This window comes from Astatotilapia calliptera, chromosome 10, assembly GCF_964374335.1.
Source record: "Astatotilapia calliptera chromosome 10, fAstCal68.1, whole genome shotgun sequence".
NCBI lineage: Eukaryota > Metazoa > Chordata > Actinopteri > Cichliformes > Cichlidae > Astatotilapia > Astatotilapia calliptera.
The window spans coordinates 1265211-1335419 of NC_137431.1; the positions used below are offsets into that span (position 1 = coordinate 1265211).

The following is a 70209-nucleotide window of genomic DNA, read 5'->3' on the forward strand; positions in this document are numbered from 1 at the left end:
AGCGTACCCTGTGCTGTTCTCTTCACAGGTGAGAGCAGGTCTACACTGAGTGACAGGTGGGACGAGTCTGGTGACTCTTTGAATGTTAAGCTTCCTGCATCATCCTCCGACCAGTTTGACAGTGGGTCAATAATGGTCTGGCGAGCCATTTTCATGAGCGGTTCCACAAACGTGTTAACAGCATGAGTGTTCAAATCTGTTTCCTTGTCAGATATGATGGTGCAGTGGGTGAGTGGGTTCGTCCTGGTGCACCACAGCTTCACTGAGGACGACGAGGGCACTGATTCCATCGACTAGCCGTCCCATTCCTCAGACCTGCACCACAGACTGCCCAATAGCTCACTGATGCCTTGTTCCAGGTTTGGGAGTACAACCCTCAAGACGACATCCACTGTGGGATTGCCAGGAGTGTATTTCCATGTGGGGACTATAGACATGGCTGAGCCACATCAGCCTGCTTAAAGTTTAATTTTTGGTGTGATTTTGTTCTCTGCCAGTGACATGCTGCCTATTTTGTTCCAAATCTGATGCCTTCTGTAAGTGTTCCAGTATTTTTATTCAGCACTATGTTTTAGCAAAGTGTGTCTCAAACAGGACGTCTCTGAGTTGTGAAATTATCACACAATTTGAATTCTGTGATTTTCTCCCTGTCTGATGCGTCTCTGCCAGCTACAGCTCGATGCTCGCTGTTATGTTGGCAACGCGATAGGTCAGGAAAGCTTGAGGGAAGTTTCACCGGACATGTTCACCTGGAATCACCGGTGAACTGATTAGAGCTTGTTAGTCATGGATCACGATCAATGCGACCTTTGCCTGTGACTATAAAAACTCACCTGGCAATCAGGAGGAAATTTAAAGCAAGAGTCTAACTGCACAAACATTAAGTTAAAGAAACTTGATTTCTTCTTATTGAACCATTTGCAATTAAAAATAAGTTATATTTAGCATTTCAAAATAGAGCTAATGTTAGCTGAGCTGTGTTAAAGCAGGGCTGTCAGACTAAAACCTGAGCGCAGACTGCATCACTGCTCAACAGATCAGGGTTAGCCAGCAAATTCTAGTTTAAAAAAAGAAAAACTCATTTTATTCATAAAATATCTGCTTTAGTCAGCCCTGCAGATCTGTGCTAATCCTGCTGCAAGTTTGGTGACGTTTGAGATTAGATTAGAGATGAGATAAAACTTTATTAATCCCTCGGGTGGATTCCTCCGGGAAATTGGGTTTCCAGTGGCACAGCACCGACAGAAGTCACAGAATGTGAGCAGAACTATGACATATACACACATATATAAATCCAGAGTATACAAAGGGAGAAATGGAATGAATAAGAATACAAGGAAATTGCACATTTCAAGTATTGTGAGTCTGTTGCACCGTTGGATATTAACAAAAGTATTGCACAGTGAAAAGGCACCTCAGCTTAGTTGTTCCCCCCTCCTTTGTCCTCCTGTTTCCCCTCCCTCTCCCCTCCAGAGAGGAGTTAAACAGTTTGATGGCGTGTGGGACAAAGGAGTTTTAAGTCTGTTGGTTCTTTTCTTTGGGAGAAGCAACCTGTCACTGAACAGACTCCTCTGGTTGTTTATGGCCGTGTGCAGAGTTTGGGCTGTATCGGACTCACCATCAGGTCCGGTGTCTCTGCTGGCCTGTGTGTTGTCGACAGCATCCTAGCCGAGCTCTTTTTCTCCAAACATTTCTTGAATATTTTGGTGCTGTGCTTTGGGTCATTTTCAAGTTGTCGTAGGAACCCAGCAAACATGCTCCCTTGTCCACGTGAAGGCAGTGTTAGCAGCACCGTGGAGGGCAGGCTGGCTCCAGTGCATTGCCCACAGAAGACTCACGCGGCCTGTGTGGTCTAACCCACAGGGGTGGCATCGAGGGTTTTCTGTGGGCAAACCCACTATGGCTTCCCACAGAAATGGACCTAAAAGGCAAAACTGCTACGAGCCCCATGTGAGCCTACATGGGGTTCATGTGTTTTGGGGGGAGCTCATGGTGGGGGGGTCCACAGATGTTCCAACTCAGTGTCCCAGTGAACACACTGGATCACTGTTGCTGTCCTATTAATATTATTTGTGATTCCATAAATCAATCATTGTTGCTAATATATTTCTGATTGAGTAATCTGAATTTAATTAAATACTGCTTTGCTTTCCCCTCTAAGAACAAGTCTACTCATAATTGCAGTCATTTGAGTGCTAATGTATCAACACACCTTTGTTTTTGATAGTTCTAATAAAAAGAATACAGTAGCTTTCATAAATTAAATATTAGTACAGCTTTGAATCATTCTGTTGGGTTTGTCCTTAGTGTTTGCAGCATATTACAAAACTTACACGCGTGCGTCTCCCTGTCAGGTGGCAATGATCACTACGGCTGGGAGTTGATTCCATCAAACTGTCATTAGAGTGTTAACTGAACCACACCGTGCACCATTGCAAAAGCGTCTGCATTAGTTGTGTTTGTGCAGTCCGTTATTCTGGTTCTTACCTTGTTACCGTCTTTCCCTATAAATGTACTGGCAACGTAGTGTGAATGAAAAGCACTTAACGGAGTTAGCACCGGTTTTACATGGATACTGGCCTGCAGGAGGGCTAGTAACGGTCATGTGATCGAGTCTTTTCTGTTAATCACTTGAACGCAGCACCACCGCCTGCTACGAGCCGCTTCATCATATCGCGATAGACACCGCCAGGCCACGGCGCTACCGTTGAGCAACATGGCGGAAGGTATGTGACTGATTTTTGGGGCAGTTTGACACACGCCCTTTTATCCGCGTGCGCTTGTTTAACTATATCACCGACTCAACTAATGTGTTAGCGGTGAAGGAAACCGAGCGTAGTCTGTGGGTGGAAATGCGAAGCGTCGCGACACTTATTGTCACGCTGTTCTTTCCACTGAGAAGCTCTGTCGTTAGCTCTCGCTTATATTGCTAGCTGAACTGTATCGCTACGAGTTAGCTTAACCAGGCAAGAAAGGCACGTTTCGAAGGAGCGTGCTGGTTTGCTAGGTCCCAGAAGGTGTATATCATCTTCAGTAATGTGCAGGTGTTGCTGGTAAAGATTAAGTGTTAGCTTCATGAGTCTAATCAGACTGTCCAGCGTTGCTTTATCTGACCGTGGTCAGAGGTTTAACTGCTATGGTAAAGTTTTTCTTTTATTTATTAACACATCTTGTTACCAGTCGTAGTAAATGGAGAATAAATGCAGGACAGGAGACTTGACAGGACAGGTTAAATGTCACTCCGTGTCAGGTGGTGTCATCCGGACCACCTGACAGGCAGGTGTTTGGCCTAAACACAGGATGGTTTGCTCTGTGCTTGTCCTTAAGGGAGATCTCCTGAACCCAGGGAGCAAATACACCCGTCTGTGGTTAGTAGGAGAGAGGATATACGTGCTTATTTAAAACTGCTCTGTGTTCTGGTCGGTGATACAGTTTGAGAGCATTTTTTGTATGTACTAACATTTTAAGATTTTGGATCATTGCCACATCAGGTCTGCAAGTGATTCTGACCACAAGTCCTGACAAACAGACTTTCCTGATGCCTCAGACTTCTTTGTCTTAAAGCTTTAAAAAATGATTGAAAACTGTGAGCCTGGAGAGGAAGACTTTCCTGATGCCTGCTAGACTGTTCTTATTTTGGGTCAGTGTTTTCTCACTTCTCAGTTGGTCCTCAGCAGCTGGGTTACGGTTGGCAGCATACCACCCTTCCTGTGCTGAGCTGGTCATGTGGTTTTCAGCAACTCCCCCTTTCTGTTCCTCATGACCAGTAGCCAGCCTTCCCTGCGACGGTTTACAAGGGAGGACAAAGTAACGAGCTACCTCAGCATGTTTTTCTTCACTAAAACTTTACTGACTTAAAGGAAGGAAATGGGCCTCTGTGAAACTCTGTGGGTTAATATTGTAACAGGATGATGTGTAGAAAGTGCGTTTGACTTCAAGCATAGCCTCGAAGTTTGGCCAAACAAAATTACTGTCATTAGATTTTCCTTTAGCTGATTTATAAGACTTGACAGCATGGTCTCTGCCTTGTGAAGGGATTTTAAAATGTCTGCAAATTGGCTTGTTTCTTAACACACACACACACACACACACACACACACACACACACACACACACACACACACACACAGAGAAACCAGCGTTATGAAAGTAGTCAGTGCTCAAGCGATGTTTCTTAAGCTTTTAATACTACATGCAGTCAACACTGCTATAATAATTATCTTTAAACACTGGTGATGTTATCTGCAAAATGCCAACAAAGCTTGTAACCTTAACCCCAAATAATATCTTCTTTCGGTGTGTGCTTTGGACCACCCTGCTTGTTTGTAGGTGAAAGTTTGCTCGCATCATGGAGCTCAGTTCTAACCTGTGATTAAAGTAGGTTTTTCTAGCTCACGTTCCCTCGCCCTGCCTCTTCCTTTTGCTTCATGTGCAACAGAGGAGGTGGCCAAGCTGCAGAAGCACCTGGCCCTGCTCAGGCAGGAGTATGTGAAGATGCAGCAGAAGCTGGCTGATACAGAGAGGCGCTGCGCCATGCTTGCCGCTCAGTCTTCTAGTCAGGGCACTCCCACCCCTGCAGCCGCGGAGACCTTCATCAGCCGTCTGCTGGACATTGTGGCTGACCTCTATCAGCAGGAACAGTACAGGTGAGGGTCATTATAGGGACGCGGGTCTGTTTATAAATGGCTTTGAGTAAGACTAGAAAAGTGTAAGTGCCAGACAATTTGTGGTTCCTAGTTAGTTTGTGCCTTATTAAAGTATTAATGTTTAATATGGACGTGCTTCTCAGTGATGAATGTGTTGGTTTTGCAGTGATCTAAAGGTGAAAGTAGTGGGGGAGCAGATTCATGCCCATAAGTTTGTGCTGGCTGCTCGCAGCGATGTGTGGAGTCTCTCCAACCTGGCTTCAACCAATGAGCTGGACCTGTCTGGTGAGCAGCTTTTAAAGGGCAGTTTAAACCAAGTCCTTATTCCCATCTCAGCTCACTCAGTATGTTGATGGGTGATAGCAGAATATTTATTTTGGTGAGAACACTTTCAAAGTCCACTGTGGGCGTGGGAGGTGGGGCGGTTCGTCCCTGCGTTGTGACTTTGCAAGGGGATGTTTTTTGTTCTAATTTGTCTTAAAACTTTATTGGTTCTCAGATTGCAAACCTGAGGTTGCCATGGCAATGTTACGGTGGACATACACCGACGAGTTGGAGCTGAGCGAGGATGATGCCTTTCTTATCGACTTGATGAAACTGGCCAACCGCTTCCAGCTTCAGCTGCTCAGAGAGAGGCAAGTAGAAGAACTACATACTGAGTTTTTTGACTGCACTGTTGATGGTAGTGGTGTCACTTTTGCAAAGTGTATTACGATGCCACACATGTGACACACACACATACATGTGCTTCTTGGCTGGGCCAGGTGTGAAAAAGGCGTGATGTCCTCGGTGAATGTCAGGAACTGCATTCGCTTCTACCAGACAGCCGAGGAGCTAAATGCCAGCACCTTAATGAACTACTGTGGGGAGATCATAGCCAGTCACTGGGTGAGTAACGTGAGCCATGTTTGTGCATGTCCAGCGATGAGTGTGTTTCTGGATTGCACAAGCTCGTAAGATCAAAGTGGAACTGCCTGCTTTGCTTATTTTCCAACAATTCAAATGCAGCTTTCACTGTTTCCTGTGGATTTGTTTGAATAGCAGGCTGTTGACTGTCAGCTTCTACCACCCCCCTTACTGTTGTATAGACTCGAGCTTTGATCTCAGTCTTTGACAAAAGCCAGCCTTTCTTCGTCTGTGATTTTTGAGGTCTTAGACGTTCTCCATCATGAGCGCAGTCTTTTGTGTGACACTGTTTGTGCCTCTCATTAGGATGATCTGAGGAAAGAAGATTTCAGCACCATGAGTGCCCAGCTTCTGTACAAGATGATCAAATCTAAAACAGAGTATCCTCTCCATAAAGCCATCAAGGTAGAGCGAGAAGATGTGGTGTTTCTGTATCTCATCGAGATGGACGCGCAGGTCAGTTCTCCACACAAACTTCCCATGAAATGCTTATTTAGTGACTTCGTCACGGTGTAACCAGAATTGTACAAAAACACAACATTTTGTTTTGTTACTGGTTTTTATTATTATTGATTTCAGTTACCTGGCAAGCTGAATGAACTTGACAACAATGGCGACCTAGCATTAGACCTAGCGCTCTCCCGGAAATTGGAAAGCATTGCAACCACTCTTGTGAACAACAAAGCTGATGTGGACATGGTGGACCAGAGCGGCTGGAGTCTGCTGCATAAAGCCATTCAAAGAGGTGAAGGGCTCCTGTCTACGTTACTTTGTATCGCTCACTTGTTTCCTGCTAAAATGTATCAACTTTGTTACTGTGTAAAAAAATGTCTTTTGAGCTCCATGAACCTGAAAACTTTCCGTCTTCCTTCAGGTGATGAGTTTGCCTCCATCTTCCTGATTCGCCATTCAGCTCAGGTTAATGCAGCCACGGTGGGGGCTGTGGAAACGCCGCTTCACCTGGTCTGTTCTTTCAGCCCCAAGAAACACTCTGCCGAAGTGATGAGCGGGATGGCGCGAATAACTGAGGCTCTTCTCAAGGCTGGAGCCAACCCCAACATGCAGAACAGTAAGGGAAGGTAGGTCACATGATACTTGGTTTATGACCTTTATTGGACTGTAAAGGCAGTTACTTATGCTGTAAAGTATAATCATCATTCATTTTAGTCTTTTATTGTTTTTAGAACTCCTTTGCATGAAGCTGTGTCATCAGGGAACGAGCCGGTGTTCAACCAGCTGCTGCAGTGCAAACAGTGAGTTATGTTCTGCCTTCAAACTGAATGTCAGGCTTGTTTCTGACGTGTCACACTCGGCAGCGATTCCCACAGAATATAAAATCGATTTGTTCCAGTAGCCGCGACACGCACGTTAAAGAAAAGATAACCCTGTATATACTTTGAAATTTCTTTTCATTTGCACTCTGCTGTCTTAACCCTTTAAAACGGGCACGCTTCGTTTTGCGTAACTATTTTTAAATCCCGGTAGCTCTGCAACCACGTGAGCGAGCGCAATAATTTTTTTTGCATATGAAACCGGAGGAGTTGTACTTACATCTTATCCCATCAGCTCGTCCTCAGTCACGGTTTCCTTCCACATATAGCTTTGCAAAAACTGCATAAAAAGCACTTGTAGCAACAAAAACATAATATTCCAGAAACACGCTTTGCTGATCCGATCAGCTGTTCGTAACACTTCCTACGTTGGAATAGACGTCAGCGAGAACTGTTGCATGTCCGCCCGAAACCTGAAGTGATGTCATTTTTGCGGAAAATGTTGTTTTTACCTTCGGGGCCTTATAAGCCTATACTGGTGTTTTTAAAAGTTATGTTTGACCTCGTGCTTTTCTGAATAGTTGCTGGGATGCTTGGAACTCAAACTGCACTGCTGGAAACGGTTTATTTTGATGCACATGCTGTTTTGTTTTGTTTGTTTTTTTGCAAATTTGCATCATAATATTTATTTTCGTTTTTCCTGCAGTATATAAAAATTGGTGGATTTCAAAAATAAAACTATGAAGACACTCAAAATAAATTTCCTGTTATTGGAAACTGTTTTGTAATTACAGTTTTGAGCTCTGAAATGTCTCTAACTAGAAATATATGGGGGGGAAAAAACAAAAACGATTTTCAATTTATTTGTAGTTTATTGCACTTTTTTGCAATTTATGTAATTACTATGCACTTAATGCAGACATATTATTAAAATTTGGTCTATAACGGTTGTATTGGTGTATAGCAACTTGAAATGCTCCCAAAAATGGCTCCACAGCATGTAAAAATATAATATAAGCTCTGGCAGACTTGGTTCTATGGTCGGTCTTAAAGGGTTAAGCTGCACTAAGTCTTTGCCTCTGTAGTCCTTGCTGTGCAGCCTTGCTGAGCGTGGCATAGCGGCGCATTAACCAGTTCTACTCCTGCTGCAGGTTCTGGACAGAGTTGCCTTCAAGCTCACAGCACAGAGACTCGCTAGCTCGAGTCAGTTGTATTGGGGTTTGTTCTCTCCTGAGCAGCAGTTACACAGCACTGATGATGACTCTGGGAAATGGGAGATTAGAAGCTGGCAGGTTAGGATTAGAGCCCAAAGTAAAGCTAATATCCACCAATATTAGCTTTTTATTTATAGATGTGTCTGCATTTAAAACAGCCAGTAAAGTGAGACCAGAGAAACACCCTTCAACTGTGTTATGAGCTTTGTTTCACAGTTTGTTCAGCAGAGGGCGCTCTGACCCGTCTTTGTGTCGGTACTGGTCTCAAAGACCCTGTATCAGTTGGGCTCCAGTTAGAATCAACTGGAACTTTAAAAAAAACAAAGCAAGTCTCCTACTAAAGTTACTGAGTCACATATGAAACCCAGGGCAGCTGTGGCTACAATGTAGCTGCCATCACCAGTGTGTGAATGGGTGGATGACTGGATATGTAAAGCGCTTTGGGGTCCTTAGGGACTGAGTACAGCGCTATACAAATGCAGGCCATACTTCATCAATCCTAATTTCCATTTCTCTTTGAACACACTGCAATTTTAAGCTTGTGTAACCTTAAAGATGGTGCTGTGTGATAGTGCTGTGTGTGTAACCTGGCCTTCTGTCTCCATTTTGTTAGGCTTGACCTGGAGCTGAAAGATCACGAGGGCAGCACAGCGCTGTGGCTGGCGCTGCAGTATATCACTGTGTCTTCGGATCCCTCTGTCAACCCGTTTGAAGATAATGCGCCGGTCGTAAACGGCACCTCGTTTGACGAGAATAGCTTTGCGGCCCAGCTCATCCAGAGAGGAAGCAACCCCGATGCACCTGACACTACCACAGGTTATTAAGCTGCTCGGCAACCTTTCTGCACGTTACTGTCCAACTCCAGTGCTGCTTGTGCCTTAAACATTCTCCTTTACGTCGTTTATTGGTCACAGAGTATTGCCTCATGCAGAGAGCAGCGCTTGCAAACAATGAGGCGGCTGCTCTTTTCCTCACAACTCATGGGGCAAAGGTCAACCACATTAACAAATGGGTGCGTATGAACATTTGGTCATGAGCAGACGGTTTGCTGCAGACTTGTTCTTTTTTCTTCTGACCTTTTTCTCACGTCTATGAGGCCAATCGCTGTTCCAGAGACCCGTTGGCTCAGCGTTGTATCAAACAGCCACGCAGTGACTGAGAGGTCATTGCAGGTTGTTTTAGTGATTGTTGGAGAAAAGTAAAAAACAGATTTCATGAAATAACTAATGCACTGTAATATCATAAACCACAAACTCTCTGAATGTCTCAATTTGACCTTAAATCGATGAAACTAACATAAAATCAATAATACTGTTAATTGGTCATAAATACATGCTCGGTCCCTTTGCTGTCTCTCAGGGTGAAAGCTCACTTCATACAGCATGTCGCTGTGGCCTAGCAAGCCTGACAGCTGAGCTTCTCCAGCAAGGGGCCAATCCTAACCTGCAAACCCAGAAGCCTCTACCCGATGACCCCCTCGGTGTGGCCATGCAGACCCCCCTCCACATGGCCATCGCTCACAACCACCCAGATGTGGTCTCCGTCATCCTGGAGCAGAAAGGTCCATATATGATTTGGGACTTTGTTACATCCTGTAACTAACCTGCAAAGCAACCTGCCGTGTTTACATTTGTGTGTAATGATCATTCTGACATTGATACTTGCAGCCAACGCACTACATGCCACCAACAACTTCCAGATCATCCCAGACTTCAGCCTCAAAGACTCCATGGACCAGACCGTTCTGGGCTTGGCCCTCTGGACAGGTATACAGCAAAATACCCAACAAAGTCACTTCTGCGTCATCAAATTGATCTGTGAAATCAATAATAGTGATTGTATTTGTCGATCTGTCTGTGTCAGGCATGCACACCATAGCGGCTCAGCTGCTGGGATCAGGAGCATCTATCAATGACACTATGTCCAGTGGACAAACTCTGCTGCACATGGCCATCCAAAGGCAGGACAGCAAGAGCGCACTCTTCCTTCTTGAACACCAGGCAGACATTAATGTTAGGTAACGATACCGAGATATGTGTAATTTTAATGTATTTCAGCAGATTACAAAATACTTTTCATTCAGTTTTCGTTTGTTTTTACTCCAACTGTTTTCTCTTTGGGTCCCTCAACTACCAGGACCCAGGAGGGACAAACAGCACTGCAGCTGGCCATCAGTAACCAGCTGCCTTTGGTGGTGGACGCCATTTGCACAAGAGGAGCTGACATGTCGGTGGTTGATGACAAAGGTGACCCTCCACTGTGGCTGGCTCTTGAGAACGGACTTGAAGATATCGCGTCCACACTGGTAAGAATGCACAGACAAACGGTGTTTTAGTCCCTCGCTGTTACGCTGACACTAACAGTTTGTTGTCAGGCTGGGTCTGTGGTTTGGATGTGGCAGGAATATTCTGTATTTCTCAGCATCTATGGCATGTTGAGCAAGTGTATATAAGGCAAGGACAGGAATGCTCCCAATCGAAATAAAGGTCAGCAGTGATATAAACCAGTTTGAAATAAAACTCCAAAAATAAATTTTAAATAAGTATAAGAATGAAGAAAATGCAATTAACCCAAGACAGCAGTCAAAGTGATGTTTATTTTCTTTTGCAAGTTAGTAAATCTAAATATAGTTTTAGTTGAATATGAGAAAATATTTTTTGTGACGTTATGTTCAAAGTTGAAACCATTGAAGTTTTTGTTGTTCAAATTTAGATGATGAGGAAATAATTAATATGTAAACCTAGGGGGTGGGGCTAAATAAGTATATACTTCTGCCTACTCCTTGATATTGTGAAATGTTGGTAAATGTATATGATTGAAATAAAAATGAACTGAAGTAGTTTAGTGCATTTCCACAGTTTTCACCGATAGGAATCCATCACGTGAAAGAAATCATTCTTAATACAATAATGGATGTGAGTGTCCAGACAAAGTTGCTGTGACTCGTTTGTATCCAGCAGTAAAAGAAGCTGCAGGAGTATCCACACGAGCAACACTTAGGGCTGCCACAAACGATTATTTTGATAGTCGACTAGTCACCGATTATTTTTGCGATTAGTCGACTAATCAGATCATCATCCATTGGACGTAAAACTACAGCTTATTGCACCAGCAGCATCTGCTCTTATAGAACTATCATTAGCTTACAGCTTTAAGTGTTTAAGGTCTGTGCTAACTAAAAATAAAGACAAGATGATAGTTTATTAAATTTTAATGAAATTTGCAGATTGTTTCGGTGAAGTTTAATAAACTCCTTGCTATCTAAAATATAACAGGACACCGGAGTAAATTCTGGAGCATCTCACACTTCTGATAATCAGCTGTCTGCTTGACTTTATTCAGCTGTGTAAAAACTATAACTTTAATCTCAGCCAAACCGATTTACTCAGGAACAAATAAAATACAAAAAAAGCCAAACAATAACATTTTTAAGTTATCTAAGTGACTTATATGTTTAACCTGAGTAGAGAAACACGGCGGTGGGTTTGAAAACGATCTGCCGGGAGTCCGGTGTTCTCACGGCTCTAGTGAGCCTAGCCCCGGCTCGCTATCGAGCTAGTGGGTAACAGACGTCTCCGAAAACGTCGGAGCGCTTTTGAAAATATGCGGTGTCCTGATAAACTGAGCAGATATTTGAGGTTTACACAGCTACATTCTTCATGAAAATATGTTAAACGTTTATTTTGTGACCCAGAAAGAATAATAAGAGTAACATTAAAACTAACTAGCTGCCGCCATTGTTGGAAACTGAGCTGGGCTGCGCTATGAATTCTGGGACGCAGCTTCTTCTTCTTCGGGGTTTAACGGCAGCTGACATCCTTGTACATGCAGTGCTGCCATCTTCTGTTTCAGTCCGTTATTACACTCTTAAATCCTGCTACTGATTCCTGCGTATTTTGGATCTTACAAAGCTTCAAACGACGCGTCGACTATTAAATCAGTCGTCGACGATTTTAATAGTCGACGTAATCGTGACTAGTCGACTAATCGTGGCAGCTCTAGCAACAATAAAATAAACCTCTGTCAGGTAGGATGTGGGATGAGTCTAGACTCTGTCTGTTCTGTGTAGGTCCGCCACGGCTGTGATGCAACTTGTTGGAGCTCCGGGCCGTCAGGCTGCCAGCAGACCCTCCTGCACAGAGCTGTTGATGAGAACAACGAGGTCTCGGCCTGCTTCCTTATCCGCAGGTCAGCTACGTCTCTGTTGTTGTACATATTTACCAAAGCTATAAATCGTTTGCTTGTTTAAATGCAGCAAGTGTCTGAATGTCGCTTATATCTGATTGGCTTCAATTTAAAAAAGTCAACTGTCAACACGTTAGCAGCGGTCTTTACCAAAACATTACTGAGATGTTAGAAAGTTAAACAGGCGATCTATCTTTACTGTTCGTGTGCATCTCTATAACTCCTATCTCGTGTGCGTGTGCGTGCAGTGGTTGTGACGTGAACAGCCCCAGGCGGCCTGGCCCTAATGGGGAGGGAGATGAAGAAGCCCGAGATGGACAAACTCCCCTCCACCTGGCAAGCAACTGGGGACTGGAGGATGTGGTGCAGTGCCTTCTTGAGTTTGGAGCCAATGTTAATGCACAGGTTGGACCTGCATGACATCTTTACCCTGGTTTAAACTGCACCACTAATCTTTGTTGGAGGGTTTTATGACGCGATCCAGATTTTTAGAAAATGTAATTGAAACACGACACAACAGATTCAGAGCAGCCAAAAAAAAACGGAGCTGAAACTGCTGGCAGAGGATAACAATTCAAAGAGATGCTCAAATAGTTTGCTGGCATTGTTTGAGGGGGAACCTTAAACCTGTACCTGTGTAGTTACTGATGCATGAAATTATCTGTGGACAAAGAACTCAGATCATCAAGCCTTGGTGTGTGTAACTGTGCTGTCTGTTAATGCTGTATGTGTTTTTCTGTCAGGATTCAGAGGGCAGAACTCCCATCCATGCTGCTATTAGCAACCAGCACAATGTCATTATACAGCTCCTCATTTCCCATCCAGACATTCGTCTCAACATTCGCGACCGTCAGGGAATGACCCCCTTTGCCTGCGCCATGACGCACAAGAACAATAAAGCGGCAGAGGCTATTCTCAAGAGGGAGCCAGGTGCTGCCGAACAGGTAGGGGCTAGTTTGTTGCTGTAGCGTTAATGAGTGTTGCAGTAATGACCTCAAACGTGTGCTTGTGTCCAGGTGGACAACAAAGGGCGCAACTTTCTCCACGTGGCTGTGCAGAATTCAGACATTGAAAGTGTCCTGTTCCTAATCAGCGTCCAAGCTAACGTCAACTCCAGAGTTCAGGACGCGGCCAAACTCACCCCGCTCCACCTGGCTGTGCAGGCTGGATCTGAGATCATCGTCCGCAACCTGGTAAGAAACCCAAGATTTTCTCCTGTATGAGTCGTATTTCATGCCAGTTTGAGTTGTAATGAGAAAAACACTGCAATGGATACGGTTTCTCCTTCCAGCTGCTTGCTGGTGCTAAAGTGAATGAGCTGACTAAACACAGACAGACAGCACTACATTTGGCTGCTCAGCAGGACCTGGCCACGATTTGCTCCGTGCTGCTGGAGAACGGAGTCGACTTCGCTGCCGAGGACGAGAATGGCAATAATGGTACTTTACAGCATTTGACTTGTTTTCACTGAAATGACTCTGAGATGGGCAAAGATTACATCACGACTCGACCAGTTCTTTCTGACAAGATCAGAACTGTCATTATAAATGCAGATATATCTGTACGTGATAAGTGCTGTTCCTGAGGTGTTGCATCGTGCTGGTAGATTTGTATTAATCAGAATCAGAATACTTTATTGATCCCTGGGGGAAATTATTTTTTGTTACTACAGTGCTCCATTTTAAACCAACATTAAGACAAGACAGACAATACGCTAACTAAGAATAGTACAATATATACATATATATACATACATACATACATAAGTCACTTATAAATAAATATTTGGAAAAGAAACATGTGTAGCTGTAGCAGCAAACAGTGTGTTAAGTGGATGCGTTGTACAGGGAGATGGCCACAGGCAGGAATGATTTCCTGTGTCGTTCAGTGGTGCTTTTCGGTAATCTCAGTCTCTCACTGAACGAGCTCCTGTGACTGACCAACATGTCATGGAGTGGGTGGGAGGTGTTATCCAACATTGTCTTTATCTTGGACAGCATCCGCCTCTCCGACACCACCTTGAGGGAGTCCAGCTCCATCCCCACAACATTGCTGGCCTTACGGATCAGTTTATTAAGTCTGTTGGCATCTGCGACCCTCAGCCTGCTCCCCCAGCATGCAACAGCATAGAGGATCGCACTGGCCACCACAGACTCATAGAAAATCCTCAGCATTTTCTGGCAGATGGTGAAGGACCTCAGTCGCCTCAAAAAATAGAGACGACTCTGGCCCTTCCTGTAAAGTGCTGTGGTGTTTTTAGCCCAGTCCAGTTTATTGTCAATGTGTACTCCAAGGTATTTATAGTCCTCCACAATGTCAACACTGACCCCCTGGATTGAAACAGGGGTCAAGTGTTTCCTGGTCTTCCTGAAGTCCACGATCAGTTCCTTGGTCTTTGCCACGTTGAGCTGCAGATGATTCTGCTCACACCACGTGACAAAGGAGTCACAACAGACTGCTGCAAACTGGAGTTTCCTGCTCTGTTCACCTTTAAAACTAGACTGGCTGTGGGATCTGGTGTCAGTCGTTACTATTCCACCACTGCGACCTATTTGTGAATAACTGCGTTCTTTTCTGTCTCGTCAGCTCTGCATCTGGCTGTGATGCAGGGTCGCCTTAACAATGTCAGAGTCCTTCTCACAGAGTCCAACATCGATGCTGAGGCTTTCAATCTCAGGTGATTTATGCAGATACACGTGAACGAACTGTATTAAAACTAATGTGAGAAAAAATCTTCTGACTTTTCATCTCATTGTGTGTGTTTAGGGGTCAGTCACCAATGCATGTGCTGGGCCACTATGGCAAAGAAAATGCTGCTGCCATTTTTGAGTTGTTCCTGGAGTGCATGCCTGAATATCCTCTGGACAAACCTGACAATGAAGGGAACACAGGTACCATGTTGGCTTTTGTAGCTGAAGTTATAAAACTACAATGTGGAAATCACTGGTGCTTTTCTAAAAGGATGACGGCGACATGTATGTTGTTGCAGTTCTGCTGCTGGCCTACATGAAAGGAAACGCAAACCTGTGCCGTGCTATTGTGAGGGCCGGCGCTCGCCTGGGAGTCACTAATAATCAGGGCATCAATATTTTCAACTACCAGGTTGCAACCAAGCAGTTGCTCTTCCGCCTTCTAGGTATCTTTTTCATACCTAATTACCCATCAATATTCCAGTATTATAAACCAACAGCCTCACAGGGAATGGCGTGTTGGGGTGATCTTTGGGATAATTTTCGCCCCCTTCCGCAGATATGCTTTCCAAAGAGCCCCCGTGGTGTGATGGCTCCAACTGCTATGAATGCGGTGCCAAGTTTGGAGTTACAACACGGAAACATCACTGGTTAGTGCTGCAGCTTTTCTGTGTAGGCATGCAGTAGATACAGTATTGGTCTAACTCTCCTTTTTCCTTCTTGCCTCTAGCCGCCACTGTGGGCGTCTGCTGTGCCACAAGTGCTCTATAAAAGAGATACCCATCATCAAGTTTGACTTGAACAAGCCGGTCAGAGTGTGCGATATCTGCTTTGATGTACTGACTCTGGGCGGCGTGTCGTAATGCCCCGGCCTGGATGTCTTTCAACCTCTGGCTCCGACCGCGCCAGGTCCAACTTGGCACAATTATTCAGGCACACTGGGAGCAGGACATGCTAACAAGAGAATCCCAGACAGTTATGGACCATCATCTTTATACTATTCCAGTTTATGAAAAACTATTAATCTTTTAGAGGGATGTTGCAAGTAGGAAGTGAAACATTGTTGTTTTGTTTCTGTTTCAAAGTATGTTGAAGTGAATATCAGTGGCTGGACTGAGTTCAGTGATGTTTGCGCCGATGAGCTCTTTGATATCACAAGCAGGTAGCTGTTGTACACGGCATTTCAGTCCACCTTTAGAAGGGGTCTTCCCTTAAACATGCCGACCTGTCCAAATACAACAAAAATATCAATGCTACGAAATGAAACTCTACATTCGTGATGGAGTTGAGGCTGCTGCCAACCAAGAACAAACAGGAAAATGCCCTTTGTTCTAAAGATCGCTGCGTTCTCTGTAATCTTTGAACATTTATTCACTATTTTGTGTTAACTGAGTAAAATGGGACAAGCGGTCGAGGGGAAAGCACCTCAACTTGACTAGGTCCAAAGTGAATCCAACCTTTTCTGTTAAACTTTTATATTACTTTACTGCAGACGTGACGGTGCAACTGGAAAAATAAGGTGGTGTTTTGTCCCCAGTTGAGCTTTATGAGGACGCCTCGGCCAAGTGGAATGGAAATGTGACAGGAGAAAGCCCATTTATCACGAGAGCATTAGAAACCTCTCCAAAACATGAAGTACCCCCCCCTTCTCAGTTACAGAAATGCCTAGTATGCCTATGCATGTCATTTAATTTGCAGCCTTCAAGTCATGGTTATAATTTTAAAATGATTACATTCCATGTCGGGCCGACCGTGAGGTCCTCGACGGTCCCACGACGTTGCCTCGTGTCAAGTTGTCGTCTTGACCCCATCACATGTAACGCTTCTTGATTTCTAAACCTAACAGGTGCACTTTATCAAGTTCACGTGACATTTCTGATCATTGGGGAGAATGAGGAGTAAGAGGGATGGCCACGTAGTGGGGCCTCTTCAAGTATTGTTAAATTGTACAGATAAATGTGTGATATTTTTGACCACTACAACTGTTTTGTACTTAAATGCAGTTTGTGCTTGTCATTGTGACAAACCTAAATCTTGCCTCTGTTAATCTTTTATGCACATTGTTTAATCTTTTATGCACATTGTATCGTATCTGTATGCTCAGATATCTAGCTCGTCTCTTCCTGGTGTATTCTTTTAGGGAAAAGGAGGACAACTTTACATAAAGGTCATCAAAAAATGCTTTGAGGTTTCATGATTTCGTCTCTTTGTCAAACAATTCAGTTACTAGCCAAAGTTTTCTGAGTTCAGTGCTGCTAAGAAGCAGCTATGAGTGGGCCCATTCTCGGGGCTGACCGGTCTAGTGCGCTCCCACAGAGCATGACTTGGCATGTGCAGGGCAGCCGTCGTATTTCTGCAGGTTGGGGTCTTCCTCTGCCGCGATCGGGTCTTCAACACAGACACAACGAACACCACTGGAGCCGGGAGAGAAGAGCTGCCGTGGCACGCCTGCCCAGTGTCTCGCCACTCCACCGCTGCAGCGAATAAAGAAATAAACTCAACCCTGTGTCTCCTTATGTGCACTCCTCTCGCCCACTAGTGTCAGAAATGCTGTATTACACATCAGTAGGATAATACAACATTGACTTGTTTTCGATTAGGCACAAACTATGTCCATACCTCTTAGTGGAGCACCAGAATCTTCCTCCACTGGCAGCAGTCCATTCTGAGTTACAAGACGGAAAGCGAATCCTCTCAGCCTCAGACTGAGCCTTGAGCTTCTTACCCTCTGCTAGTGATGCTTCTACTCTCAACAGGGCCTCTGTGGGCTCTCCAGCCTCGTTATAGAACCGACCGATTAATACACCTGTATTTAAATGTTGGATACCAAAACATTAAATGAAAACTTTCTGGGATGTTTAAGGTAAATTGTCTTCATGAAGTGTATGGTCATATCCTAGCTGCACTTTGCTCCCTGAGTAAAGTAGTAACAATATTCGTGTCAATTAACAAAGGAAGTGTTGTTAAGACATTTTAAAGTAACCTTCTGCACTAGGTCATTATAGTGACAACAAACATTGTATACTTTGCGTCTGTTTTGCACATCATAAAATAGGATCTGCACAACACGTACCAAAAATATCTCTTCGTTTCCGAAACAACCAGGCGCACTTGTAGTAACAAGACCATTATTTACTCTGACGGCCACCTGGAGCTGTTCCACTACAATATGATGGAAATCACATACCCACATTTTGGTAGTCCCTCTGGTAGAAGGCCAGCCAGTCGTACAGTGCAACCACCTCTAGGGGGGACAGACTCGATACGTCATCTGTCAGCCCACTCTCTGTGAAGTCTCCGGTGATGAAGGCCAGGGAGGCGTCTTTGCCTGAAAGTACAAACACACGTAGAGACAAAGGCGGAATATAGAGGACTGCTAGGAGAACCACACGTGGAATCCAGTGTCGTTAAAGAAAGCCGGGCATCACCTGCCATAAAGTGATAAGCGCCACCGGGTCCATAGTGCTTTTCTCCCTTGTGTACATCAAAAACATGGCCCAGTATGGCCAGGTATAGCCCCTTGCTGCCCCGCTGCCCACCGTGCAGCGCTAACTCACTCCTGCTTAGGAGTCTGACCGGTGACCCCTTTGATGACTCAGTGCCAAACATAGCTGACCAATCAGGAGGGATGAACAGCACTGCCAGCGACACGGATAAAAGCGCGACCACCACATAGCTGAGCATGCTGCTTTATTAAAGCGCCTTTTCTTTAAGCTTTACATTCAGTCCAGCACACCTCACAGTGGCAGCACAGGTGCTTCCGCGAACGGACACGCCAAACCACAGCGCCTGCGCGAACTACGAACGCAAAGGACGTTGCGGGCGTACAGAACGTCAATGCGGTAGTGGAGTAGAGCTCTGCTGTAGGTGAACGCTGGAGCGGTCTGTGTACAGACCGGTCCAACCGCTTCAGAACTCACGCCCAGTGGGCCGCAGGGGTTTTCAGGGGAGCCTTAGGTCGGCGAAACAAACATGGGCAACGCGGAGAGCGGCTGCGGCGGAGGCAGCGGCGACGAGGAAGACATAGAAACGGAGAGTCCCGGCTTCGCGGAAGACGGTCCGGCCTCTGCGACCGCTGGCGGCGGTGTTGGAGGCGGCGGCGGCGGCTCTGGTTGTGGCAGGAGCGGAAGGGGATCGAATAACCTACCCGTGCCCACTGGTGGACCACCCAGCCCCGGGGTCCTCTTGGAGCAAGTGAAACTGAGAGAAGCGGCGGCTCGTATTAGCGACTCTGGAGTCGCCATTCACGAGTCCGTCCTGGCCGGGAATGAGGGTGTCCTGATGCGGTGGCTCGAGGACCGGTTAAACCGAGGAGAAGAGTCCGTTAATATTGAGCAATTTTGTGAGATGTTAGAGAGCAGAGATGCCCCGAGGGACGAGTGCGAAGAGGTATAAACCCGCTGTGGCCTTGCTCACGTTTCTAACGTCACATGTTATGATTGGAGCCGTCGCGTCTTCTCGTTTTTGGCCCAGGTTCGAGCGTCGTGTTTGATAACTTGTCGCCACGCCCATTCAGCGTTTGTAATCAATACGTAAATACGTAATTAAGTCTTTGGGCTGTCACGTGCTTTTATCATTGCCGGTCAACAAATCTAAATAGCGCTGTAGTGATCGAAGAGGGGGCTCTGTTATCAGGCTTCACCTGTGACAGGTGAGTTTGGCCAGTCACGGTTCTGTCGGCAGTACCAGGTCGAGTAACGGACGATCTGTCCTGGGCACGATGCACGAAGCAGCTCGGGAGTGTCGCCTGGAACAGACGGGCTCCAATTCTGTCAAACCACAACTCGGCTATGGCTGATTTGTAGACTGTGGCTGAACTTGGACAGAAGGGGGAGTTTTCTAGCAGCCCCCCCTTTGTTTTTGCCGTTTGTAGATTTCTAGAAGTTGCAGTGGATCGAGTAAACGAGCTGACATAATGTCACCCGTTCTTGTGGGGTTTGTCACGAGGTTTTCCGCTTTGGTCACTTGTAGCAGACCACGTTGTTTTGTCGTCTCTTGACTGGCTGTGTTTTAACCAGTGGTTGCAGATGACTGGTTGAACTAATGCATGTCAGTCTGAGCTCTTTGTAAATCCTGACTATCAAAGCTGTGCTTTAAATAGGGAGTGGGACGGTGTTTCTTTCAGGAATCAAGCCACAGACTCCAAAAGTGTAGCTACGTAACATAGTCTGCGATAAAGATGCTTCCAGCTGAGGGCTCCTTATGTTAACACCAGTTGTTCAGCCATTTGTGTTTTAAGACTAATGTTCTTGTAGATTTTTGCAACACTGTGAAAGTGAGGAAGTAAATGTTGGTATAAAAGAGTCTTTGTCCTTCTCCACTGTCTCAGGCCTTTGGTCAGTTTGATGCGGAGGGGGATGGAGTGGTGGACATAGAGAGCATGCTGATTGCTCTGAAGAACTCCAATGGAGCTAATCTGCAGGGAGAGCTGAGTAATGTGATAAGACAGCTTCAGGCCTGCTCGCTTACCCCAGGTACGATACGTGATTTGTTTACCCGGATAAACAAACTCGACCTTATTTGAATCAGTGCAGCCAGCGTGTGGCCGAAAAGTTAACCCGTTCATTTCTCTTGTGTTTTCCTTTCCACAGGTTTTGTGGACATATTCTCCAAGACCAAAGACCGATTAGGAGCACACGCCTCTAAAATTCTAAAGTTCTTACACAGGAATCGTATTCCCAGCAGTGCCATCCCTTTCCCAATTTTAGAGGGCTACAACAGTATCTGTACCATGAGGTCCAGTGTGGTGCAGGACTTCTTGGAATTCCTCTTGCAGAAGGAGAAAGGTGAGCATGAGTGTTCTCTTTAGTAATTTAAGGCTAAATGCACATCCAGCAGCGCCACGCCTGTGGTGAGGCTGTCCTCATGTGAGTTTTTCTTTCAGATTTGGATATTCAGTACAGAGCAGAGCTGGACCGTGACCCAGACGTAGACATGGTCAAGGTCGTCACTCAGTGCTACAGCACAATAGAAGCTTCGTCCAATGTTGCTGACATCTACAAGATGACAAATGGGGAAACGGCGTCTTTCTGGCAGTCTGACGGCAGCGCTCGCTCGCACTGGATACGGTAAAAGGCAGCTGAGTTTCTGATGTTTCTAAGCAAGTCTATTAACAGATCTAAGGTGGAAACTCATCTCCTTTCTCCCTTCCCAGACTAAAAATGAAACCGGATGTTGTTTTGAGACGTTTGGCCATTGCCGTGGCTTCTAATGACCACAGCTATATGCCTCAGCTAGTGTCAGTTGCTGTGGGGAAGAACCGGCGTTCTTTGCAGGAGATCAGAGACATCCGCATCCCGAGCAATGTCACGGGCTATGTAGCTCTCTTGGAGAATGCCAACATCACACACCCCTGTGAGTCACCATCTCACTGATGCTTCTAGGTCACACTATCACCTGTCTGAACATAAAGCATGGTGTAAGCTTCATATGAGCTTTGTGGGGTCATACAGTTGTGCCTCCTTATTGGGTCCACATGCAGGCTTCCACAAGCTGAAGATCGAGGGGATCCAGTCCAAGAGAGAGTCTGTTTTTCAGCTTACAGGCCTATGTATGCTCCACATGTGCTCCTTTTTAATAATCACACACACACCTAAAAATCGTAGCTGTGCTTTGCATGTATTGAGGTCCCCATAGTTAAGTCATGTGTTTCACATGTGCCTCCCTAATCAATATTTATTCTACAGCATCTTCAACGGTGCTCTCCTTTCTTTCCTGTGGGATGTATCTGATTTTTCCGTTAACCACATAAACTTGTCACTAAATCCCAGACATCCAAATCAACATTAAGCGGTGCCTGAGTGATGGATGCGACACACGGATTCACGGCTTGAAGACGCTGGGTTATCAGATTACCAAGAATAAAGAGATGTCTGTTTCGGATGCTTCAGCCGTCTGGTACCTGTCTCTCCTCACCTCTTTGGTCACTGCGTCCATGGAGACGAACCCTGCACTTGCCCAGACCGTCCTTCAGAGCACACAGTAAGATGCAGAGCTCACTGCATGTGTTTATTGACATCACATTTGTAAGATTCCTACTGATGCCACTGGTTTCTTTTGTTGATTCACTTTTAGAAAAGCCTTGCGTCACATGCCGCCATTGTCCCTTACACCGTCATCCACAGAGTTCCCCAGGTTCTTTTCTGCGAACATCTTGGAGGAGGTGGATGGATTTCTCCTCAGGATAGCAGAGTAAGGCATTGTGGCACGGACACCACACTGAGCTCACCATGCTGACGTCATCTCAGTAAAAGCGGGTGGAAACAAAAATACTGGTTAACTGAGGCGGCGACACACTTTGTTCCATTTGGTGCTCTGCAAATCTAATTCTGCCGACAGAGGCAGAAAAACATTGTTTTTTCTACTCTTAGATATGTATGATGTCACTAAGTTATCCCTAATCTGGTCATCCATGCACACTGCTCTGTGTGCTTACAAGTCCCACGTGTTCTGTTCTCATAGGCTGAAATGAGGAGGAAGTAAAACAGCTTGTTTAAGGTGGAAACATCTACTTGTGTAGAGTCCCTTTATTAACTCTGTAAAGCCACAACCATTAATTCACCGTCAGGAAATTCACATTTTTTAACCTTCTGACAAATTTAAAACAATTTAATATCAGTTTGCATTTACGATTTCCAATGTGTCGAATTGTTGCTAGAACTACTCGATCCACTTGGGTTATACAGGAAACACTTCCTAAGTTCAGCTGAGGTCAGGTGTGGCCTTTGAGCCCGCGGTGTGTGAATAAAGCTCTGCAGTCAGTTTAAACAACAACACAGCAGACACATGCTGCTGAGCGTGTGAGCATGGCATTAGAGCTTATATAAAAAAGGAAAGTGTGCGCTGGCACGACAAGTTTGTCTCATGGCAAAGTATTTGTTCTCCTGTGTGCAGCTGCTGTGTGAGTCCTGATGTAGAGCTGACCCTCCTGGCCTTCGCCCTCGCCAGAGGGAGTGTGGCAAAAGTCATTCAGGCCCTGTCCTGCATCAGTGATCATTTAGACACCAAGTACAAGGCCTCGCCTCTCATCGTCTCTATGGCTTCGGTCCGGCTACGACTGCTGTATCGCAACGGTAACGTAAACGGCTCTTCTTTTCCTCTTCTTCACACGAGGACGTTGAAATCTGAGAAAGTGCCATTTCTGAGGAGGAGTTGCATTAGTGGAAAATTGCTTCTTCTTTTACAAAGCTGCGCTGCAGTGTGCTGATTACTGCCTTCCCGTCCTCCAGTGTAGTAACAAAGTTGCAACGTAATGGAACGCGATCATATGATTAAGTGTGCTGTGATTGGATGTTCTGGCTTATTACAGGGAAGCCGCTCCAGCTGCACTTACAGGCCTGTGATGTGAAGAGCAAAGATGAGAAATCAGGACCAGAGAACATGCTAACAGAGTACTCCACTGGAGATGGTACAGCTGAGATCAATAACGACTGTTCTTCAGATTGAGTACAAAATCAACATGACGTAAAGTGCTGCTGGATACTTTGTCCTTTGCAGGTTTTCTCACAGAAGCCGGCCGTTTGAAAGCCAGCGTAATCCTCTCGACGGAGGACCAGAGCAACTTCCAGGTCACTCAGATAAAGATCAAAGTGAGACGGCCTATAATTTTACCATTACAGTGCAAAATACAATAACCTAGAGAGTGACGGAGGATTACGGTGCTGCAGGTCTTACACTGTGTTTGTGTGACAAGGTGCGGAAAGGAGCCATTGGACCGAAATGTGGTTTAGTGTTTGCGTATAAGGAGGACGACCCTTTCGATGCAGAGAAACACTTCAAAAGGTTTAAAAAGTATCACTCCTGGGACTACAAGGACTTCAAAGAGTTTGTACAAAGCAGGTAAGGATTTGCAGCTATTTTTAACTATTTATTTGTTCCTATATGTTAGTTTGAAATGCTCTTGTGATAAGAACAGACTGACACCGTCTCACTAAAATGAACCATCCAGTCCTAAAAGTGGGACAAACTTTAGACCCCTCAGCAGTCTGTATGTGTGTGGGGCCCTCAGTGGTTGATACTGTGTGTAGCTGACACAAGGCATGTCTGCCTTCTTTGCTTCCCCTCATACCTGCTATCATCTGCTCTTCACTTACCACTGGAACTGTTCCTGCTTCCCTCAAACTTGCCGCCATCACCCCAATATTGAAAAAAACTGGTCTAGATCCCAGTCATTTTGAGAATTTTCAGCCTATTTCCAATCGACCAGTCCTTTCAAAACTTCTTGAGAAAATAGTTGCACACAACTCCACTCACATTTAACTAATAATAATCTGTATGAACAGTTCCAGTCCCACAGCACAGGAACAGCACTTATAAAAGTAACCAAAGATCTTCTTATGGCAGCTGACTCCGGTTTACTTTCTTATTCTCCTCGATCTGAGCGCTGCTGTCGACACTATTTCTCACTCTGTTCTCCTCAGTAGGCTGGCCTCCATCGGTCTCTCCCATACTCCACTAGCCTGGTTTAAATCATACCTGTCTGACCGCTCTCAGTTTATTCAACTCAAATCCTTCTCTTCTCAGTCCTTCCCTCTGAGCACTGGCGTGCCGCAGGGATCTGTCCTGGGCCCCTTCTTTTCATTATCTACCTTCTTCCGCTCGGACACATTTTCCGTAAATACAATATCCAGTTTCACTGTTATGCTGATGACACCCAGCTGTATCTGTCCACTAAACCTGATTCTGCTCTCCCCCGTCCTCCCTCACCCTCTGCTTAGCTGAACTAAATTCATGGTTCTCTTCTAATTTTCTCAAACTCAACAGTAACAAATCCGAGCTCCTCTTGGTCGACACTAAATCTACATTATCCAGAACCAACAGTTTCTCTGTTACTATCAATAACTCGCCGGTCTTCTTGTCTTCCTCTGTGAAAAGTCTGGGTCTCATCCTCCACAGTACTCTGTCTTTAAATTCACACATTAATAACGTCACTTGGTCTGCATATTTTCAGTTGCGCAACATTAATCGTCTCCGTCCTTCTCTCTCCCCACATGCCGCTGCCATTCTTGTCCACAGCCTTGTTACTTCCCGGATCGATTACTGTAATTCACTTCTTTCTGGTCTTACTCAAAAATCCACCATCAAGCTCCAACACAGGACTCTGCTGCTCGTATCATCACCTGGACCCCTTCTGTCCACCTCCTGTCCGGCAGCAGCTTCATTGGTCAAATATCGCATCAATTTCAAAATACTCTTGTACACATTGAAGGCTATTCATCATCTCTCTCTCCTCCATATCTCTCTGACCTGGTTCACATCACCGCCCCATCTCGGTGTCTCAGATCTTCTTCTTCTCTTTCTCTCTCCGTCCCCTCTCCTCGTCTTGCCACCATGGGGAGCTTTCAGCTGCTCGACTCTGGAATTCCCGACCTCCTGATTTAAGAAATATCACTTCCTTCTCTCTCTTTAAGTCCCAACTCAAAACTCACTTGTTCAAAACAGCTTATCCCACATAACCTCTCCACTCTGCTATTTTAAATTTGTATCATTATTATTATTACACCATGCTGTCACCTGACCTGCAGCGCCAGGACTCCAGCGCAGAGTGAAGACGAGCCGATTGGCTGGTTTGAGCTGGAGGACGACTGGAATGATGTGGAGATCAAGCTGCAGCAGTGTCGTGTTGCCAAGGTACACACTACATCCAGTTAGTCAGCTCCCTTCATTATTGGTGAACGTTTAGTTAGTCTTTAATATTGTGCTGTCATTGTCACACCACCTGTAATTCTTCCGTCTTCACAGTTCCTGATGGTGAAATTCCTGTGCACCAGGCAGGACAACGCCGAGCGCCTTGGTGTGCAGTCCCTCAGCTTCAGTGGCTACTTGTGCCCTGGGACAGAGAGGCTCGCAGACCTGGATGACCTCAGTCCGAAAGGAGAGAGCTTTGACGGTGATGCTGTTACCGGCCTTTGTCTGCTAAACAAGACGCTCTTCTTCATACAGCAGCTCACACGAGACATGGTACCTACTTGTTAGATAAAAATACCCCATTTTATCCCCAAAATTGGGAAATTACTGTGTGACAGCAGCCAAAACATGAAAAATGACTTTCACTATATTAAAATGTAAGAGGAAAAAAGCATCACAAGACGAAATGGCTCCGAAGAGTTTAAAAAAAGTTTTCTTTCTTTGTATTAAACTAAGACTCGAGCTTAAATCTGAAATGAATGCAGGTATGAGGTGGTAAAGATTTCCTGCATCTGAAACAGATTTTAAAGAGAGCGTCCTTCTGTGTGTCCTGTAAGCGGTACAGAGGGTGATCAGGATTATCAGCATCCAGTCAGCGCAGCCACAGACGTGTTGGCTGATGGAGCAAAAGGCGTGCTGATTCAGCAGCACTGATGAGTTACTGTGGCGAGTTAGACAGCTAGCAGCTCAATGTTGAGGCCGCGTTCCCTCGGTGACGTTTCAGTCATAGCTAGTGCACGCCGCCATGCACCTTAAGTGTCCTGAAACCAGACACGGTCACACTGGTTTGGAAACGTGTGAGCGTGGCAATAACTCCACTCACGATGCTCCCACTGGGCTCAATAACCTCAGTAAACTCCACTGCTGTGTTTTGCAAACACCTACATTTCCCACGAGGATCTGCTCCATCACTAAACCCTGTCATTTCCTGCTGGCTCCTCTGAGATCAGAGGTTCTGGGCAGTAGACCTGTGAGCACAATCAGCTGGTGACGAGTCTCCATTAGCAGGAGTTAGTAGAGCTGTAAAGACTGACTTGCATAACAAAGGCAGCTGCATTTGGTTGAATCATAACAGGCAAGAAAAACCAACTTTATCGGTGATAAAATCATTCAGATAAAAAAAGAAAACTGCCACTCAGCACGGTGCAGGGACCGTAGGATGAACGCAGTCGTCACTGGGCCACATTCAGATATAGTTTGAATACTATTAAGACCGTTATTAATCTGGAAAGTGCTGAAGAGGAAACTCCTGCATTTAAGATGAAGAAACCTACAAGAAAGCAAGAGAAAAATGTAACCTGTACGAAATCAGTAAACTAACCTGAGACATGAGACAGTGCGCCCCCTGATGGCCATTCAGAGTCATTGCAACATGTTTCCCATCTCTTTATGACTGATAGAGCTGCGTGTTGTGTCTACAGGATGCCTCTCACTGCAAGCAGAAGTATCTGTTGGAGTTCAGTGGCCTCAGCCTGAGCCTCTTCTGGAGCTTCTACAGCAAACTCAGGGAGATGTGAGTGAAGCTCTTCTCTCTGCCAAGTCTGGCACTTGTTGTTAGAATTACTGGAATGATAATTACCACTGAGTCAGTCAGTGGGAGTCCATGGCTGCTGCAAGTTAGCATGTTTCTTTCTTCCAGTGAGGGCGAGGAGGTGACGAAGAGCAGAGTTCTCCTCCTCCAGCTGATGCAGAACTGTTTCCCCATGCTGCCCACCCCCCGGGAGTCCCGGGGCAAAGAGGAGAGCAAAGTACCAGATGAAGCTGGCGCAGCAGCTCGTCCATCCATGTCCAGCAGCAGAGATGATCTCAGTGACTCTATGAGGGCTGTGTGGGAGCTCTACACTCACCTCTGTCACAGTAAGGAGCCGTCACAGAGCGAGGGAGCAGCTTTGTAAGCATCAGAGAAATCCGGCGTAGCAACCCTGTTTGTGGTTTTTGTTGTAGTTGTGGACAGTCCGGAAGGTGAGACATCCGTGGAAAAGGCTTTGCACACAGAAGCGGTGAAGGCCGTTCTTCATGGAGCGGCTGTTTTCTTCCCTGATAAACGTGTCAGGCGAGACAAACTCTTTCACATGATGGTGAGTTTGTGTTATTAAGCAGCAGCAGCGTAACGATTCTCCTAATGTGTATTTTTGTGTTTTTCCAGAAGAACATTACAGAGGAGGATCAGCCAGAGTCGGTGAAGGTTACCTTTGAATCCCTTTGTAATTACTTCAGGTAAGCGCTGTACAAACACGTCATCATATGGTCCTGTCAACATGAGACATCCCGAGGAGTCGGTGACGTCTGTGCTTCCTCTGCAGCGATCAGGATCCAAGTGGCCTTCTGCTGCTCCCTCCTAAAGGAGCTCCCTCAGACTTTGACATCAGCCCAATACTCTCAGTCATGGAGACGCTGCTCCTGGTTGCCACCAGAGAGGTAAGCCCGCTTCTCACGGGTGGACATTGACGTTTCTTTTGTCTTTCTAAAGTTCGCTTCTCCTCGTGTCTTCTGTCCTTCAGTGTGAGGTCATGATGGTGGATGAGAATAGCGGCGCCAGCAGATCGGTCCTGCTGTCGTTGTTCTGGGCTCTGCAGGGCAGTCTGCTCTCCTGGTGCTACCTGCAGCTCAAAGGAGGAGCGTCCACGGCCATTGCAATGGAGCTGGCCAGAGACATCCTGCTGAAATGTGAGACGCGTCATTCCTGACGACATACGTGATTGTCAGGGGTTGTGTGTTTATCAGAGCATGTGTGACTAAGCTGTATGATGATTTGTTTTCAATAGATGTGGATCAGTTCTTGGAAAGTGTCAAGTCGATCCTTGGCTCGCTCTTGGAGAGGTACACTGGAGCTCAGATTACTGCAAAATTAGGCAGCTCTATCATAGCCACAGTCTTCAGACAACTGGTAATGCTCTCTTGTGTTATGCACTTTAATTGGCTTCATAGACACATCTAGAATAGTGCGTTGTGAATAATTGGTTTGGGTCCTGGCAGATGATCTTCCTCTTGGAGCTGTGCCCTTTGGACATCCCCCACAGCCTGCTGCTGCAAAGCTTCTCCTCGCTCGTTGAGCTGCTCAGAAGCCTGTCAAGCGACACCGGAGACATCTTTTCTAAGGTCAGTCCACTTTGACCGCTAGCATTTCTGTTGCCTCCACCCATCGTAGGGGTGCGAATGAAGCCGATATCATGTATTTGGGGAATGGAGGGTCCAGAAGGACCAGTCTAATTAGTGGTGAAAAGAATTTAAAACCATAAGAAAGGCAAATCACGTGTTTTTGTGGGAAGAAAGCCAGTGTTTCTTTCTGAAATGCACAACAGAGGTACTTGTATTATCAGTCCAGTTACTTTTGACCTTCAGATAACGGAGGCTATATAAACGTACTATGTCTAAAAATGTCTGTATTTCCTGTGACATAATACTTCTACAAGTGATGCTGAAAGTCTGCGTTCAGCCTCGTTTTGATGTGTTTGAGTTGATCCACTGTGTGGTGTTCAGAGCTACACAAACAGTGCAGCAGTCCACAAACTTGTTGTAACCTGTCACTATAAGGTGGATCAAGAGAACTGGCACCAACCCCAGCAGCCGGTGGTGCTAAGGACCTGGAACATGGAGTCCCCGCACAACTACGAGAACAGCCGCCACGAGACGAGCATCTTCGCCTGCCCCGGTGCGACGTCGTTCGAGGTGGAGTTTGATGAACGCTGTGAAACAGAGAAGAGGTGACGTGTTTGTAAATGTTTATTTGTTTGTCTTTGAAATCCTTTGTGGGGATTTTATCCTGTTAACTGTGCTCACAATATTCGCAGATACGACTACTTAGAATTCACAGATTCCAGAGGGGGAAAGGTCCGCTACGACATGAAGGTCGGAACTGAGAAGTGGCCAAAGGTAGGCGAAGGAAAATCACAGGCCGGTCTTCAGATGCGTCACTGATGTTTACGAATGTGTCCTTGTGTGTTTGCTCCTTTAGAAAGTGACCTTTGACACCGGTCCCCAGCTGCAGTTCCTCTTCCACTCTGACAGCAGCAACAACGAGTGGGGCTATAAGTTCACTGTAACAGCGCTGGGTTTACCAGACATCACCATTTCTTGGATGTCAGATCTGCAGCTGCTGGTGGCTCGTCTGATGGGTCGCCTTGCATCCAGAACGCTGGCGTTGAAATCTCCGCACGGTGAGACGGTTTTCATGAGGCTGGCCTGAGTCGCAGTTTATCAGAGCAGAAAAGAAACCAGTTTGAGGCACTAGCGTGTATTATTGTGGGTTTCTGTCTCCAGAGGTTCGCAGTGTAAAGGAACTTCCATCAGGGAAAATGTCCCATGTTCAGTCTTCACCTTTATGGAAACCCATCCTGAGACATGGGCTGTGTGACAAAAGGGAGGCGACCCGAACAAAAACAATCACAGAGCAGGTAAAAAACGCTCTGCTGCCTCAGTTACGTACAAGCACCGGATGCTGCTGTTGCATTAGTCGGTGACCTCGACTGGAAGATGCTCTGATGGTGTTTTTCTTTTTCTGTGTGGTAGGCGAGCACGTGGACTCTGGATGAGCCGACGGGCTTCCTGGAGGACTTTGCTCGCTGGAACCCTTCACAGGAGCTAACAGACGCTAGAACAGAGCTGATGAGGACCCTCATGCAGGCTTGTAGGAAACAGGCGATGAGGAACGAGATCACCGCTGGGTCAAAGATAGACCAAGCTGTGAATGCCATTTGGGCAGCCATGGTGTACCACACACCGGCCCTCAACCTCGCACTTCTTAGCTATGGTAATCAGCGCTCATACAGCTGTGTTTTTGTGAGTTTGTTCCTTAATTAATCTTCTGAATGATTTTCTCCCATCTGTGTTTTTGTGCTAGTAGTTAATCCGGACTGTAAATCCAGTCTGAGTGAAGAGTTCGTGCAGGTGTATTCACTAGCAGACAGCATCAGAACGTGGATGGTGAGTGTAACACGGGACATCTCCGCTGGCTCGTGCTTTTCATGTTTCTGACCTGTGACTCTGCTGGGATCTATTTCCTGTTAGCTGGAGATGAAGCAGAGATATCTGGTTGGCAAGATGAACAATCATGACGAGCGGGAAGGTGGTCCTGATGAGGTTACCATGGAGACACTGGGTGAGTGCTTCTTCCTTTTTAATGTCATGTCTTGGTTTTACTTTGCTTTTTCCTGACATTTTAACTCTTTCTTCTTGTTCTCAGCTGAGATGTGCATCGAGAAGAGCCTCTTGTTGTTCCGATTTGCTCCTTGCGGCGTTCCATGCCAAGGCAGCGACGCTCCCAGAGCCACAGAGAGCAGCAGTGCTCTGCTGTTCCAATCAAGTTCTATTTCAGAAGGAGACTTCCAAGCCAGCTCATCTGTGGGACCTCAGGCTGCAGGGTCTGAGGAAAGCTACGAGTCCAGGTCTGGACAGAGTCAGTCGTCCGGTACTCACATTCCCAACTCATCCTCATGTGGCCACAGCAGGCGAACCCATCGAGACTCGACAGAGAGTCTCTCCCCCCAGCCTGGGGAGCCAGCCTCCCCCTCTGCTTACAACCGCAAAGCTCCGTTCAGTCGGGCACGCCTTCGTCTCCTGTCCTGCCGCTCTATAGAAGAGCCTCGCATGACTCCCTCAGTCAAAGATCGCTACCCGATACTCAAACACATCCTAAACTTCATAAAGGACCAGGCTCTCACAACAGCGAGGTGAGAAACTGCTACTCTCCTGTTTGGTAACGCATAATGAGACTTGCATCCAGGGTTAAGTCCTCGTTCTTCTTCCTGCAGCATTCTGCAGACGCTGTCTCTGAACAAAGCGCAGGCCCTGAGTGTGTGCAAGGTGCTGGAGATGGTTCAGCAGTGCTTCCACTCCATGGGACAGCCGCACCTCTTCCAAGCCCCCTGCATCCTGTTCCTACAGGAGCTGCTGGCATGCCAAAAAGACTTTACCTGGTAAATCTCAGTTTTTCCGTTTTAATTCATTTACGCATGAACCTCCATGACACAGGAGCAATCAGAATAAGGTCACAGAATATGATGCTGCACGCATACTGGTCCTAGTGGGATAGTAGGTCTTAGATTTCCATAATGAAAATAAATGAATGGATTCATTTAACCCTAAACCTAATTTACCTTTTAAAGCAGGGGTGTCCGACTCCAGGCCCCGAGTGCCGGTGTCCTGCAGGTTTTAGACGTGTCCTTGATCCAACACAGCTGATTTAAACGGCTAAATGACCTCCTCAAGTTCTCCAGAGGCCTAAATGAACTAATTATGTGATTCAAGTGTGTTGACCCAGGATGAGTTCTGAAACCTGCAGGACTCCGGCCCTCGAGGCCTGGAGTTGGACACCCCTGCTTTAAACACTCACCCAGTTAAAGGGTTAAACTCTGCAGATTGCAGCAAAGCACGCAGAGTCTCTCCAGGCCCCAGAAGACTTTTTACAGCAAGAGGTTTTTAACAGTTGTGTCCCAAAATGTGATGGCAGCAGTTTAGTTTGGTTCTCAAGTCTTTTTGGAGATTAGTCACCGATGTCAGTTTGGTGTTTTGCTGACTGGCTGCACAGAAACAACATTTTCTTTGTGTTTTCCAGTTATTTCTCTCAGCTGTCAGACAGCGGGCAAAAGCTGGGAGAGGAAGTGAGGCGCTCCTACCATCAGCTGGTGCTCATGCTTGTGGAGGCGGTACAGGGCTTCAGCAGCCTCAATGAGAAGTGAGCGCTTTCCTCTAACCCGTCGTGATTTTGTGAATTTAGATTTGTTGCAAGTGCAGGAAGTGTTTTTGTGAAAGTGCGTGCACGGTGACCTGATCGCGATCACTGCCCCACAGAGCGTTTCTGCCGGCCCTGTCGTGTGTGCAGACCTGCTTGTTGCACCTCCTGGACATGAACTGGGAGGCGCACGATCTTCCTTTCTTCCTGAGCATCAATCTTCCTGACCTCCTCCTCAGCATGTCTCAGGAGAACATCAGCGTCCATGACACTGCCATCAGGTAATCTCAGTGCTCGTCTAAATGTACAAAAAGCTGCTGAAGAAGGCAAAAGACACCTCAGTTTTCACAAACTGCTTTATTCATAAAGTTTCTTCTGTGGTTTAACTTCATCTGCAGTCAGTGGACAGAGGAGGACGAGATTGCAGACTACAAGAAGAACCAGGAGTGGATGGATGAGTGTATGGACGGGATGTTTGAGAAGTGGTATGACAAAATTGATGAAGAGGAATCGATGGAGGACAGGAGGAAGGTACACTGCAGTCCATGAACGTAGGACTGTTTGATATAACCATATATATCAGATGACGATATAAAAACGTTCTTTCATTTTACGCTATCGTTTGTTTCGTGGTGTCACAAAAACTGTTTACGGCAATATTTGTTCATGGTTCTGATGTCACTGTAGTGGTTGTGTTAATTTATTAGTTCTCTTTCTCTTATATGTAATATACCCACACTGCTGACAGACAAGCGCCTGTTTTTATGCGTTGTCATTAGCAACAGCGACGGTAACAGCATCGCGTGTCCGCTTGTTTATGTTCCACATAAACCTTTCACAATAAAGCTCAAGATCCTGTTGAGACTTTTCAAAATAAACTGAATCACGTGAAAGATGCAGATTATTTACGGATGAGAAGTAAAAAAAGAGCCGCCAGGTGCTAAAAAATAAAGCTTAGACTCAAACGTCAGAACAGGCTTCTCCCCGCAGCACGCCGTGTAATAAATACAAAGAAAACGGCGCCGTTACAACTTATGTCTAAAAATGTATCGTTTCATGCATCGTTAAAACACTCGACTCCAGCTACACGACGCGCAGCTGGAAACACTTCACGTCGAGCTGCCCGAGATTCACAGAATTTACAGAAAATGTTAAATTTGTGATTTATATCGTTATCGGACGATAGATGTCTTATATCGGGATATGAGATTCTGGTCGTATCGCGCAGCCCTACATGAACGTTTCAATGTTCACAGCCAGACTCGCCTCAAAGCTGGCTGCGTTTTCTCTTCTCCACATTCTTCCCTTTGCATTTACAAAAACCTGCAGATTCGTGCTGCAGCTTACACACATGTGCACGCATGCTCCGTCATTTTAAAAACTCTAATCAGGCACGTGCTCCGTCCACAGATGCACATGTTCATTGCCCGCTATTGTGACCTGCTCAACGTCGTGATCTCTTGCGATGGCTGTGAGAGGATGGCACCTTGGCACCGCTACCGATGTCTGCAGTGCATGGACATGGACCTCTGCAAGACCTGCTTCCTTAGTAAGTGCATGACACCGATGATCAGAGGACCTTCCCGTAGTCGTAGTTATACTCACTCTGGATGCGTGTATATGTAAACCAGGTGGTGCCAAGCCTGAAGGCCACGAGGATGACCATGAGATGGTAAACATGGAATATGCCTGCGATCATTGCCAGGGGCTTATTGTAGGCAGCAGGATCAACTGCAACGTGTGTGAAGACTTTGACCTGTGCTTCGGTTGTTACCACGCAAAGAAGTATCCTGACAGGTGACGCGCGTCAACTCACATTTAATGTTGAGGTTGGCCTCTTTAGTTCTCCTTTTATTAAATGGTTATCGTCCCATCGCCAGCCACCTGCCCACCCATCGGATCACTGTGTACCCCATGGTGACCATACGGATCAGCGATCGCCACCGTCTCATCCAGCCCTACATCCACAACTACTCCTGGCTGCTGTTTGCTGCTTTGGCCCTGTACACGTCAGAGCTGAGCAGCGAGAAGCAAACGGATGGAGACACCTTGGACAGCGACACTCTGAACGTGGCCAAAGCCCTGCAGACCCACTGCTCCCAGCTCATCACTGACTGCTTGCTCAAAGGACAGACTGGCAAAGGTAAGTTCACAGCAGTGTAGCACTTGCATAATTTTACGTTGCACAGACTGGTTATTAACATGTAATACTCTCTGTGTCTCCTGTGCTCTGCATAGGTTTCCGTTCCTCTGCTTTGCTTGCTCTGCTGTCCACCAACGATTCTGCTTCTGACAGCGAGCTGTGTCCAGTCTCTCCCGAGTCCTCTCAAGAGCTCAGCACAGCCACGGACACCTCCTCGCTCCCTGGTAGCACAGCAGCAATCTGCTCTCCTTCATCTCCTAAGCACAAGGTGGGGAATGCAACTCATGTTCAAAGATAATGTGACGTCCTCATGTTTGGGTCTCGCCGATTTACAGAAAAGATGCAGAAACGCGTAAAAGTCAGCCTGTCCTCTGTCAAACAGGACAAACCGTCAGATGAGAAAAAGGCAGAGGAGGGGAGCTGTCCTCCTTCTGCTCAGCCAGAGTTGTCGCTCCCTCCGAGCAGTGGGCCGGGGGACAAAAAGAAGCTGGTCACTCAAGACACCCTAGACTCCGCCCGGCTCAGCCAGACCCCGTCAGTGTCCAGCGAAGACGCCCTCTCTCCTGTGGTCCGACGTGAGTGCTTTCACCCAGACGCTCGGCCTGGTTCAACTCAATGTATTCATTTATTTATTTACTCTTCTTTGCTCCAAATTGTGGACCAGGAGCAGTCAACTCGCCAACATCTGATGTTGTCAAGGAAACTGACGATAGGCTGCCCCCAGTTCCCCTTCAGGGGCACGTGTTCTCCGAGTGCTCAAGAGAGAGGATCCTGGGACTGCTGGCAGCTATGCTACCTCCAGCCAAACCAGTAAGAGACCAAAATCATTTTGTGGGGTTAAAACATTAAGATAGGAGATACAGCTCTCATGTCTGTGCAATAAATATGGAGTTACAGCTACAAGGCTAATCTGCTGTCAGCCGTTTAGCTTGGCTGAGGTCGGGCTGGCCCAGATGACACTGTGGGCCATACAGCAGACTCTCAGGGAAACTCCAGTCAGTACGAAGAAGCTGAATTACACATTTAAACAATGAGAAGTGGACAAACGGCGAGCCTTGATGGACGGCACCTTGTTGTCCAACTGTTGGACAGTATAAATGATTTTGTACATGTTTCTAAAGGTTCGTCACTCCTATGACTGCGCTGACATATTCTCCTCTTATCCTCACGTGTGCTGTCTTCCTGTCAGGGCTGTTCCCTGTGTCTGCCCAGTCTGAGCTCCATGCTGCCACAGCTTTTTAAGGCAGTCATTTCCAATGCTGGCTCTCTGAATGAGACCTACCACCTCACCTTAGGCCTCCTGGGTCAGCTGCTGCTCCGGATCCCTCCGATGGAGGCTGACGCTGCTGTGACAGAGGCTCTGGCTGACAAGTATGAGTTGCTGATACAAGGAGAGATGTCCTGTTCAGACATCCAGGGCTGGAAGACCATACAGCTGCTTTTCAGCCTGGGCGCCGTCTGTTTAGACAGGTAAATATCATTATGTTATTATCCACCTGTTGCAGACGAGCCAGGACGATGTCTCTGCTGATCACAAATACAGGACAAAGTTGCCTCTGTGTGAAAGATTTTAAATTAACAGTCATGTGATTGAAGTGCAGATCAGCCTTTATTCACGAGCCTTAACAAAATACTGCGTGAACTGTTTTTTTTATACGTTGGTCCCTTTTTCAGAGGCTCGATAGTAGTTGAGCAAAGTGACATCACTTCAAAGAGAAGGACTGTTTTTAATCCTTTTCTTGAATGCGTGGACATCAGCGCTCTGACAGACCTGCAGCTGCCCTCACATACTTTTCGTTTGTCCGTCTTTCTGCCTTCAGGTTCCTCTTCAGTAACTGAAAAGCTTTTGGGTTCAGTTTAAGCGTCTGACAAAAGCGCCAGTCTTTGCCATGAGACGCTCTCGGCTTTGAGTCATTGAGTGTTGAGCGATCGGCGTTGCAGCATTTGGCTGAATCTGAGCAGAGTATTGGTCAACAAATTCATCCTGCTGCTTTCTGTCAGCTGCTACATTTTGCTCTTGAGCAGGGTCGGCATGATGAGTGCCGTCTAAAATGTCCTCATGTGCATGAACAATAAATGTAGTAACGCTCTATAGCAACAGTTACTATAATGAACAACTTCATCGAACTGTATTTGTTCACAGATGTTGGCAAAGTGCATTTAATGGTCTCTGTATATTTATGGTCCCCTCAACAATGATGCGAAAAACTGGGCCAATACGACACACGTGTTAATGTGGTCCTGGTCTCCCACTCAGAGTCTCCGAGCGTCCACATTCAGACCTGAGGACACTCTTAGTGTGACGGGAGATCAGCTCACACAGATCTGTGAGCCGAATACTGTCAATAAGCCCCGTGCAGTGTTTTTAAGACAGTTAAACGTGCAGCAGGTGAACGTGCAGCTCCATGAACACGCACAGCTGTGGATTCAGCTGCGCTCGTAGTTCTGCAAACTTTGACCCCGCAGAGTCGAGCTTTCAGTTCAGTCGGCTGCATTTCGATGTCCTCTGTGTCTGAGAGACGAATCCAGCTGCTTATTAAAGCTTTCTGGTTTGATCAGGAAAGAAAACATTGGTCCGAACACCTCAGTCCTGAAAGCGTCTCGAGTCTTCGGATGTATCCGTGTATTTCCGTGGTGCTGACGCTGGCGTTTGCTGTTAGCTCACATACCGTCGTTGAGAAGTGCACAGCTGTGTCTGTGCAGTGCGGCCCGGCCGTAGATATTTATTTCTTCATGCACTTTCTCTGGTTAATGCGTGTCGAGCCACATCTGGGCGTGCCAGCTGTGGCTCGAGTGCCCAGGGTTGATGATGCTCTTTGTCCAATTACTTTTGAGCCTCTGAAAATGTCTGAACGATAAAACATGTATAAAACTGTTTGTACATCCTACAATCCCCTGAACGTCGATCGCAGATCGATCGATTTGAAATCCCCTGCGGGGCTTTATAGAGGGAAACTACAAAATTATGGGCCTAACGGCAGAGGTGGCGCCAGCTGCTCATAGAAACCAGTTTGTTTGTTTTTCCCTGTTGTTGTTTTTTGTGGATGTGTAAACAGCTGTTTGGATGTTTGGTTGCAGTCGCATTGGCTTGGACTGGGCATGCACGGTGGCAGACATTTTGCACAGTCTCAATGCTTGCCCCGAGTGGTGCACAATCATCGCCGCCTTCACTGACCATTGCATTCAGCAGCTGCCGCAGACTCTGAAGCGCACCAACCTCTTCACAGTGCTGGTGCTCGTGGGCTTCGCCGAGGTGGGTAGAAGACAGTTGATGCTGTGGAGTCTGAAACCTTACTGAGACTCTGTGAAGCCTATTGTGACGTGTGTGTGTGTGCGTGTGTGTGTGTGTGTGTGTGTGTGTGTGCGTGTGTGTGTGTGCACGCCAGGTGCTGTGTGTGGGCACCCAGACGGTGTTTATCGACAACGCCAATGAAAAGCACAACATGATCTTGCTGAAACACTTCACAGAAAAGAACCATGCTGCGGTGGTGGACGTTAGAACACGCAAGAGGAAAACAGGTTAGCACAGTAGCTTCTGGACCGCGTATGATGAGGAGTCATCTTTGGATTAACCTTCTGTGTGTTCGCTTTCGTAGTGAAGGACTACCAACTCATCCAGTCTCAGGATTCTTGCACGGTCAGTCTACCGGGGCAGCCAGAGGGCCAAGGCTGCCCAAAGACGCTGCTCAGTTGCTACCTGGGCAATTTCACCTCCATTATTAGCCACCTGTTGCAGACAAGCCAGGACAACGGCTCTTCTGATGCCGTGGAGGCTTCCTGGGTCCTGTCTTTGGCTCTTAAAGGCCTCTATAACATACTCAAGGTACTCCAACCATATCCGCCCTCCACGTTGGACAGCTTCTTATCAACAAGCTACCCCCGACCTGTTTAACATGATCAGTATCCCACCTCTGATCAGACAAACTTGGCACGATTCCTTTTCATGTCCTGTTGTGTTTTTTGTTAAGAAGCACGGAGTGGAGCACGCACATGAAGCCATCCAGGAGTCAGGCCTGACCCAGCTGCTGGTGAGGAAGTGCAGTAAGGGGACCGGCTTCAGCAAGCTGTGGCTGCTGCGCGACCTGGAGATCCTCTCCATCATGCTGTACTCCTCAAAGAGGGAGATCCATTCCATGGCCCAGGACCCGGAGCGAGAGCAACGAGAGCAGGACAAGGAGCACGACTCGGACCACTCCAGCTGCTGTGCTGACGACACGGATGTCAATAAGCCCGACCCGCTGGAGGGTCTGGATGAGGAGACAAAGATTTGCTTCCAAGTGAGTGTTGCTGCAAACACGCGCAGCCAAACCTGGGGTGAAAGAAAACGCTCAAGACTTTTTTCCTTCCAAATGCAGATCACCCACGATGCCTTAAACGCCCCTTTGCCCATTCTGCGAGCTATGTATGAGCTGCAGATGAAGAGGACCGACTCGTTCTTCCTGGAGGTCCAGAAGAGGTGAGGATGAAGATTTACTTTGTGATTCATGGATTCACTCAAATCTAAAACTTGCTGTGATGTTGTGCTTTTCAGATTTGATGGAGAAGAGATAAAAACGGACGAGACGATCCGTACGCTGGCCCAGAAGTGGCAATCCAGCCGGCGGCCTCGGTCTGAGGAGCGGAACACCAAGGCTGTGGACACGGACATGATTGTGGTGTCTTGCATGGTGGGTTGTTCCAAAAATGCTCTAAAACAGCCAGTTTCTCAGTCAGTGTTACAAGTCGTTGTTTTAAATGATAATGTTCTTGATTGGCCTGGCAGTCTAAACCGAGTCACTGTGAAAAGGCCACAGAGGAGATCAACGTCGTAGCCCAGAAGCTCATCACCAACTCGGAGAGCGACCTCCAGCTCAGCTATGCCAAACAGAGACGCACCAAAAGCTCCGCTCTGCTGCACAAAGAGCTGGATGTGCGCAGCAACCGAGCCGTTCGTCAGTACCTGGTGAAGGTCAACCAGGCCATCGCCACGCTGTACGCTCGCCACGTGCTGGCGTCGTTGCTGGCCGACTGGCCCGCAGACGCGCCGATGAGCGAGGAGGCCCTGGAGCTGAGCGGGGCCTCGCACATGGCTTACATCTTGGACATGCTGATGCAGCTGGAGGAGCGGCCGTCGTGGGAGAAGGTGAGACGGGAGGCAGAAGTGAACAAAAGTAGTGTGCGAGTACACGATGGGCTGAAGCCGCTTTGTTTGCTTTTACAATCAGATTCTTCAGAGGGTGCTGAAGGGCTGCAGCCACAGCATGCTCTGCAGTCTCTCTCTCACTGCTTGCCAGTTCATGGAAGAGCCTGGCATGGCAGTGCAGGTCAGAGAGTCCAAACACCCGTACGATAACAACACCAACTTTGAGGTGAGTCGGTTGTTGTTGCTTCAAACGTGTGCTTTACTGAACATCTGAACTCCACAAAGACCTGCGCTGTGTTGGGATTCATGTCGTGTGTTCTGCCCTCAGGACAAGGTGCACATCCCTGGCGCCATCTACCTGTCCGTAAAATTTGATTCCCGCTGCTACACAGAGGAAGGCTGCGACGAGCTCATCATGTCCAGCAGCAGCGATTTTGTCCAAGATGTTCACAACTTCAGTGGGTCTCCGCAGAAGTGGTCCGATTTTGAAATCCCCGGTGAGGACCGTCCGTGTGTGTTTGCGTTTGAGATCGTATGACTGTTCACTTCATATTTGCATCTCTGGCTTTCTCAGGTGATACCCTGTACTACAGATTCATGTCAGACATGAGCAACACAGAGTGGGGCTACAAGTTCACCGTAACGGGGGGACACAGGGGCCGTTTTCAGACAGGTGCCGTCCTCCTTCTGTTTGGGTTCAGATTCGCTTTGCAGCCTTTTTGTTGAACGTCACATTAACATCGGCTTCATCAACTCTTCTCTGCTCGCTCATCAGGTTTTGAGATACTGAAGCAAATGCTAGCTGATGACCAAGTGCTCAGCCAACTGCCACTAGCCGACATCTGGGAGTGGCAAGTGGGCGTGGCCTGTCGACAGACTGGAAACCAGCGACTGAGAGCCATTCACCTGTTGCTGCGTCTGCTGCAGTGTCAGTCCCAGACGTAGGTCGAGCCTCCTTCTTTTTTTCTGTAAATGCGTCCGTGACTGTCACACTCCCACCTGGATGCAGCCGTGCCGTCTACCTCTCATCTTTAGCTCAGCATCATGTCCTGGTGCAGGAGTGCACCTCCACGCAGCATTTGCATAGAAGCCTTCATACATGCTCTTGTAATCATGATGGACATTAGGTAAAGTATGCGTTTAGAAATTTCCATATGTGCAAACTGACCCAGCAACCATCAGGTCACGATGAGGGAATTCATAGAAGTTGGTGTGTAGACGGGCAGCAGCTCCATCTTTAAGAGTGAAATCATCCGTTTAGCGTCCTAGAAAATCTCTTTAAAGGATTTTCTGCGTTTGAGTTGGGAGCTATATCAGCGGTCCCCAACCACCGGGCCCTGGACTGGTACCAGTCTGAGTCATTTGGTACCAGGTCGCGATAGTTGAGGCTCGAGTGTGAAATTTATGGTTTTCAGGCTTTTTATCATTATTTTTTATCGTGGGTCGTTTCCTGTGTGTTATGAATAAATCTTCTTTTTTTGGTACTGGTTTTATTTTGTTGTATTTATCCGCGACACCTTAAAGGCCGGTCCGTGGTGCAAAAAAGGTGGGGGGGGGCTGAACGAGATGACCTCATGACGACAGACTTGTAAGATGATGAACAGACAAAGTTTGAGAGTTAAGGAGGTGATATTAGCATTTTGTGCCAGCTTTTCATCCTGCTGTTGATGTGTTGCTGCAGAGCCTGCACGCTGACGCTGCTGCGACCTCTGTGGCAGCTCTTCATGTCTATGGAGAACAGCCTGAGCCAGGATCCCACCAGCATCACGGTGCTGCTGCCTCTTCACAGAGCCCTCACTGAACTCTTCTTTATCGCAGAGGCCCGTGCAATCGTGAGTAATGCATCAACACACACGTCTGGTTTGCCATCCTCGTGGGGACATCCCATGGACATAACGCTTTCCCTAACCTCACCATCTATAATGAATGCCTGGCCCTGACCATGACACTAAAACCACCGTTTGAGTGTGAAAATGCCTTCAGCCCTGTGGGGACCTGGATTTGGGCCCACCAACATATGAAGTGTACACACACACACACACACACACACACACACACACACACACACAGCTGATCATCTAAAAATCCTTTTTCTTCATGTTTTTGTCACTTTTGAAATATGAAGCATTCCAACAGTAAAGATCTAATATGAAGGAGCATTTACTCAGAGCTCCTCTCTGCGTCTCTGTGAGCATGTTTACCGTGCACCTGTTCTACGCTCGGCTCGTGGCCAAAGCCATCTGTGGGACAGCGCCGTGCTGCACGGACGAGGAAGAGATGCTGCTCACTGTGATGCTTATGAATGCTCGCTCTCTTTCTCCGTCTCAGTTGTTTTGAATTATTAATGAAGAGAAGTCTCGAGATTATGAGCGCACCATCAGCCAGGAGTTTCCCATCTGTCGATGCAGGGGAAGCAGGCAGGGCCAGAAAAGCAGGACCTCTCCTGCAGCCTTCCCAGCGAGGCCCGAGGCTTCTCTCTGATAATAAAAGGACATCACTTAAATCGTCTTACAGGACGGAGTCTCTGCTGCACCCGCTCGATGTTGTCACGTGTAAGAGAGGGACTGGCGAGCTGAGGTTCTGCAGTGTTTCTGAACAAGCACCAGGGGGCGGTAGTGGCGCTCAGTACATTTGCCTGGGATGCCCCTCATGAATACTGCAGTCAGCGTAACAACACATGATGGTGTGTAACGCGTTGTGTACAGCAGCACTGCAGACACACTTCGGTTATACAAACACGTATGATGCAGATTTTCTTTCTTAGGAGTGAAGTGAAGCTGTGTGACGTCAGCAGTAGTTGTTGTTCTCCAGTGAATGTGACGCAACTGTGATTTTCCTGATGGGTGTGAAATGGCTCCGTGGTTTTAACACCACACATGAACACGTCGTGTTGCAGCTGTCGAAGTAAGGGTGGGCTGAGATGTGCTTGGTCCGGGATTATTGGAAGTGTGGTTGTAAACTGGATTAGACTGGTGACAAATGGGCTACAAAGCGTTTAGATTACATCCAGCCAAAACTGGGAATGCTGGTGTCCACTGTGGCTGACATACTGGGGAAGCATCTGTGATCTTCCTCAGAAAGATGTGACTAAAGTTGGCTGTCAGAGCTGACTGCAGTGATGATGCACGGCCATACTGACCAGCGCCGTGGTGACAAAATGTTCGAGTCATACGAAGCTAACGAGCAGCATCGAGTCCTCTGTGGCTGCATTAGCTCTGAGCGCCTACGCAGCTTATTAGAGGGCTTTAGGGGCCATCGGGCTTCACGTTCGGGCTTCTCGTTCTCTGAATGCACGTAAAGTTCATGGTCAGCTCCTCTGAGAGTCAATTAAGTCGCTGCCTAAGAAGGGAAAGTTGTGTTTAGGAATCCAAGCTGTAAGTCGTGCACCACTGCCTGTACAAATCGTCCTGGGTTGCTCCTACAGCGTAAACACTTTGGATGAATGCTGGAGCAGAGCTCTGGACTGTGTTTCCAGTGCTGTAAAAGCTCAATTTGGCCAGTCTCAGTCCATTTAGCCTCTGTGTAGTCTTATCTGTGTTTTCCAAATCCCTGTGCTTATGTAAGCCCAAGGTACATCTCTCTCATAGGGCCAAGTGGAAGCTCTCGTTTAGTTTGTTTATAATTTTCAATGACTTTTCCAACATCCCACGCTTCAGTTAGATGCTGAGATGAAGAGAGGTCAGGGAACCAGGCCTCATTTATAACCGAGCGCCTCTTTTATGTAGCCTGCTGCTCTGTTTCAGGAAGTTCCTTCTTTATCTGGTTTTATTCATGCGTCTTGCATGCATGCATCAAACTAAATGCTGGAATGGTGCAAACGATGCATTACTAATTTACCTGCGTTGGACGTGTCTTCCAGGCTCAGGGCGTCCTCCAGGAGTACCTGTTAGCCATGACCACTGATGAGCAGCTCCTCAACCACACCGCCATGGTAAGGCTTCCTCTCTCTCTTTGTCTTTGCATATTAACATATTCCTAAATTCAAAGCATTGCACTCAGCGGACGGTTGCAGCTCAGAGAAGTTGCTCGTGCACCTTAAAGTGTTATGCAACTCTTTCTTAACCACGCAGTCCCACTGATTGAACGCTCTTGAGTTGCTGTGAGTCAGCTCGCCTGGAGTCTCTTTTGCTAGTGAATCACAGAGCTGTTGACACCTAGCAGATCCCTCTGCACCCCCTCCCCTTGTTTTGAATGTGTGTGGGCTGTGCTCGGGACTAATGTATTTGGTAATTACAGTCCATTAGCATGTGTGGCAGAGCGAGCCACAGTGTCCTCTGCACTCAGGACCACGCAGTATAGCAGAGGAGCCCACAGGCAGTTAGGAGGAGCAGAGGATGCAGCATGAAAAGCACACTGTGGGTGGTTCTGCTGAGTGGTTACCTAATACCTGTCAGGGTGAAAACAAACCCAAAGGTGACACAATAGTCCAAACTGTTACGATAACAATGGATATTTGGGGCAAATCAGCTGATGTCCCAAACGCTCTGAAGCCACCGAGGACGGCTTCGCTCGCCGTCGTGTCTTCACAGCTTAAAGTAATGCACAGGGCTGCCCATCACTTACTGATCACTTAGTTAAACAGTGTGTTTTTGATTTGATGAAATTGCCCACCAGACCCCGTGAGCACGGTGACAGCCGAATCGGCGAGCGCGATGAGACGGAGCGTTCCCTGGAGCTGAGCTGCAGGCTGGAGGAGGGAGGAGGAAGCAATTAAATGAAACATTGTTAAAAAATTATTGTAGAGCCGCAAGATGGAAAGAGCAGAATGGAGCTTCATCATTAATCCTCCAGTGCATATATCTGCTCTCCTCTGTGAGGAGATAAAAGACACAAGTGTTTGATTAAATTAAGGCTGCATCCGCTGTGGCTGCATGCTTTATATTAACCATTAATGAAACGAGCAGGTATAATGTGAAAAAGGGACTGAAGTGATGAATCCTCTCATCCGACGGCCACCCTCAGCTCACTGATTTGGCTGCTCACTAGTTAGCTGTCTGCTAACAGTTCACTGCATCCACCTGCTTGCCTGGCACTAGCTGCACTTAGAGAACTGAAAATGTGCAATTTATAGCTTAAAAGGAACGATGGTGTGGTTCACACTGGGACAAATGGGTATAACTTGGTGTGGGACATGTTTTAATGCTATGCAATGTGTCAAATGAACTGTGAAGCAAACCAGCACAAGTCGGCCATACTGGGTGTAATGTGTCCTTTCCTTTGGTGCATGTCTGCAGCCTGGCTGCTGCACTTGAGGAGCTGCAGACTCTTAAATGTCAAAATAGAAAGCTGAACTGGGAGAAAACAAATGTAAATGGTCTAAATGGTTTCTAGGCAATACTAAATATTTCTGTACTGCAGAGCAGCTCTGAACATGTTTGTCAGTGTCACACAGCCTAAACATGAAGCTGTCCAGTTTGAGACCAGGAGAAGACGCAGGTCCCCGGGAGCTGCAGACATCAAAAGTGCACCAACGTGAAAATCTTTCAGATCAAATATGTGAATCAATCTGCTGTTTGACACACTTACACTGAATGTTTCCTCGGAGCAGAAGCTGCATCAGCCTACAACAGTGCATGTTTCCTGATATTCTGACAGATCTTATGTGCAGAAATCAGAGTGATGCACGTGACCGACTGAATGTGACAGCGTTATTATTTATCGTGGAGGTGTTTGGGTTTTTGTCCCGCTGCCATTAGTGGACTCGACAAAGGAAAACTAGACCCCGCTCTGAGCAGGTGTCATGGTGGACCGATAACAGGACGCGGCTAATAAGGGACAAAGTTTCATAAAGCATAAGTTGCACCGTCTGTTAAACTGGCACAGCACAGACGTAGAGACGTTATGGCATCGTTAGTTTCAGAAAGTCATCCTTAATATTAACATCCGCACTGTTTGTTCCGCCTCATCGAGCCTGATTCTGTCGGAGGGTTCTTCCTCTTAATGGGAGGTTTTCCTCCCTGCTGTCGCCAAGCGCCTGTTCACAGGGGTCGTCTGCGTGTCGGGCCCTTTGCTGTAGTGTGATGCTGTATAGATGAACTGAGTATTTCTTTGTACCTGCAGCTGTTTCCTGACGTACTTTTGCTTTCTGTGTAGGCACTGAAGAACATCGCTGCCATCAGCCTGGCCATCAATTACCCCAATAAATCTACGAAGCTACTCAACATGTCCCCATGAGAGGACTCGAGGGAAGAAGGAGGATAACTTGAAGGGGACACATCCTGACTCTGCTTGTTTAACAGGCACAGAGATCCAGAGGAGAACCTCGGTTTACCATCTACTGCTTTTCCTCTACCAGGACCCCCTCTTACTCTTCAGACGGTAGCTCGCAGTGCAGCACTGTGGACGTGGGTGTGGAGGGGACTCGAACAGCTTTCCACACTTACAATCCTTTTTGCCTTAGGGGACTCGGTTATATCAGCATGTGCATTCACTGAAACCGGAACAAATGTAGGGTGTAACTGTCATTATTTTTGACTTGAAGAATCTGTGCTAAATGACATCAAGTGTGCCAAATTTGCAGCCTTCCAGGGGAAGTGTTATTCCTAGTTTTCCTGCCTTTCCCCTCCCTTCTGAACAGCGGCCGCTCTGGGTTGCGTAAGCACTTTTCAGACACGGGGCAGCTGACATTGCTGGCTTCATCAGTCACTCCCATAGGTGGTTTCTGCATTAATGTTCCTCACGCTTGCATTTTGACACACCCACGAGCCACGACAGCGACAGCGTTGCATAATAATTCCACATGTGCAAAAGACCCGTAGACCTGCTGTTAGTATTGCACACAGGGAAATGTAACCACACCTTAGTGCTGTCATTGTCACTGAGCAGGATGTCTCTTTCTCTCTGAGAGCGCTGCAGGGCGTGGCTGAGAGACTCCGCCCCTCACATGGAAGCAGTGAGACACAGTTGGGTCCCCCCCCCCCTCTGTCGCCTGCTTTAAACGTACAGGAAGGTTTTACTAATGTTACAATTAAGCAAAAGAGGTCGTTCTGCACACGTTATTGTTGTTAAGGGCATCCTGTAAAAAGACAAAGTCCTGGTGTCGTGCAGGCACGCCCTTTAATGACACGCCACACGTTTAGACTCGACCTGCAACCTTCAGGTAAATATTACAGATCTAGGATGTTTTTGCCACTGAGACACGACGACAAGCCGTTCAGATACAGCCGCCAGTTGATCGTGGTGAAAACGGGTCACCTTGGCGACTTGCGTCTCCGTGGACACGAGGAGCATCCTAAAAATACTGTCCGGGACATTCGAGTCTCATTAGTCACCACAGAGAGAAAGTAATGACCTACTAGCTAATCCCTCTCCATCCTTCCTTGCCGCCTCCTCCTTTACTTTTTACCCTCTGTGCTTCCTTTCTTCTTCCTCCTTTTTTTTTTCTCATTGAACGGTGAAATCGACGTGTCACAATAAATATGCTAAACATGGATCTGACCTGTGTATAAAGGGAACAAAGGCTCACAGGACGGGGATGAGGACGGCAGCAGAGGGAAATCTGAGACCGTTTCACTATTTTATGAAAAACTATCATGATGTCAAATGTTGTTCTTGAGAAGCGCCCGATCCCTCGAAGGCCTCGACTTTCATCGCTGACCCTGTGACACGTTACTATGAAGTGAATCTGACTGCTGTTCAACATCAGGTCCTCACGTTCAGTCGCTTCCTAAACGTGTCGTCTAACCCTTCGTCTCATCGTGCGGCACGTGGCCACGTCACGCTTCGAATCATGCATGTCTGAGTCCCAATCATTATTGGATAAATGCAGTTTTGAGATGTAGGAAGGCGTGGTAGTTTTATACCAAAGAAACTGTCGTCGTGAACGTCTGTGAGAGATCCTGGTGGAGTTCGTTGTGTCTCTCACGCAGCTCCACCTGCGAGGCGCAGAGGAAACCTTGAGACGTCGCGTCGTCTTTTTTGTTTGTGTCTCTTTTATTTTTTCATCTTTTAATTCTGAAGTGGCTCCACACGGACTGCTGGTGGTTTTGTTCACACAAACATCAACCGCAGTTAGCAAAGGCCAAGATGTGCCCTCCGCTGGGCTTCTACAACGCCTCACCGATCTACTATGTGCCTATGGTTAAACTGAAGCAATCATAATTTAACTCGTGTTACCGGAGTTCTTATTAATTATATTTTAAAAGAGAAATATATTGTTTAATTTGAGGGGTTTTTGTAACTTTTTACTTTTAACGTTGCTTTTCTTTTCACGCTGATATTTGAGGCTGACTAATCTGAATGTACATATCTGTGAATATTAATTGCACAGGAGAAAAAAAGACTTTGATATCAACCCCTTACAAATAAACATTACCGGCACTAACACGGACACTCGGATTCTGGTTTTGTATGCATGGCACACCGAAGGTAAAACTAAAGTCCTGCTTGGGTTGAAATGTCATCCATTTCTAATAAAAGATAGAAATGACTTAAATTTGGCGCCTGCTGTCATCTTTCTGTAGGAGCAGCGTGTGCTGCGGTAAATAAAGTTTGATCGCTCGTTCAGCAGTGATTAGAGCCCGCACAGTGAGCCAGCGCCATCAAGAGTTTGCTTTCACCCTTTGACTTCTTAAAAACAAATGCATCTTATCCTCTGCACTATAAAACAAAAACCGCTCGCTTTGTTGTTTCTTTGAGCAGCCCCGTCGTACGACTTTGATTTATTCAGCGTCATCAGCTCATGGTCAGCCTGCTAGAGTCTCGGGGACAGCGCCGATGATCGCTGGGGCGATAATGACATTAAATGGAGGAAATATTCAATAAGGCTCCAGATGATTCAGTACCCCGCTGCGCCACAAAAGCCCCCACACTGGAGTGAGTCAGCTCTTCTGCTTCCCCTCCTCCGGTGCACCCCCCCTCCATGTCCTGCTTCCTTCTGATTGTTCATGCAGCTTCCCGCTGTGCTTATTCACCTGAGGTGGAGAAAAAGAAAAGGCTTGCACGAGCTGCAATCTATGGGGAAACCTCCCAAAATGTGGCACTTTCAAGAAAGAAATGCTGAATGCATGCTGCTGTGAGAAACTGTTTTCAAGCTGTGCTGATATTCTGTGGAGCTCCAAGTGTTCAACGTTGAGTTGAAATGTTCACTGAATGAGGAGAGTTAAGAGCTACAAATGACATTTTTACGGCCCCTTTCAGGGTCCCCACAATAGATCATCTGACTCCACCTCACGATGTCCTTCCTCTTCTGTTACACCCACCCTCTCCATGTCCCCATTCACTGCATCAATAAATCTGCTCCACCTTTAACATCCTTTGACCAGGATATCCACGGATCCTCTGCTCATCCCTGAATCCTGGTCACTCACAGTGGAGATCACTAAACCTTTATTTCTGCCTCCTCAAGCACTTTTTAGAGCCACTCACATCATAGCGAGTCTCAGCACCTTTCACTCCTGCTGTGCTCCAAACCCAAATCACCCAGTGCTCATCTCCACCCTCTACGCTCTCTCGTTCACTTTGAATGGTTGACCACAGCTATTTAAACTCGTCTACCTTCACGATCACTCGTCTCCTTCATTTTCGCTCTCGCTTGCGCTGACTGTAATTCCCTTTTTGCAGCACGTAGCTCCACTTCTCTGCCCTTACCATCCCACTCTTTGTCTGTGAATGTGAAGCACGATCTGATGTCCGCAGACGCAACGTTGATCCTGGACAAACACAATGATACTGAGGAATAACACCAACATGGGAAATCACCAACACACTAAATCTGTATGAATAAATAATTATTTCAAATACTTAAATACAGTCAACACATTTAGCCACAGACAGGATGAGCTGCTGAAGGTCAAACTGAGCATCACAAAGGGAAAGAAAGGTGATTAAAGTGGCTGTGAACGGTTGCTGGTGCCAAACCAACTGGTGTGAATGGTCTCCACTTTCCCAGATCTTATTCCAACTGAGCACTTCTGGGATGTGTTTGAAAAGCTGACAAATCTGCAGCAACCGTGCGATGCTGTCATGTCAGTGTGGACCCAAACCTCTGAGGAATGTTTCCAACACCTTTCTGAAGGCAAAAGCAGATTTAATGCTCTTGTGACTGTATCTAGCATTTATAAATATTACTGTATCGTCTGCAGACTTTCAAAAATGCACATTTTGATGTCGAATCGTTAACACACGGCAGCCGTTTTCAAACATAACTTTTTTTTTCAATAATTAAAAAGATCTAAACTGAATTTCAGCAAAATAATTGTCATCACTGTAGCATCAGCAGACGCTTCTGTTTCTCCTCGTATTCAGCTGCACTCTGTTTTGGCCTGGTCATGACTCTCCACCTGCAGCGGCTCCATCACAGCACTGACATCAGCCCAGCAATGAAGCGCTGAGGGTCACACAAAGGTCAACTTTAGGTTCTCAAGCTTCACGCAGAAATGCCCCGGCCTGGGTTATGTTGCTGTCAGGTAACAGTGCTGACCACGAGCCCTGTGCAGCCACAGATTTCAGCTCTGTCAGGTCTCAGTCTCCCTGCCGTGAGTCTACAAAGACACACCAACATAAGCACAGCCGTCTACCAAACATTTGGTTTTATGGAGAAAAACAGTTTTGCTGATTCATTTGAAACAATGTGTCACAGTTTTTCTAACACAAACAAAAACAAGAAAGAAAAACTGTAAATATGAAAACCATGTTTCTATAATAACCATGGAAGAAAATGGTTTGAGGACAGAGATGTGCTCTTGATATCCCCACAAATATGTCAGAAATGACTCAGCTCCATCTTCTAAGTGTTGGAAGGAATGTAGAGACTTCTAATTAAACATTACCCGCATAATGTGGTCGTGCGATATGGGAAAAATCACAGTGGAGTGAAAAAATAGAAAGAGAACCTTCCCGGCTTCTGTAGATACAAGAGGACAAATATTTAGAAGGCTGCGAGAGGAAGAAAGAGTTTAGACAGCTAGAGAGAGCTATGATAACACAATGTTCATGACTAAAGTGAGAGAAGCAAACAAAGAGACACAATACGCCGAGCTTGTTTCACGGGGCCATATGCACGACAGCAGCATCGCGCCTCAGACCTCGTTTGCTTTTCACGATCGTCTCCTTCAGCTGTTTACACTTCTGAATCACGAAGCACCAAATGAATCAGGCTGCCAGTGCTTTACAAATGTGTAGCTTTTAGCAGTAACACATTTTACGAAGCCTCCCTGAATCCCAGCATCCCCATTTGTCTCACATCATTTTCCTTTTAGATCATTCAGATGAATTAAGCGGCCACACTGCGGCTCAGGCAGTTGAGGTCAGCCTGCTGTGGCTCCTTCTCCCCCTCTTCACTGTCACCACACATATGCTAAGTGTGTCATTTGCGTCATATTCAGATGCCTCCTGGCACGTTCTTGATTGCAACTCATGCCTGTCATGATGATGATGCCACCAGCGTGAAGCTCCTCAAAGTGTGGAGGCGGTGTGGCTAGAGTCAGGGCTGCACCTGTAACCGCCTCCAACAGTGATGTCAGAGGCTGTGTCCCTATCCGGTCGTTAAGTGATGACGCGACGAATCCTACTTCCGGGCCTAAAGTAGTCTGCGTTTAATATGGCTTTTGTGTTGTTAACATGTTTAATGTTTTGTATTTTCTTCTATTTGATCTCAAAAAGCTCCTAAAACAGTCAGTGATCCCTGTTGACCTCCCTTGGCTTTTATTACCACTAGGGTTGGGCGATATATCGAGTTTTTAAAAAATATCGATATATTTTTATACGAGATATAAGATGTGACAATATCCTTTATATCGATATAGTCTATGTTACGTTATAATTATACTTGTGGAGCCGCAAGTTTGCCTCTCTTTCGTCCACTTTTGTCTTTACGCAACTTTACTCGGCCTCGCCTTCACTGAAGACAACTCCCCCTCCTCCCCCATCGCTTCACCTGCAGGAAGCGACAAGATGGACACGGCAAATCTCCGTTAACGAGTTACTGCACATCGCCCCGTGCGTGGGGCTGGACGCCGTCAACGTGTTAGCTAGCTAACCACGCTAACGCCATGCAGCCCAGAGGCGCTGCGCGGCCTAAAATCCTTGCATTTTCTCAAAAGTTGACAGCGCACCTTATGTATGAATTTTGGTTGTGCTTGATGGCCGCGAACCGATTTTATGTGGAACACGGCGCTCAGCAATCTGTCAAAAATGTTTTATTACGACTTTGGTAAGCTACGGTGCTGCACCGCTTGATGGATTGTCAGAGCATTACGGCTACCGAGGAGCCTTCGCGGAGTGATACGTACTGTGCTTCAACGTAATATTACCCTACTGTGTATAAGGACCATAAATGGCACCTGTTCAGAGACGTGGTTACGAAGAGGATTTCAAACTCAATGCTGTCAGTCACAGAGTAGAAGTTGGGAACAGAGCAGCTGTGAAATCTGTCTTTGTTACTGTGCTCAGCGTCTTTTAGTTTACATTTTGACTGCACAATTGTGAGCTTTTTGTTATGCACAAAAACAACATTGTTTTCTTTTATTTATGGAGCATTATTATTTAATAAATGCTCATAATTTATTTTTGAGTAAATTTTATGTACATCTGCTCTATGTTAATAAAAGTGCCTGTGTGACATCTGGGACACAGCTTTGACTAAGAACTCTCTTTTTGTTCTTACTTTATGGCTTTTAAAAAAAAAAATCGAGATATATATCTTATATCGCCGTCCAGGTAAAAAATATCGAGATATGAATTTTGGGTCATATTGCCCAGCCCTAATTACCACTAATCATTTATTTAAGCTCAGTTTTTAAAACCTTAGGATGTAACTACAGCCCAGCCCATGCAGCAGTATATGAATGACTAACCTCATGTTGTGGATGGATTATCTCAGTTGTTCTCCTGGCTGAAATTTGGTCCTTTTACAGCATCCTGCCATGCGATTACATTTGTTCCTGACCACCGAGAACACTCACGTTAACTTTTATCGAGTGGAAAAAAGTTAGCTTGTTTATATTATGCTAACATAGCTGTGTCGCTAGCGGTCACGTAGCACATCATTATATACCAGCTAGCCCAACTTCAGTAACCCTACAAACGTCACTGCTGTTTAGTTTTCTGTCTTCATTTATGTTGGAAGTGATAACAGAGCTGTACGTTTGAATTTGTTTCCAAAACCCCGCAGTCAGGACATGCTATATTGTATTTAGATAGAAGCTAGCGAGCTAACTCCCTGCTAACTTCTAACTCTGTTAAATGTCATAAATTCCGTTTTCATGGATGCCTGGATGTTAAACTCAATTGTTACACCTGGTAGAGCAGAACGCTGATCATTTTATTAAAGATGAAAGACTTTAGACAGTTTTTCAAGTCTCAGTAATGCCACAGTGATCGTTTGATATATGGACCTGCAGCGGAGTTTAGGCCCAGACACGGCTAGTGACGTCAGACTTCACAACCGGATTAAGAGACCGCACGCTTGAAGTACGCGCACTACACGTACTACGCACGGTGCGTACTGTAAGTACGAGAAGTGCGGAAATGAGAGGCTTGTGAAATGGGACGGACTAGCCTTCGTCGCGCTGTTCAGGTTGCCTAGCAACCATGATACTAACCGCGAGAAACATTTCATACAGCTTTGTTTGACAGAAATGAAGGAGAAAAATGTTTTGTTGGTCATTCATTTTTGTCATGACATCACTTTGATTAGTTGAGTATCTGAGGCTGAGACCACAGGACTGTAAAACATGATTGTTGGGCTTCATTTCTGTGCTGAACAGTCATTTAAGATTAGTTAGTAAATAACAATTAGCTAATGTTGTTCATGAGACTAAAGTCATCTCACTGTGGTAATGTAAATATAATATGGACAATATTATATGTATTGTCAGATTATTATGAGATATATATATATATATGTATATATATATATATATATATATATATATATATATATATATATATATATATATATATATATATATATATATATATATATATATATATATATTGACGAGGCACAACATAAATGCTACAGCAAGGGGGGAGCCAGGACGCCAGGTCAGGGGTGAGATATCATCACCCCCACCCGAGATTGGGTACCAAGCCCCAAGTGCGATAGGAGAAGGATCGTTGAGTGCCAAGCAAAGACTCACAGCCTTGGCCAGCCACTTGAGGAGGTACACCAGAGAGATAGAAGGCAGGAGAATAAACCAGCTGTTCTCCACAGAACCAGCAAAGGTGTACTCTCAGTGGCAAGGGAACAATAAGAGAACAGCACCACCAAGGCTGGAGACGGAACAATACTGGAAGAGAAGGATGCAACCCATAACGGCAATGCTCAGTGGCTAGTGGATCTGAGGGCAGACCATAGCAACCTCCCTGAACAGGGTCCAGTAACCATCACAGTGGCAGATATCCAAGCAAGGGTCTCTAGTATGAAGAGTTGGACAGCACCAGGGCCCGACATGGTTCACGCCTACTGGCTGAAGAAGCTGACTGCACTCCACGAGCGTCTGGCAGCACAAATGAACCAGCTGCTAGTTGACAAGAGACACCCGGAATGGCTAACCGAAGGTCGGACAGTCCTGATCCTCAAGGACCCCCAGAAGGGACCGGTCCCATCCAACTATCGACCAATAACCTGCCTCAGTACTACATGGAAGCTCCTGTCAGGCATCATATCTGCTAAGATGAACAGGCACATGGGTCAATACATGAGCGGGACACAGAAAGGGATTGGCAAAAATACCAGAGGCGCAAAACACCAGCTACTGGTAGACAGAACAGTCAGCCGAGACTGCAAGACCAGACTGACCAACCTGTGCACTGCCTGGATTGATTACAAGAAGGCCTATGACTCAATTCCCCACAGCTGGATCCTGGAATGCCTACATTTGTACATGATCAATGGGACCCTAAGAGCCTTCATCAGGAACTATATATATATATATATATATATATATATATATATATACCCAAACACCCAGCACGCCCCTGCGGGCGGTTTATCCTTCAAGCTCGGGTCCTCTACCAGAGGCCTGGGAGCTTGAGGGTCCTGCGCAGTATCTTAGCTGTTCCCAGGACTGCGCTCTTCTGGACAGAGATCTCCGATGTTGTTCCCGGGATCTGCTGGAGCCACTCGCCTAGCTTGGGAGTCACCGCACCTAGTGCTCCGATTACCACGGGGACCACCGTTACCTTCACCCTCCACATCCTCTCGAGCTCTTCTCTGAGCCCTTGGTATTTCTCCAGCTTCTCGTGTTCCTTCTTCCTGATATTGCTGTCATTCGGAACCGCTACATCGATCACTACGGCCGTCTTCTTCTGTTTGTCTACCACCACTATGTCCGGTTGGTTAGCCACCACCATTTTGTCCGTCTGTATCTGGAAGTCCCGCAGGATCTTAGCTCGGTCATTCTCCACCACCCTTGGGGGCATCTCCCATTTTGACCTCGGGACTTCCAGGTTATACTCGGCACAGATGTTCCTGTACACTATGCCGGCCACTTGGTTATGGCGTTCCATGTATGCCTTGCCTGCTAGCATCTTGCACCCTGCTGTTATGTGCTGGATTGTCTCTGGGGCATCTTTACACAGCCTGCACCTGGGGTCTTGCCTGGTGTGATAGACCCCAGCCTCTATGGATCTTGTGCTCAGAGCTTGTTCTTGTGCTGCCATGATTAGTGCCTCTGTGCTGTCTTTCAGTCCAGCTTTGTCCAGCCACTGGTAGGATTTCTGGATATCAGCCACCTCCTCTATCTGCCGGTGGTACATACCGTGCAGGGGCCTGTCCTTCCATGATGGTTCCTCGTCTCCCTCCTCTTTCTTGGGTTTCTGCTGCCTGAGGTATTCACTGAGCACTCGGTCAGTTGGGGCCATCTTCCTAATGTATTCTTGGATGTTCGTTGTCTCATCCTGGACTGTGGTGCTGACACTCACCAGTCCCCGGCCCCCTTCCTTCCGCTTAGCGTACAGCCTCAGGGTGCTGGATTTGGGGTGAAACCCTCCATGCATGGTAAGGAGCTTTCTTGTCTTTATGTCAGTGGCTTCTATCTCCTCCTTTGGCCAGCCTATTACCCCAGCAGGGTACCTGATCACGGGCAGGGCGTACGTGTTGATGGCCCGGATCTTGTTCTTACCATTCAGCTGACTCCTCAGGACTTGCCTGACCCTCTGCAGGTACTTGGTGGTTGCAGCTTTTCTAGCGGCCTCTTCATGGTTCCCATTCGCCTGTGGGATCCCCAAGTACTTGTAACTGTCCTCTATGTCTGCAATGTTGCCTTCTGGTAGTTCAATCCCCTCAGTTCTGACTACCTTCCCTCTCTTTGTTACCATCCGACTACACTTCTCCAGTCCGAACGACATTCCAATGTCATTGCTGTACAGCAATGTCATTGCTGTATGTGTATATATATATATATATATATATATATATATATATATATATATACTGTATATATATACAGTACAAACATCACTAATGTCACATGACTTTGCCGACATGTGGCCAACAGCAATGCTTTAATGTTCTTCGTTATTAAACATTAATAACATAAATAAGTGACATCATATTCAGTACTTACTTTTGACATTTCACTCTTCGGCCGCTCCCTTCTGCCGTATTTTGTGGCAAAATTATCCACACCCACCGCCGCGCTATGAATTGTGGGATATATGGGACCACAAAGCGTGCACGCTTGATATCTGGGGAAATCGACGGCGCATTTGGAGTATGCATTTGAAGCACACTTCGAATTGGGACAGCCGTCGTTGCGTGGCGGTGACGTAATCGCACTCAAAATGCGTACTTCAAGCGTGCAGACCCTGAATTGGGACACAGCCAGAGTGTTTAGTAAAGTGATTGTTATCAGTGCTGTACTCGTGTAGACGGCACCGAGCATTTTTCCATCCGCTCGTGTCACACAGACATACTGCTTGTCCTGATAAACAGACGGTGCCACAAAACAGATAAGATGGCCACGTAGGAATGTAGGAAAGATCGTGGAAATATGATATGAAATACGTTTCCTGCATAACTTTGAGAAGAGAGAGAGCTTCCTGATTGCTCCAGTGTTTGTCATCTTTCCAGCTTCACTGGACGTTGAGTCTCACGTACGTCATCATTGTTCGTGTCTGCTTTTGTACTTTGGTGCAGATGACTTAAGTGTTTTCCACTCAGGCTTCCTATAGTGGATGGAACCGCTATAATATCACCAATAATAACACAGAATTTCACTGTGGAGTCTGTTAAAAGGGGGCGAATGGTTGTGTAGTCTGCTCACATCTCTGGACATTTTCCACAACCCCGCTGATGAAACTGCTCCCACGATGAAGGAAATTCTACCTTCACCTTATCATAATGAGACCCACTTCCACTCAGCCTCCCGGGACACGATGGGTCACTTCTCAAGAGGATCGGGGATAATTGGGTAGTTTGAGGAATCCAGTGAGAATAGGACGCTGTGAAGGACTACACCCAGATTTAGCAGCTAGGCGCACACTGTTGTGTGATCGCACTGGGAGAGAGAAGCTCGCTGTTTTTGATCTCATTTCTTGCTGCGCTCCTATCTGGGTTAGAGGAGGGCTGTTATTGGAACAGCCACCCAGGGCACAAGGGGAAGGTGGACTATAATGGATAGCTGGGGCTTCCAATATGACAGCCGTGGTGCCAAGCGCGTTCGCTAATCTGGATCATTAGGACGAGGGCTGTGTATGACTAAAAGGGGATAATGGCTCTAATGCGATGGCGACGAGAGGAACTGACTGGCCTGTTGTGGCCTGAACCTGTGTGAAATGAAAGGGTGATTATTGATCGCTTCACCTGGACAAGAAACTGGTCACAAACACCCAAATTAGTTTGTCTGTATGAGATTCTTCAGAACTGAAGAAGCTTCTTGGATGAGAGGTGAAACGTCTTCAAGCAACTTAAAGAAGTCCAGACGCTTTTCTTTGCAAGCTCCTTTGAGTATGAGACAATGTTCTAACCAGCTGTTTGGGGTTCAGACAAACACCTCACATACACAGCAGTGGTGTGAGTGGTGGTGTGTAAATGGATGGATAAGACACAACAAGTCATTTCAGTTTAGTCATTTGTTATTATTAACCTCCAGTAAGTCTTTGGTCCCTTCTTTCTCCCCCCACCCCAACCGCCTGTGGCACATGGCCGCCCCTCCCTGAGCCTGGTTCTACCGGAGGTTTCTTCCTGTTAAAAGGGAGTTTTTCCTTCCCACTGTCGCCAAGTGCTTGCTCAAAGGCGGTCGTTCGATTGTTGGGTTTCTCTCTGTTACTGTAGGCTCTTTACATTACAATATATAGCACCTTAAGGCAACAGTTGTTGGAGATGTGGCGCTATATAAATAAAATTTGATTGAATTAAACACATTTTTTAAATTCAAGAAAATGTGTAAAAGTGACAGCTTGGATAAAATGTAAGGGTCACATCCCTGTGAGGGATAGGTGGCTGTCAAAGTTTTCTTTCAACATGTTTTCATACCAGGCTCTTCCTCTAAAACTGATTCCTTCTGTATGAAAATAAGTTTGGCTACTTTTCTATTTAATGGATTTTACATTGAATGAACAAACTCAGAGTCACCATGAACCTTTTAATAATTCTAACTGATCACAATATATTTTAAACGTACGTAGTTGAATGTTAGTTACTACAGGAGCATCATTTTATTAGGAAGATTCACTTGTACCAAACACCTCCAGGGGTTCTGTACCTCCAGTAGGATCGTCATTGCTTCTGCACAGAGTTCAGTGTGAAGGTCTTATCAGAGATTACTTTCACGTACATTCATGTCGTAGAGCCTCACCATAACCACAACGATGAACATAACCGCTGGCCTTTGCCTAACCACGGCCTAAATCTAAAACCAAGATTTTCTAAAAATATTATTACACTTTGACTGCATAAACAGATTTATACCCAAAATAAACAAAAGTAAATAATTTGCATAAATGTGGTGAGTTTACTGTTTGAAATATGTGCTTTCACGGGTTTTGTTTAAAAAAATGTGCCTGTTCATCCTGCCTCATAAAAAGCAAGGGGAATGTAAATTGAACCCAATACCACACTACCCAGACTGCAAAACAGAGTTCAAGCTTTTCTGAGAGTACAGTCAGTTGAAGTGATGCCAGTTTGTAGAACCAACCATGTTTCCCCACCATCTTGAATACAGCTGCCAATCGTGTATAATGTGTTCAGCTAGGAGTCGGGGATACATGGCACACCAAAGGTGAGGGAGAAGACACAGAGGTAAATTTTAATTCATGCCTGCACCTTCAGCCTCAAGACATCAAGGATGCTTATGTTTTATCACCAAAGAAGTAAAAATACAAAGAAAGAGACAACATGACCAACATCTGGACAGCACGTCATCTTCTACCTCCTCACCTCAGGCCTCATCTCCTGATCTGAAGTCATGGCTCTAACATGGAAATGTGAATAAACGTGCTTTCTTATTCCCAATATTGTCACAATTACTTATTGTTAGCACATTAGACATGCTGTCTCATTTCCTTCCTAGCTAACAACAGGCCAGCTAAACAACAACAACTGGTTATAAGCTAACATTATGCCAGCTAATGGTAGCCGTGGGTATCTTAAAAATCACGGTTTCCCTCAAGAACAGTTTGGTTACATTTTCACATCATATGAGAGTTTATTCACAAAGTGTCCAAGTCTAGGCCTAATAGCTAACAGCAGCTAACAGTGGCAAAAACAGCAGCGCTTACTAAAAAGTAAAAGATATCCTCAATAACTCTCTTCAGTATCATTGTCAGTAAGTAAGAAGTAAGCTTTGCTGTTTTTTACACTAACTTCTTACACTTACACTGAACTCCTTTCATAATGTTTTACAGCCTCCTCCAGAGTAAATGGAAGTGGACACGTATTGGCAGCTGAGGTAAACAGCAGACGCATAGCCTAGCACGATCTGGAACAACATTTATTATGATGATGTGGGAACAACACTGACACGAGGATATCAGATCATCCCATAGGCTACCCTCTACCCTACAGCAACCTCCACTGATAAGATTATGCACTTAAATTGTGACGGCAAGAAACCAAATTAACCAATCTGCAATCTACTGACATCTAGTGGTGAGATTTTACACACTGTAATTTTAACGTTTGATATTTTGGAAGATACACTTATTTGTTTTCTTGTTAATGCTTAGCATACATAGCAAGTGGTAGCTGCCGTCCAAAGTTGCACATTCCAGCGACCACTCTTTAACTGACTGATTCACATTTATAGAGTATTTTATTTCTTAAATCTTTGCATGAACAGAACCATGGCAACTATAGGTTACTATAGGTTCTGGTTAGTGGCCCAGTGTCAGAAAAGAGTCCAATGGATGTATTAAGAGACATTCTGTTCAGCACATCATTAAACTCAAACCTCAGCTTCTTTCAAGCCTCCTCCTGTTTCCAGCATCTATGCTAAGCTAGCTTACTGCTCTGATATAAAAATGGCATGAGTCTTGTCATGCAGGCTAAGTCTTAGGAAAACAGCTTACTGTATTTCCCAAAATGTCAGACTTAGGCATATGAGAGACCAGGCCATGCCTGACATATCTTTAGAGCCAAGGAAGTGTTGCTTGGCCAGCTTTAAACTCCTACAGTGTGTTCTGCAGCTACAGGCATAAACACGCTTTCAGGAGAAATCGGTAACTCTCAAAGCTCCAGTGGGCCGTCGCCGGCTTTGCTGTTTGTTTTCCAAACAAATGCAAGTCAGATTTGAGTTTGTGTCTTACTCGTCATATTTTCTGGTGGGAAACATTTCAAGGCTTGTAACAGGTGCTGCAAAGATCAAGCCATAGATATCGGGATATAGTGCTGTCAGCTCTTCTTCGCTGCTCATCTGTGACACAAGACGCCTCTAGTTGTAACACTGTTTTCTTGTAGGAGGCTTTTCAGCTACTAAGAGATGACTGAGAGCTTGTGGAGAATCATAAAGCCTGTATTAGTCCCCAATGTTTCCAGCAGAGCTGGTTGCCCACGCCAGGTGAATCTACCAACATGACGGCATGCCTGGAGGACAGCAGCTGCTCTTCCTCCTCTCTTCTCTGCTACTTTTTTCTTTAGTCTTTTATACCAGATCTCCGTATCGTCTCCTTCCTTTCTCTTCTCATCCTTTCATCCTCTCCTCTTTCAAGTTTGACTAGTAACATTAGAAAGTCAAGCTAAAATGTTCATCTTATGATTATGCTGTAGCTTTGTTGTTGGAGCAAGTACAGTAAGCGTCCACATGTCGAGTTATTCACAGACCAAAGGATCTTATTAAGTTAAAAACCTGAGTAGAAAAAAAGTCCAGTTTATGTGAAAGAGAGATGCTGTGAATCATATCAAACATACAATCATGTGAAAAATAATGTTTTCCCTCTGCAGTCCTGCATGCAAATCATTTTCTGTATGACTCTGTCGGTCTCTCACGTCATTGTGGAGGAATTTTGGCCCACTCGTCTTTACAATATTCAAATACAACTATCGCAGTACACGAGGTTGAGGCAAAAATATGTTTATAAGATTACTGCGTTGATCAAATGAAGTGTCTATTGGTCAGATGGACAACATCGTGACATTCTCATTATTTATTTAACAAAAATGAAGCTAAAATGCAGAATCACTGTGTGAAAACTGAAATGCAGCCCATGATTCAGTAGCTAGTAGAACCACCCAAATGTAAACCTTTATCAGTCTCACACATCATCACTGAGGGCCCTTCTGTAATTGTACTGTAGTGAACTTTAACATTGAACATGCTAACTGAGGCCTGTAGATTCATAGATGTAACGCTTGGATTATTTGGGTGAATTTCCTCGGACATCAACCGTTAACACACAGCTGACCAGCAAACTGTGAAGACGCCTGCTTTTACGTGTTCACGCTCACTGATAATCAGTTAATCGGTGCGTTTGATTAGCAGGACCTGGCTGCTACTTACCCTCTGAACTCCTACAGAATCAGTAAGCGTATCGTTCAAAGGATGGCACAGAGTCCTGTAGAAACCTTTCTATTTACCATATCATGTGAATGAGCTTTGTGATCATATTTACTGTATATGTAAGTAGATGTTATTTGTTTATGGTGTGATTTTTGTTAAAAAGTGCTTGAAATGGACAAGCTAGCGATGTCATTTCAGCCGGAAGGTCGCTGGTTCAGTCCCCGGGCTCTCTGTCCTGGTCGTTGTGTCCTTGGGCAAGACACTTCACCTACCGCCTACTGGTGTTGGCCAGAGGGGCCGATGGTGCGATATGGCAGCCTCGCCTCTGTCAGTCTGCCCCAGGGCAGCTGTGGCTACACCTGTAGCTGCCTCCACCAGTGTGTGAATGTGAGAGTGAATGAATAGTGGCATTGTAAAGCGCTTTGGGTGCCTTGAAAAGCGCTATATACATCCAATCTATTATTATTACCAGGCTTTTGGTTTGTGTTTTGTATTTCTAGATCTCTGGTTCGTCTGGTTTGTGATTTCTAGTTCTTAGGTTCAGTTCTGCCCTCGGGTTTATTCTCTTGTTCCTCAGTCACTCCGTGTTCCCTCTGTTCGTGTCTGAATCCATGTCGGTGCGTGTGTGTCGTACTTCCTGTTTTATTTTGGTAGTGTGCGTCCTACGTCAGTGTATCTAGTTTTGCCTCCCTCGTCTCCTTATGTCTGAGTTGCCCCAGCTGTGTTTCTTCCTGCTCCCCATCCTGTGTATTTTAGTCCTCAGTCTTCCCGGGCTTGTTGTTTAACCTGCACTCTCTTCGTGCTGCGTTCCTGACCCTCGCTCTCAGTCCTGGTTTGTTTCCACGAGGTTCTTAGTTTTAGGCTCCAGCGTTCAGTCTAGTGTTTTAATTTCACGTTTAGGATTCTGGTTCATTTTGTGATGTTTATTTCTTATGTAGACTTTTCCCAGCAATAAAGCTGCACCTTAACTTAACTTCCTGTTTCTGAATCCTGCGTTTGGGTTCTTCCACGACACATACATAACAACTTTTACTACGTATGCACAGATGTACTCTGTGTACTTTGATAAATCCAGAACAGATGTTTTTGAGTAAATATTCTGTTAGAGGTCTGCCTCCTGCAGAGGCAAAGCTTGTCCAGGCTCAGGGGAGCGTCCACCGTGCCCACAAGCCCACACTCTGGGGCTTACTGAAGTAACAGATATGATGAAGAGAGGAAGGGATGGTGGGTAACTAACCACATGTACTGCAATGTGCTCCACTGCCTGATTCTTTACTCCTTATTTTTTTTAGCAGGGGGCATGCCTGCACGACGACCTGTGCCATACTGAGAGCAGGGAAGTGGACGAAGATGGATGGATGGACTGGGGAAGACGTGTGCCATGCATTGTTGTAGATTCCTGTCACTGTGGTAGGAAGACCAGGTTTATGGTCCATCCCATGTGTCTTTGTTTCCAGTGGAATTACAATCCGCTGATCTAATTAGGCTCATTTTCTTCAGGGACATTGCATCAGTCTCTTAAGAGTGTTATTTTATAGATGAAATGCAGCACGTGTGAGTGACAAACGTGTCTCCCTCTGCTTGCATCAAATTATTTTAGCTCTGAGGCCTTTAGTTTAAATGTAAACTGTCAGACGTGTGCAGGAACATGCACACATACAAAGATCCAGTTTGTACATGTTTTTGCTGTTCTCGTCGATGTGGAGCTTTACTAAATGCGAGCTCCAACTTGTGCCTCACTTGTTCCACATCCACTTGCCCCAGATTCAGGTCACACTCTGATGCACAACAATGTGCTGCAGTGGTCTACTTGTAACTCCATCATTAACTTGCGGCACAATGTGATGTTCTTAAAGGTGCACTGTACTAGAACTCATTCTGGCTCCGGGTGGATGGTCCAGTGGAGTCACAGCCATGAAAGATGATATTTTAATTCCGTCATTTTTATTAAGCCTTCCTGGCCCAGGATCATTTCTCAGCAAATGACCTTGACAGACAATGAAGCCTCAGCATAAACGAGTGGGAGCTGGTTAATAGTTAATGGCCATTATTACTTGAAACGGCAGCAGAGCCTGTGTGCGTACATGACCTGCCAGCTTTTGTGTTTGCATGCTTATAAATACAAAGATTAGTTCTTATTGGAAATAAGGCCAAAGGAGAAGTATTAAAATATTACTGTTGTCACAGTATTGTTGGAAATTTCATTGTCAGCAGGAATGACTGGAAGACAAATCACTGAAAAACTGAAAGGAAACCAGCGCTGCACTGTTGTTTCTTTGGGATTTCCCTTTTCCTAATTGTCACTTTTCCCAAAGTGTGCATGTCTGTGTGACAGCGGAGTGATGGAGCACTCATTCTGTAGAAAAGAGGCTTTCTGGCTGTGCGTCAGATGCAGCTGCCTTGTCACTGCATTTCAGATTCAGGTGTCTCAACCACCTGTATGAGGGCTCATACATAAACTTAAAAAAAGATTTCTATTACACAATGAGCCCAGACAGGGAACGTCCTTTTAACACATCTCTGAAATGAACTTGCTTCTAACATATCTTCCAAGTTATCTGTTCCTGTTAGGCATACAGGATCGCTACTGCATCAAACAGGCTTCCATCGCTTTTTACTGAACGCTAATCTGAGGAATTTATGTCTGATTGTAAAGGTGGCCTAATGCCAAGAAAGCTGACTTCTAAGACAACTTCACATCAATAGCTTTGCCTCATCTAATCATGCAACAAAACCACTGTTCTTGCACATTACCATCTAAATTAAAGTTTAAAATGGTGCCATACTTTTCTGTATAAGACCGTCTTATCTAATCTTCAACTGCCAACAGAAGATAAACACAGTAGTGTCACAAAGTGTACGGTTATTTTGTAACCTTGGTTCTCTGAATGAGAGAACCAAGGTTACCCCTCTTGGTCCTGACGCGTGGATACGTCTTTAAGACAGTCCAGCTAGTCCAGCCCACAGTTTGCATATAAAACAGATGTGCAGGTGTGAAACCGGTCATGGTTTGATGGTTTGATTGAAATGTGTCTCCAAGCAGGCTGAGGCTGGAGAGATGGTCTCTCATGTAAAGAACCAAGGTTGATGGCGCAGGAGACTCCTGCAACATTCACACAACTGAGCCAGGCAGCAGGCAGCTTGTCCCTCATAGGGGCCAGGCCATCAGGCCGGAAACCTGTGGGGAGAAGTTGGACCAGAGACCCGCTTGCCTGGAATAGGAGGTCCCTCCAAAACAGGAGTTCCTAGCCCCCCATCCTGTTGACATAGGCTGCCGCGACCGTGCTGTCTGTCCTGATGATGACATGATACCTATGCCATCGAGGCAGAAACTGCCGGAGTGCCAGGACGACAGCTTGCAGCTCCAGTATGTGCCGGGATGCCCAGAGGCCAGTCCAATGGCCACTGACCCTACAGCTCTCATTGAATGCACCCCGACTGGAGAGCCGCCTGTGAAGACTAACTGATGGTGGGTCACCACACCCACCACTTGACCCTGCTCCAGGTTGGACGAGTCCCTCCACCAACAGAGAGCTTGGTGGAGCCCTTGAGAGACTACCACTGTCGACTGGTGGTACCGGTGCGGGCACAGACGCAGGCATCATTGGACCGGTCTCATGTCCAGGAGCGCCAATGGGACCACCTCCACAGAGTTCTCAGACAGAGCGATATCCAGAACCCTGGATACCCTGCCTAACACACTGAAAAATTGATTCTGGTCCGACTCTGTCCCTAGGGAACTATCTGGAGGCTGGCCACGGGCAGAGGCGGAGCCAGACATTTGAAACACCCGGGGCTTAGCCCAAAGAGTAGTATGCATGTGGGATTTTTTTTTTTTTTTTTTTTGGGGGGGGGTATAGAAATGACTGAAAGATTAATAGGCTCTGTTCAAAAAAGAATGACTTCATATAGGGAAAAATATATATCACATGTGCAGGACACCTTAAACTAGTTTTTTAATTAAGCAGCAAGGCAGAACAAGGTCAGGGCTGTATCAAGACACGAGGACTAAACCCCAATTCAACCAGACCCAGAACTGATCCAGAATTAAAACAGGACTACAACAGTTCAAAATCAGGACTACTGAGGACTTAACCAAGACATAACCACAATCAGAACTAGATGATAGTAGCACTAAAAATCATCATAGACCTGCACTACCGCCCCTGGCCACGGGTCCCTCAGAGGAGAGGACAGAAAAAGCATCTGCAAACCACACAGTTATGATACATTGGGGCTGCCATACTCACACTCATTTATGGTGTGAATGGGATGCTTGATGTTATGTGTTGTGAACTGGGAAGTCTGAGAGTGCTAGGCTCGCTAAACCCAGAGAAGCTAACATGTTAGCTTCAGCCAGGTCCCGCTGGGTGTGTAAACCCACGAGACCTTGGGCAATATGCCGTATGGCAAGCCAGGTCTGCAAGCTGGAGAACTTTCACTCGCTAGCCGACACGTCAAACACAGCGAGGTCTAACTTTCACATAAACCCACTGCAAGCTATACGCTAGGGCACTGTCTGCTGTCGGACCCTGGGCGAGTGCCAAGTGTGCAGCCTGCGAGACAGGGTACCAGGAACTAGTGTCACTGCAGCTGCTTCTTTTGGATTGGGGATAACAGGGACAGGCTACCTACCACTCCACAAAGGTAAACGGACACACAATAAACCACACACTGTACCACACGGGGTACACACACAAAAGCAAGTGACAATCAAACAATCACCGGTTTCACGTCTCAACAGCTGTTTTGTGCTGTGGGATTTGGCCGGGCTAGCCAGAGTTTCTTAAAGAAGTATCCACACATACATGTGGAATATGTCATGTTGATATTCTTGATATGGTCGAGAACAACAGAGATGGGCTTTTATTTGTTTGACTATGAAGAATACAGAGCACAGCTCTCACTGGTGTCTCCCAAATAGGAAATTAGCTCCTGGATTTGCGACATGCTAAGTACTGCACTCTAAATGAAAGCATACCATTTGTTTTACCTTCTTAGGTAACAGCCATAATGCACACTCTCACAGTGTGTGTGCAGCACCAGCCTCAGTTTATCATCTCAGCCTGGTTTGCATCCAGTGTCCGTCCTTGCTTGCCAGCATTTGTTAGGCAAATTCTGTGCATGCTTCTGGTTGACCAGCCTTTAGCTAACATCCTACAGACTGCAGTCTGTGACACGGGCCACAGCTGTAAATAGCTATATCCCTTTTTCCAATGAGGTCATAAAAAGGTATTTTTATCCTCATTTAAAAAATGGGCTGTACATCATAATACGCTGTAAAGTGGTAGCATCACCCACCAAAACAACGCTTCTTTCCAGGAACATGTTGAGTAAGACTGTAAGAATAAATACTTCAAATGAAACTCCACAAACAGTGTTTGTTAATGGAACTTAACTTTAGATTCAGTTTTTCTTTCACTTCACAGAGTTTGGCCAGTTCAATGGGAAGAGGCAGTAAAAGTATAATAGTGATGTATTGTTGTAAAATCGACCCATAAAATTTTCTGAGAATTAAGGGACCATAAGCAGGATAAGCAGCGTTTCTCAAAGTGAGTAACCTCATCATGTGTAACATCAGCCTTTAGAAGCTTTGTGTCCCTGACATCAGGACAGAGAAAACTTCCAGTGAGTCGTTTTGCCTAAGTCTACTCAGCTTTGCTGCTGCTTTACCTAAAACAAATAAAGAAGAAGAACTTGGAGCTTGTCTCCTTTCTTACTGTGGAGAAAAGGGTGTTTGATGTCTTTGGCAGTAGAATAATCTGAGTACTGAGTAAGTTTTTGTGATCTAGTGCATTTGCCTGTTTGTCCTGTGTGGCGTTGTACTGCACTTTACTGTACGGCTTTGCATATAGGCCATGTAGACAAGTCGCCTTGTGCTGCATGTTTCTGGGAGGAGAGCTGTATAATCAGGACAGTGTTTTATTTAAAGGCTGTAACGTGGGCAGCAGCAATTCTCCGGGGCTTCGATGCTTCATAGCACAGCTCTCATAGAGGTGATCAGACCTCCTACTAACTTTTAACACCTCAGCCCTTTTCTACCCCAACTTTGAATCTGACGCAGTCTGGAAGATGGACATCGCTGCCTTTTAGAGAGCTTCCTGATTTCTTTGAAGTGACGAGATGGAGCCTGGCAGGGAGAAGCATAATGTAAGCAAAAGAAGAGGGCAGGCCAGGCATCAGTTTGCATACCAGTCCATGTGTCACGTGTTAATAATGTGTGAGCTTTTTTTCCTGTGCGTGAGCGTGACCCTTTCAGTGGGTTAGGGTCGAAACAACAACAGAAAGCATTTTAGCGCTGGGATCAAAAGTCGGACATAAATGATGAACGCATCATGGTGTTTTTCCAAATGAGCACAAATTGCAGTGAGCGAATCCGACGCGTGGTATAAGCAAATGTGCTTTCAGATTGAAAAACAAAAATCACATTTCGAGGTGTTTAAGGTGTCCCGGTGAAGAGAGCGCACGTGCAGCTCCTCGGCCCGTGAGCCAGATTTGTTAAGGTGTTTGCAAAGCTTCTGGTTTTGCGGCAACAAAGAATCAAAATACAAAATTAAACCAAGACACGAGAAACTCAAAATACTGGGTCAAAACTGACCCAGAACCGTGACAGCTGTGGCTCCAGCAAACATCAGCTGATACTAGAAATTAATGTTAAATAAACTCTAACAACAGCTGATCAAGCTTGAACGTGCTGCTGTTGTTTAACACGACATCTGCTGGTTTCTTCTTTCTGACGCAAAGTGATAAACAAACAAGAGAGAAAAGCCGATCAGCTGATCATTAATCAGTTTCATGATTGAATGAGAGAAGAAGAGGCAGCTGTGCAGCAAAGACAGAATAACTCCAGCTTTGTGTCTTTTTCATTGTAGCTGAAGTCCGGGACAAACTGTGTTTCTTTTCAGCTCAACACGAAACGCGTAATATTTTCTGTGAATACGAGACGGGACGGTTGGCAACTCTACTAACTGACCTTATGAATACAATAAAGTTCACTATCAGTAACATCATAGCACCACCCAGCTGTAGAAACTCCATCATGCTAGCTAGTACGCAGTACGAGTTATTGTAACTGACTGTAAAAAGTCAGCACAGCTAAAATAAACTCCACCTAAACTTGGTTTATATCTGACCCAGATAGACTGCAGGTCATAACTTCTTACCTGAAGTTCAGTTCACCTGACACTCGGACCGGCGGCCGCCTCGGGTCTCTCCTCCTGCCTCCCCTTCCCTCATCCACCTGCTGCCTCTGTGGAAGCTCCACCATAGCCACCACCAAACACATCTGCCAGCATCTGGCCAATCCACCACCTCTCATTGTTCATGCCGTTACAAAAATACCACCATCGGCCCATAAAAATGAAAAACCACCACCGTTGGGCATTTGGTTGTGCCATCAGTTAACCCTTTGCGTGCCAACTGTGGCACGGGTGCCCAGGGTTGCTGACTCCTGATTTATACACAAGCACAGAGGAAGCTCAGCAAGAATCGATGTAAAAGTACTCGTGATATTTTATGTTTGTAGTAGTTGTCGTGTATGTGCAGGATGAAGCTGTTCACTCAGGACTCCTCTAATCAGATCCCTTACATCTTCCCGGGGCAATTTCCCATCACAAGGAGAACATTTGCTGGTGGTCTGCTTGTTAATGCTGCCATCAGTGAATGTACAGATCATGTGATGCTGAGGGTCCGGAGGTGATTTTATACCCAGCTGAAGAACATATCTCCCTATTGGCAGTGGGAACACTGCCTGCTGTTTGAAGTCTGGGTATTGCGCTGATGATGCTGAGAAAGATCAGGAATCCACAACAATAAAAACAACTGCAGTTACCAAAGGTGCGTTTGTTTAGTGAAATTAAGTTTGGAAAGCTCCTCTGATGACTTTCATTGAGCTCTTCATCTCCAGCATAAACAGTTTGTGCTGCAGCACAGCATGGATCCTGTTTTTATTAAAAGACAAGCAAAAGAAGAAAACCAGTATGCTGATGTCTGCTCTTTACATATGCTGGACCTGCTCCATGGCTTCTCTGTTTTGCACACACACACACACACACACACACACACACACACACACACACACACACACACACACACACACACACACACACACACACACACACACACACACACACACACACTCACTTCAGTGTAGGTGCCACCTCACCGGGTACAGAATAAAATCCATTGATGTCGAGGCTAATGCAGATTTCCTGTGCAAAATCACCACAAAAACCCAGTTCTAACCAGTCCGTCTTTTCATTGTTCATCAATAAACCAGATCAGGATTCTCACACAAGTGGCTTTTCTTCTAACTACATACATTTGTCTGCATGCACCAAGTGTCACTTTATTTTTTCTCAGTATCCTCAGCAAACGCAGCAGGAAACGTCAGAATGCGACTGTGCTCGGATGGCTGAGCTGCCCAGAGTGATGTGCAGTTTGACACCAGCGGGCTTCTGTTGCTGCTAAAGGCGGAAAGTTTCTCTGTGCTTACACGTTTAACACAAGCTCTCACAAGCATGAATTGTAACACCATGACCAGTTTGACAGCCAGTCATGGTCAAGTGTTCAATTTGAAACCTTCCGTTCCTGTAAGTGGTTCATCTGTAATTTTAGGGAATAAAAAACACAAATATATTTGTATGTATTCACACTGTTTATGTATTTCAAACAAGTGAGTACACGAGGTGTTCAAGCTACAGAACTGCAAACATCATCTAGAAGAAGAACTACAGCTGGAGCACATCTGCCTGGCCTTTGTCACACAGACAGCAGGAGTGTTTGAGGCTCAGCAG

At 46.1% G+C, this 70209-nt stretch overlaps 3 protein-coding genes across 10 annotated transcripts; 2 read left to right on the plus strand and 1 right to left on the minus strand.

Annotated features, from left to right (window-relative positions):
• The first annotated feature begins 613 nt into the window (after nt 1-613).
• Nucleotides 614-17093, plus strand: ankfy1 (ankyrin repeat and FYVE domain containing 1). 2 transcript variants are annotated; one of them, XM_026181133.2, is made up of 25 exons: nt 614-2726; nt 4439-4646; nt 4813-4931; nt 5146-5281; nt 5411-5534; nt 5859-6008; nt 6132-6297; nt 6427-6631; nt 6737-6805; nt 8651-8853; nt 8952-9049; nt 9397-9598; nt 9705-9803; nt 9901-10054; nt 10174-10342; nt 12107-12225; nt 12471-12627; nt 12966-13166; nt 13239-13415; nt 13514-13661; nt 14809-14899; nt 14989-15113; nt 15212-15358; nt 15472-15562; nt 15643-17093. In XM_026181133.2, the coding sequence occupies exons 1-25, from the start codon at nt 2717-2719 to the stop codon at nt 15773-15775; spliced, it is 3501 nt and encodes a 1166-aa protein (XP_026036918.1). In that variant the 5' UTR covers nt 614-2716; the 3' UTR covers nt 15776-17093. The 2 variants fall into 2 exon arrangements, with proteins under 2 accessions (XP_026036918.1, XP_026036917.1); XM_026181132.2 differs by lacking the exon at nt 614-2726 and adding an exon at nt 2847-3139.
• Nucleotides 16956-18596, minus strand: cyb5d2 (cytochrome b5 domain containing 2). Its single transcript, XM_026181141.2, has 4 exons — nt 18341-18596; nt 18100-18240; nt 17532-17718; nt 16956-17386 (listed from the first exon to the last, which is right to left on the minus strand). Exons 1-4 carry the CDS (start codon nt 18594-18596, stop codon nt 17212-17214), a joined length of 759 nt encoding a protein of 252 aa, XP_026036926.2. The 3' UTR covers nt 16956-17211.
• A 288-nt stretch (nt 18597-18884) lies between these two features.
• On the plus strand, nt 18885-47967 carry zzef1 (zinc finger, ZZ-type with EF hand domain 1). Of its 7 annotated transcripts, none has more exons than XM_026181124.2 (54): nt 18885-19301; nt 20242-20386; nt 20504-20698; nt 20797-20980; nt 21067-21266; nt 21683-21893; nt 21987-22103; nt 22806-22984; nt 23221-23319; nt 23409-23500; nt 23605-23750; nt 25436-25541; nt 25653-25871; nt 27020-27111; nt 27238-27455; nt 27543-27676; nt 27745-27815; nt 27902-28016; nt 28100-28265; nt 28364-28485; nt 28575-28697; nt 29133-29302; nt 29390-29471; nt 29554-29755; nt 29859-29992; nt 30108-30348; nt 30439-30521; nt 30606-30696; nt 30781-31267; nt 31349-31513; nt 32152-32271; nt 32388-32549; nt 32667-32799; nt 33679-33817; nt 33900-34065; nt 34149-34411; nt 34507-34679; nt 34794-34986; nt 35076-35221; nt 35601-35881; nt 37490-37664; nt 37798-37930; nt 38008-38234; nt 38380-38688; nt 38767-38867; nt 38943-39078; nt 39174-39533; nt 39616-39759; nt 39862-40030; nt 40108-40206; nt 40309-40474; nt 41215-41365; nt 43393-43464; nt 45627-47967. In XM_026181124.2, the coding sequence occupies exons 1-54, from the start codon at nt 18885-18887 to the stop codon at nt 45705-45707; spliced, it is 9105 nt and encodes a 3034-aa protein (XP_026036909.2). In that variant the 3' UTR covers nt 45708-47967. The 7 variants fall into 7 exon arrangements, with proteins under 7 accessions (XP_026036909.2, XP_026036912.2, XP_026036913.2 ...); XM_026181127.2 differs by having other exon boundaries at nt 38383-38688; XM_026181128.2 differs by having other exon boundaries at nt 35082-35221.
• The last annotated feature ends 22242 nt before the right edge of the window (nt 47968-70209 follow it).

What these genes read in the sequence shown, in the direction of transcription:
- ankfy1 (XM_026181132.2), top strand. Translation starts at nt 3,076, where the DNA reads ATGAGTCTAATCAGACTGTCCAGCGTTGCTTTATCTGACCGTGGTCAG. An exon ending in GCCTGCTTCCTTATCCGCAG is followed by an intron (nt 12,226 to 12,470) that starts GTCAGCTACGTC and finishes GTGTGCGTGCAG; the next exon opens with TGGTTGTGACGTGAACAGCC. An exon ending in GCTGAGGCTTTCAATCTCAG is followed by an intron (nt 14,900 to 14,988) that starts GTGATTTATGCA and finishes GTGTGTGTTTAG; the next exon opens with GGGTCAGTCACCAATGCATG.
- cyb5d2 (XM_026181141.2), bottom strand. Translation starts at nt 18,596, where the DNA reads ATGCTCAGCTATGTGGTGGTCGCGCTTTTATCCGTGTCGCTGGCAGTG. An exon ending in CGCTTATCACTTTATGGCAG is followed by an intron (nt 18,241 to 18,340) that starts GTGATGCCCGGC and finishes TTGTACTTTCAG; the next exon opens with GCAAAGACGCCTCCCTGGCC. An exon ending in GAGGGACTACCAAAATGTGG is followed by an intron (nt 17,719 to 18,099) that starts GTATGTGATTTC and finishes ATTTAAATACAG; the next exon opens with GTGTATTAATCGGTCGGTTC.
- zzef1 (XM_026181124.2), top strand. Translation starts at nt 18,885, where the DNA reads ATGGGCAACGCGGAGAGCGGCTGCGGCGGAGGCAGCGGCGACGAGGAA. An exon ending in GTCCATGACACTGCCATCAG is followed by an intron (nt 32,550 to 32,666) that starts GTAATCTCAGTG and finishes CTTCATCTGCAG; the next exon opens with TCAGTGGACAGAGGAGGACG. An exon ending in TGCTACCTCCAGCCAAACCA is followed by an intron (nt 35,222 to 35,600) that starts GTAAGAGACCAA and finishes TCTTCCTGTCAG; the next exon opens with GGCTGTTCCCTGTGTCTGCC.